This window comes from Pelobates fuscus, chromosome 1 (genome assembly GCF_036172605.1).
Source record: "Pelobates fuscus isolate aPelFus1 chromosome 1, aPelFus1.pri, whole genome shotgun sequence".
NCBI classification, from domain to species: Eukaryota; Metazoa; Chordata; class Amphibia; order Anura; family Pelobatidae; genus Pelobates; species Pelobates fuscus.
The window spans coordinates 145,476,561-145,548,649 of record NC_086317.1 but is presented as its reverse complement, the minus strand read 5'-3'; the positions used below and the strand labels follow the sequence as shown (position 1 = coordinate 145,548,649).

General features: G+C 42.0%; 1 pseudogene; it reads left to right on the top strand.

Annotated features, from left to right (window-relative positions):
- The first annotated feature begins 24,756 nt into the window (after positions 1-24,756).
- Positions 24,757-57,652, top strand: LOC134599547 (zinc finger BED domain-containing protein 5-like; annotated as a pseudogene).
- The last annotated feature ends 14,437 nt before the right edge of the window (positions 57,653-72,089 follow it).

Sequence of the window (72,089 nt, the reverse complement as noted above, 5' to 3'; positions counted from 1 at the left end):
AGGGGCTGGGGATGACCCAGCGGTCATGGTCCATGTTGGTACCAATGACAAAGTAAGAGGAAGATGGAAGGTCCTAAAGAATGATTTCAGGGAATTAGGTAGCAAACTTAAGAAAAGGACCTCCAAGGTGGTATTCTCTGAGATATTACCTGTGCCACGCGCTACAGTGGAAAAGCAGCGGGAGATTAGAGAGGTTAATGTGTGGCTGAAGCCTTGGTGCAGGAAGGAGGGTTTTGGGTTTTTAGAGCACTGGGCCGACTTTGCGATTGGGTACAACCTTTATAGTAGTAATGGATTGCACCTAAACGGGAGAGGGTCTGCATTGCTGGGGGATAGGTTGGCTAGAAGGTTGGATGAGATTTTAAACTAGTAGTAGGGGGGGAGGGTCATAGCAATTTACAAAATGGAGATAGGACAGAAAGGAGATGGGCTTTAGCACAGTATAAGGAGGGTGGAGATGGGGGAGGGGCAAGCTCAGAACAGAGAAGCTATGTAATGTTGATAATTCACAAAATATACAAGAGATGCATGATATTAAATGTATGCTTACTAATGCAGGGAGCTTGAATAACAAAATGGGGGAACTAGAGGCATTAGCATACACTAAACAATATGATATAATAGGCATAGCTGAAACATGGTGGGATGAGACATATGACTGGGCAGTTAACTTAAATGGGTACATGTTATTTAGGAAGGATAGGAAAACAAGAAGGGTGGTGGGGTATGTTTGTATGTCAACCATGATTTAAAGCCAAATCGTAAGCAAATGGAATGCGATGAGGAAAATGTGGAGGCTTTATGGGTAAATATCTGCTTGGGGGAAAAGAAGGGAAACCAACTATTGGTTGGGATATGTTATGAACCACCTAATGTTAATATTGACGAGGAACAACAGCTGTTTGAGCAAATTGAGAAAGCTGCAAATCTGGGTAACACTTTAATTATTGGAGATTTTAATTACCCGGACATAAATAGGGACAGAGGGACTAGTAGCTCAGCAAAGGGAATTAGGTTTTTAAACTTGTTAAATGATACCTTCATGTCACAACTAGTACAAGCACCAACTAGAATGGACGCTTGTCTGGACCTGGTTTTAACAAACAACGTTGATCTTTTGACCAACTTTCAAGTAGGTGAGCACTTGGGAAATAGTGATCACAATATAGTGTCCTTTGAAATAAACTCAAAAAAACAAAAGCACATGGGGTATACTTAAACATATAATTTTAAAAAGGCCAATTTCAATAAGATAAGGGAAGCTTTACAATATATTGACTGGCATAAACTCTTTAGTGAAAAGAACACTGAGGATAAATGGATCATCATCCAACAAATATTAGAAAGTTACATTTCTCAGTATGTACCATTGGGAAATAAATATAAAAGAAACAAATTAAAACCAATGTGGCTTAGTAGAAAAGAAAACAAGAGATTAAAAATAAGAAAAGGGCATTTAAAGCATTTAAATCGGACAAGTCAGATGCATCTTATAAAAGATATAAGGAAGCAAATAATGCGTGCAAAAAGGCAATTCGACTTGCTAAACTTCAAAATGAAAAAATGATAGCTAAAGAGAGCAAAATCAACCCCAAAGCATTTTTTAAGTACATCAATTCTAAAAACAAACAAAATGAAAGTGTAGGTACACTAAACACTGAAACGGGGGTGTTAGTCAATGAAGACCAGGAAAAGGCAGGAATTTTAAATAACTATTTCTCCTCTGTATATATTAAGGAAGAACCCATGGCAATAGATGTGCAAATGATTGCTACTAAAAACTTGCAGAATAATTGTAATTGGTTAACTCAAGACAAGGTGCTGCAGCAACTAAAGAAAGTTAATATAAACAAAGCTCCAGGGCTTGACGGTATCCATCCACGTGTACTTAAGTAACTAAGTGTAGAAATAAGTGAACCTCTGTTTTTAATCTTTCAAGATTATTTTCTTTCAGGAAGTGTTCCGGAGGATTGGAGGAAGGCAGATGTGGTTCTATCAAGTAAGTAGAAGTATAGATCAGGGTGTTGCAGTGGATGTGATCTATTTGGATTTTGCCAAGGCATTTGATACAGTTCCACACAGAAGATTAGTGCTCAAACTCAAGAAAATCGGTCTAGATGAAAATGCTTGTTCTTGGGTAGAACATTGGCTTAAAAACAGAGTACAAAGAGTTGTCATTAATGCTAAATTTTCAAGCTGGACAGAGGTGGCAAGTGGTGTCCCTCAGGGGTCTGTTCTGGGACCCCTTCTATTTAACATGTTTATAAATGATCTTGAAGACAGCATTGAAAGTCATGTTTCAGTGTTTGCAGATGACACAAAACTTTGTAAAATAATACAATGTGAGCAAGATATTACTTTGCTGCAGAGGGATTTAGATAGACTGGCGGACTGGGCACTCAAATGGCAGATGAAATTTAATGTTGAAAAATGCAAAGTTATGCACTTCGGCGTAAAGAATACACAAGCAACGTATACCCTTAATGGAAGCGAATTAGGGATAACAACACATGAAAAGGACTTGGGAATTGTTATAGACAACAAACTATGCAACAATGTGCAATGTCAATCAGCAGTGGCCAAGGCCAGTAGGGTATTGTCATGCATGAAAAAGGTAATTCATTCTCGGGACGAGAATATCATTTTGCCTCTTTATAAATCACTGGTAAGACCACACATTGAATATGCTGTGCAATTTTGGGCACCTGTTCTAAAGAAGGATATCATGGCACTAGAAAAAGTGCAGAGGCGGGCTACAAAATTAATAAAAGGAATGGAACATATCAGCTATGAAGAAAGGTTAACACATTTAAACCTATTTAGTTTAGAAAAACGTCGCCTGAGAGGGGATATGATAACATTATACAAATATATTTGAGGCCAATACAAACCATTGTGGACATGTCCTTTCTACATTTATTTTAGGTACCTAGTAAACTGGATATTTGCAAAATGCTTTTTTTTTGTTTTTAATCTTCATTTTATATTTTTGAGGAGGTATATTTGTTGGCACTTGTTTATTAATTGCTCTAATTTTGGTTAGAGCACTTATTGATTTGGTACTCATTATTCCATGGTTGCAATAGGGGTATCGGTTTATAACTCTGTTAGGAAATTTGTATGATTTTTTTTATATATTTATGAAGTTTTATTTCTGCTATAAATTGTCTCCCTTTTATTTTTTTTATCAATATTTGGAAAGTGGTGAACAATAATCATTGTTGGTTTGACAGCCATTAATTTGATTATTTTTTCCTTTATGTTTTTACGTATATCAATGTTTACAATAATGTTACATTGTATATGTTATTGCAGATCTTTCTATCTAAATCCCAAGACTGGAATTATGGCATCCACACTATATCCACCCAGAGCTAGAATAGCTCTTCATAGAGTGAGTGAGCCTTTATCTGTACACATTTCTCAAATTGTTTATGGTTTCCATATTGCCCTATGCTGTTTTTTTTCTTTATATTTTGTTTAAGCTTTTGATCCATATGTTCTAGAAGTTTTTGTATGTACTATTTTTATTATTTGCTTTTCTTCTCTTTAACAACACCCGTTGAGAGCATATATTTTAAATTATATTTTTAGAATTTTAAAGCAATGTTTACACATATTTTTTACTGGTAGCAGTTAAAATGGTAAAATAAAGGTTTATGGTGAACATCTCAACCATTTATGAGTTTTGTTTAAGAAAGCAGGGATTTGCATCCAGATCTGATTATTAAACCAGTTTAGGTTTTATTATACACATTTGTTTTGTGGGTATGGGTATACTGCTAGCACAGTTATTTCCGAGTCTAAATATTTATTGAGTGTTTAATGTTGTTTTTAAACAAATATAAAAAAAATCATAGCTTCCATATACTATTGTGGTGCCCTATGGAATTCAAAATGACTCCCACTTATAATATATTAACTTAAACCCAAAATAGCAAAGTATTTTTACTCCAGATATAAAAGTTAAATTTCTAAAAGAGATAATCTCCAAACACATACTAAAGTTTCTCCTACATGCAGTAAAAAGTAGACTATGTAGAAAAATATCAATTAATTGAATATATTATGAATGACAATTCTTAAGATTAATATGTATTTTGAACAAACAGTTAATTAAAAATATTAACTTATGCTACCTTACATTGTATGAGCCACAACACTACAGTGTCAGAATTAACTAGCTCATTTTGAAACAATACAATCAAATAACCTAGGTTGAATTATATGACCTAATTGGCTAAAACAGTTATTATAAATTAGAGCAAATTGGCCATTAGCAGCTGGGATGAATAAAAAGAAATCTATGCTAACGGTCATTTACAATACGCTATTGTAACATAAAACACATCATGAAGAGGTGAGCAAAGATGCTTCACATTATGAAGAGACAAAAAAAATCAATAAAAGTAATTCTAGCCTCATAAAATCTTTCTTGCCATTCTAATAATCTTAATTACCTCTATGAATGAAATAGAGGAGGCATATTCCCAATCTTCTGGAATTGGCTTATAATCAAGTACCTGGCAACAGGTAATGTATATTATAAACAGAGCAGTGCTGAAGATTACCAAAAATCTGAGTAAATTAATACTATATGGATACATATAGGCAGATGACAGGTGCAAAGAAATTTGGATAAATAAATAGCAAAAACAATGTTGACACAAAAAAATAAATAAAAGAAAATACATTTGCACGGTATACATTTTAGGAGGTACTCCCCAAAGACTTAGAAAATGCAAACATCCAAAATACAAAACATAAACAATGCACCCAGAACTAAAAACCTAAAGGGACACTATAGTCACCCAGACCACGTCAGCTCAATGAAGTAGTCTGGGTGCCAGGTCCCCCAGGTTTTAATCCTTCAGATGTAAACATAGGAGTTTCATAGAAACTGCTATGTTTACATTGCAGGGTTAATCCAAGCTCTAGTGGCTGTCTTCCTGAGAGCTGCTAGAGGCGCTTCTGCAACGCTGAATGTGAAAATTGCATCCAGCGTGTAGAACGTCCATAGGAAAGCATTAAAAAATGCTTTCCTATGGACTGTTTGAATGTGCGAGCTGCTCTTGCCGCGCATGCGCATTCTGCTCCACTATGGAGCTGAAGTCGGCGGGGGATGAGAGGTCAACAGCGCTGGATTAAGGTAAGTAGCTGAAGGGGTTTTAACCCCTTTAAAGTAATTTTGGAGTGTCAGATACTAATCCTTTAAAGTAATTTGGAGTGCCAGATACTAGATTTGTTACGGTTTTATCGTTTAAAAAAAGATCATTTAGTTTCTATTGAAATGTTTTGTGTGGTAGGGAGGGGATCTGATTGGCAAGAGACAGAGGCGTGTGGTCAGACCATGTGATTTGACCGTATTGACAAAAATGTATTAAGTGTAAGAACCTGTGGGAAAGGAAAAACATGTCCAATCTTGAATATGTGCCTGTGGCTGGGGAAAAGTAGGAGTAGTCTTTACTTTGGGGGGTTTGATTCGCCAGCAGTTAAAGAGCTGTGCATTGTCTAGATGGGAGGTGATTATTTTTCTGGCTGAAGCTTGGTATGTGGGTGTGTCTGCTGTGGTGTCTAAGTTGAAATCTATAGATTTATTGAGGTCACCACCCATCAGTAGGATATCTTCCTTAAATGATTCACTGAGGCTCTTACGAAGGACTTGACCTTGTATACTGTTTGGAAGGTAAAGGTTGACTTGCATGACCATTGTCTGTTTTATAAGGCTCTTCACCATCAGAAGTCTCCCTGTGGTGTCTGACTTGTGGGATGTGTGTGTGAAGGGTACCTGGGAGGAAATCAGCATGGCCATCCCTCAAGACTTGGCCCCTGAGAAGTTGCTAAAGTAGCCTGTCATTAATTTACGGTTGCATAGTGCTTGGCCATTGTCATCCTGAAAATATGTCTCCTACACAAAGACTATATTGTCTAAGTGCTAATGTGCGCATTTCAGGCGTGTTGAGACCCTGAACGTTGAGAGAAACCACTTTAAGGGTGGCAGTGCAGTAACACAAAATCAAACAACTATTTACAATATAAACACTAATACAAAATATAAACTGGGTACAATCTACTGTGGGTAAAACTGTATTTAAGTAGAAAGTCTGACGGTGTATAACCCACGATAGCAAAACCTTGGCCACCGTGGGCTACTTAGACACCACAAGTGTGGTCTAAGCGACCGGTTGAGGGGCTTTATGTGCTGGGAGTACCATCATAGGTTGGCTGTACCCTAAGCCCTGAAGTTATGTCAGAAAGGATCAGGTCATGTAGAGGAGGAGGAGGAGGTGGTAGCCAACACTGTTTTTTTTTGTTTTTTTTTAATTGGGGTAGCCCCTAAAATATTGGGACATATAAAAAAAGAAACAATTTGCGGCCTGCGGTGCATTTCTTGCAGTCCTGATGCATGGAGAAATGCTCAACTCCTGATGCATGGAGAAAAGGCCTTCACAAGCCTCTGCTAATGTGTACCTAGTTTATACTAAGTGACCCATAGGTTGAGGAGGCGGTGACCATGGCGGTGTAGGTGGAAGCAGCGGTGGAGGAGGAGGTGGTAGCCAACACTGTGCTAAACACATGTTCAGACAATACACTGGCTGCAGGGCAGGCCAGAACCTCGAAGGCATAAAGGGCAAGCACAGACCCAAAAGTTAAATGGGGCAGACCCATCAGTCAGTACGTGTAGGCGTGTGCTGAAATGCTGCCTCCTGCTAAGACGTTCCATATCAGATGGTGGTGCTGGTTGTTGTGGCGTGCTGACAAAGCTTTTCCACATTTCTAACCCTGCCTTCTGAGGTGCTGGCAGTGCCCCAGCTGCGTTGGTGACCTCTTCCTCTTCCTCTGCCTTCGCCTTGTGCTTCCACTGAGCCTCCAGTGTCAGTTGGGAATGCCCTCAGCAGCGCGTCTACCAGCATGCGCTTGTCGTTGCGCATCTTCCAATCATGCTCCAGTGAGGGAATTAAGGACGGCACGTTGTCCTTGTAATAGGGATCCAGGAGGGTGGCCACCCAGTAATCAGCACAAGTTAGAATGTGAGCAACTCGGCAGTCGTTGCACAGGCACTGCAGCATGTAGTCGCTCATGTGTGCCAGGCTGCCCAGAGGTAAGGACAAGCTGTCCTCTGTGGGAGGTGTATCGTCTGTGTCCTCCGTATCCTCCCAGCCACGTTCCAGTGATGCCCACGAGCTGCGTTGGGTGCCACCCTGCTGTGAACATGGTTCCTCCTCCTCATCCTCATCCTCCTCCTCCTCATCCTCCAGAACTGTACCCTGGCTGGACAATTGTGTACCTGGCCTATGCTGGTGCAGGAACCCACCCTCCAAGCCACTTGTGAATGACTGACCTGATAACCGTGGAAATTACCCCTCTTCCTCCTCCTCTTCCTCCTGTGCCACATCCTCTTCCATTATCGCCCAAAGCGTTTTTTCAAGGAGACATAGAAGCCGGATAGTAAGGCTGAAAACAGTGTCATCGGCACTGGCCATGTTGGTGGAGTACTCGAAACAGTGCAAAATAGTACCCAGGTCTTGCATGGAGGCCCACTCATTGGTTGTGAAGTGGTGCTGTTCTGCATAGCGACTGACCCGTGCGTGCTGCATCTGAAACTCCACTATCGCCTGCTGCTCGCACAGTCTCCCCAGCATGTGCAAGGTGGAGTTCCACCGTGTGGGCACGTCGCATATGCGGCAGTGAGAGGGAAGGCCAATGCTACGCTGTAGCGCAGACAGGTGAGCAGCAGCAGGGTGAGAACGCCGAAAGCGCGCACAGACGGCCTGCACTTTCTGCAGCAGCTCTGATACATCTGGGTAGTTTATCAGGAATTTCTGCACCACCAAATTCAGCACATTCGCTCGCTAGGCCCAAAGCCGCTACAGGATTTAGCCCATTATCGCACACCACCAGGCCGGGCTTGAGGCTCAGTGGCAACAACCACTCATCGGTCTGTTCCATGCCAGTGCACAGCCTGCTGTCATTTCGCCCTGGCTGTGCTGAAGTTGGTGGTGAAGGTATTACGCTGCCTGGATGAGGTGGTGGTAGAGGAGGAGGAAGCGGAGTAGGAGGAGGAGGCAACAGGAGACAAAGAGAAATGCCCTGCAATCCTCGGTGGCGGAAGGACATGCGCCAATCTGCTATGCGCCTCAGGCCGAGCCACCACTACATTTGCCCAGTGTGCAGTTAGGGATATATAGTGTCCCTGCCCGTGCTTACTGGTCCACGTATCTGTGGTTATGTGGACCTTGCCACAGATGGTGTTGAGCAGTGCACACCTGATTATGTCCGCCAATTGGTTGTGCAGGGAAGGGATGGCTTGCCTGGAAAAACTCCCTGTCTCCACCAGACGGAATGACAGCATTTCAAAGGCCATGTTTTGAAGTGCTGTCATTCAGGGCCAGGGATCGCGGGTGGTTAGGGGAGTACTTCCTCTTTCTCTCCAGGGATTGGGAGATGGACAGCTGAACACTTCCATGGGACAGTGTGGAGATGCTTTGGGACGGTGGCGGACGTGGTGGCATTGCTTCCACATCCTCTGTTTGCAGGGTGGCAGGTGCCACTGTGACTCCAGAGGTGGAGGAAGAGGCCGAGACAGCAGCAGAAGAGGAAGCAGGAGGAGCCTGAGACCTTTCTTGTTTTTTGAGGTGCTTACTCCACTGCAGCTCGTGCTTTGCATGTAGATGCCTGGTCATGCAGGTTGTGCTCAGGTTTAGCACTTTTATGCCTCGCTTTCCATCTCTGATTGCACAGCGTGCAAACCACTTGTGTCTTGTCGTCAGCACATTGTCTGAAGAACTGCCACGCCAGGGAACTCCTTGGAGCTGGCTTTGGTTTGCTCGGTCCCTGGGTGCGGTGGACAGTAGCAGGCGTACCGTCTAGGGGACGACCACTCCGCTTTTGCACCCTGCTCCCTCTTATGCTGTGCTGGTGCCTCTGTGCGACCACCGCCTCTTCCTCCAAATTGCACACGTCACTCGCATGACCTTCATTCTCACTGCAGAAAGCCACAGTAGTTGGCACCTGTGGTTCATCATCATCAGAGACGTGCTGTGGTGTTCCTTGCATGTCCACATCCTGACACATAAGTGGTTGTGCATCAGTGCACTCAATCTCTTCCACTTCTGGGGCTGGGCTATGTGGATGGCCCACGGAAACCCCGCCAGCAGAGTCATCAAAAAGCATAAGAGACTGCTGCATGACTTGTGGCTCAGACTGCTTGGCTGATTTGCAAGGTGGTGAGGTGAAAGACAGATGGCCATGGGCTGCAGGTGCCAACTCTGAGCTTTCAGCAGGGGACCGGGTGGGAGACAATGTGAAGGAACTGGAGGCACTGTCAGCCATCCAATCTACAATCGCCTTTACTTGTTCTGGCCTCACCATTCGTAGAGCAGCAGAAAGGTGTTTCACTTGTGCGTGTAGCTGGCACAGATCGACTGCGTCCTCTCCTTGCAACAGGAGCTACACCAACACCAGCAGCACCACGACCAAGGCCTCGTCCCTTATTTGACGCTCTCCTCATTCTTTGCGTTCACCGGCCAAACTAACAGATGTTTTATGTCAGGCAACAATGTAACCTGTCAAAAAAAAAATGTGTTTATTGGACTGCAAGAAATGCACCGCAGGCCGCAAATGTACTTTTTAGCACCAAAAAACTAAAAAAAATGTTTTTTAAAAGTTCGATGTTACCACAGTATTTGACGGTTCTATTTGACTCTCAGATTTGAAGTGCACACACCAAATGTAGTATTTAGCACCTAAAGAATTAGAATGTTTAAAACTGCTATGTCACAGCAGTATTTGACGGTTCTGTTTGACTCTCAGATATGAAGTGCAGGCACCAAATGTACTATTTAGCACAAAAAAGTTTAGATTTTTAAAACCAACAATGTAACAGTAGTATTTAAGGGTTTTATTGGACTGCAAGAAATGCAGTACGCAAATGTACTATTTAGAACAAAAAAAATTGCAGTATTTAAAAATGCCTAGATGTTGCCCACTGAGCTACCATAACAGGATTAAAGTAATGTGCCTGGCACACATGCAGTTGCAAGTGCACTGCACTCTCTGTGGCACGGGGCTCAGGGCAGGGTACAAAAATTTAGTATTATAGTACCAACAAAAATAATTGCTGTAGTTTGAATAATCACTGTAGTTTGAATAATCACTGTAGTTTGAATAATCGCTGTAGTTTGCAGATTCAACACAGAATTCTTTCCTAATCTGTCCCTAACAGCTGCAGCATCTGTAAAGGATACGGTAAAGAAGATCTAAATAGGTTGGAAAGCCAAACTAGATTTAGAAAGGAAAAAAAAATAGAATACTAAAAGGAAGAAAAAAAAAATAGACTCCCATGTACCCTTTATGCTTGATTTTAATAGTTCTAATTCTAAAATTATTTCTTTATTTTTACAAATATTGACCATTGTTATGGAAAGATCCTCTTTAAATGAAATTCTTCCAGATAATCTTCACAGGTGCTAAACATATAAAGAACAAACTAGTGAAAAGTGATTTCCTTGCACCCCTTATTAAACATATCTTGAGCACTTGAGAAGGATTTTTAAATTGCGTTTTTGTTTTGCATACAGAAACACTGCAAGTAAGAAAGAATGCATCAAAGAATTCTAGTCTCCTGATGGGACAAGAAAGTTTTCAATTAAAGAGTTAACTATCTGTTACTCAAAAAATGTAATTTACCTTCAGATATGTAAATGCAGATTATATTATTTATTAAGAACAACAAGGTTTGTACAGATCAGATGAGAAGTATATATTGAAAAATAGAAAGGAAAATCATAGTGTCTCCTTGCATCTTAAAGAATTTCAAAATAAAAAGGCCCATGACCTTAGGTTAATTGTGATTGAAAAAGTTTTAAAAACATTTGATTTATTGACAAATGAAGGGAAATGGAGTGGATTTTTAAATTAAATTAGCTTAAATAGCGATTTCAAACTTGTCGAGCTTTGTCATTTTTTTTCAATTCAATTTTAAATATTGAATTTCTTTTTTTTCTCATACTCGTTTAAATTAGCAATTTTTTTATAACTAAATATGTTATTATTACATTTTTTGTTGATATTCTTAATAATTTTATTACATTTTTCGTAACATTCATTATTCATTGTGGAATGCATAAAAATGTCTGCCACGAACCAGTGGAATGCAAACAAAATGGCCACCAGCCAAAACCAGAAGCAACGTTTTGGCATAATTGGACATGAAAAGGAGGTCTTGAACAAAGGCTCTATGTAACTTACACTAAAAAGAGATGTGGTATGCATGCCCAAACCGGAAATGGGACCCATATACATGAGATATATATGTACAATGTTCACAAGGACTAAATACATGAACTGAGGAATCCTGTTATCAGGTGAAATGCATTTGTATGTGTACTCTGCTATTTGCCTATTTCTTTGTTTGTTTTATTTTTATGTTTATTTTAAGTTTGAAACTTTTTATTATTATTTGAAAGGTAATTATTAGATTTAATAATTTTTTATTTATTTTTAAACCTGAGATACTTCATTCACCTGCAAAAGCAAGGATGCAGTCCCCCCAAAATCAGGCACACTGCAATCAAAAAGAGCCTATCAGAAGGATCTGAAGCATGTGAGGGGTTCTAGAATACTATAATCTTCTGTTGTTTTAATCTGCTTTTATTCCTGAGGTGGATACTGCCATGGCCAAGAGTGAAAATGTCCCCCATATAGGCTCCAGGTTGTGAAAATTAAAGTCAATCCCTGGGTTCTAAACTACATGAGTGGAAACCTAAAGGGAATTTTTGGTATAATATATTGCTTTCAATATAACTAAAAATAACTGAGAGAGAGAGAAGGGAGAAGAAGGGGTGGCAGCAATCATCAATAACCTTTTGACTTACTAAAAAAAGTAGTCACAAGTAATTCCTACTTTTTATATTTTGGGTAATTAATCCATCTGGAAGTTCCAATTGCTGCTAAGTATTTATCAAGCAAATTATTCAACTGGGCACATATTTTACAGAGTCACTTTCACTGTAAGCATTTTTGTGTAATTAGCAATTAGTTTTGCTTTGTGTTTCTGCACATTGATATATTATTGTTGCAATTGTTCAGCATAGTGGTATTGTATAGTCAATTCAAGGGATTCTATAGTGTCAGGAAAACAAAGGTGTTTTCCTGGGCTATAGGTTCCTACAGTGCCCCCTCCCTTGAACTCCCTCTCTTGAGGCGCTGAAGGGGTTAAAACCCCTAAAGTCACTTACCTGAATCTTGTGCTGATGTCCCTCAGCGCTGGGTCAGGCTCTGTCCACGGGGGAGACCTAATGCGCATGTATGGCAATGGCCGTGTTCAAATTAGGATTTCCCCATAGGAAAGCATTAATCAATGCTTTCCTGCATGGATTCTGGTGACGCTGGTAGACAGCCACTAGAGGAGGAGTTAACCCTAGCAGATAATTATTGTAGTTTTTCAGTGTCCCTTTACGTATTAATAGAGGTGGTACACATGTGTTGTACAAGCACTATACAAATTGTCAAAGGGGATCATTGCTATTGCACTTGTGTTAAAGCACTTTGAAAATCTGTTTAAGTTGATGTATATTTCATTTTAAACTGACAAAATTATTTTTATTGAAGTGCTGCACTATATTTTGGATTCTAAAACTTTTGAGGTGTAGAAAGGTAGCGCTTAATAGTGGATAGCAGCTGAAAAATGTATTTAAAAAAAATCTGTTTTGGATATGCCTTTTATAATTTATTTTATTCAAAACTGTATATCTAACCCTAATTTAAAATGAAATGCCTTCTCCAAGTCCTAATCCGAATACATAAAACAAAACTATAATCAATAGGGTATATCCATGACTCTAAACTCTTACCTAAAACCTAAATGTAAAATCTAACAGTAATATTATCAGTAGAGCACTGTGTCAGTAACCATGTTTCAATACTGATAAGAGTAGAAAAACACCATATTATGATTTAATAGTAACAGAACTGCAATCTTGCCTTGTTAAATTATTATTGTAAATGAGTTAAACCTCACAAAAGGGAAAAACACACAATTGAAAAGAAAAAGCAGTCAGTAGAGTGAAGAAATCAATATCCAAATGCAGAGAACTGTGAGGAAATCTTTCTTTAGCAAATTAAAAATAAACATGCAGGAGGGCTGCCAATATTCCCCAAATCACTCGGTTGACAGGATACCTAATCATCAAAGCAGGGTGCAGTGAGTTTTCAATGATTTTTAGACAGGGTACATAGTGCTTTAGTTTGAAATAACCTCTGCTAGAACAATACTAGTATTATTGTTTGTAATGAGCCACCGATGTTCACGTTTTATGTAAAAAATAAAAATAAATAAAAGCTATTGTTTTATGAGTCTGTAGGGTGGACTTGGTATGTGAGCATTTTTAGATTTTCTAAACTCAGCATACAGATATTCACTACGGGGTTTATTTACCTAAGTGAATTTCAAGTTTAAAGCCCCTATAAACTTAAAGCATCGCTGACTTAGAATAAGTTTCCACTTCGGCAATTTTAACCTTACATTTAAAATTCACTTTGAAATCTCAATTTAGTAAATAGCTGGCTAAGTTAGAAGTGTTCTGAATTTAAAGTGAATTCCACATTTTTGTCTAAAATAGTTGAACTGGAAGCTTGGCAGGATTTGAGAATTTGGTTAAAATAACTGAACTAAAACTAAATTAGCAAGTCTCATTCTCATACTAAATGGAAATTCCTTTCATATTCTGTTACTTCAGCTGAATGATCACATTTTATTTGGTACCAACCTGTGTAACACTCAAATTCTACATAAAATAGTAGATGCAGATATTTATCAAACACTAAAACATAACTGGATTTACACAAATGAATCTACAGAAATCATTACCATTACACAGTTGGCAAATAGTAAAAATAATCAATACAAATTGATAAATATAATAAATACTATAAATAAACTAACAATATAATATTAAATTAACAATCTAAATACATATTTTAATTGTTGGGGGAGGGGTTTAACTCCTCTATGGATTTACTTTTTTCTCCCACGAAAAGCTGGGTCATGGGATTAGCTACATCTCCTTCTTGAGATAAACATCTCCTATCTCTACTCTTACGTGTATGTGCCTGTTAGCTACCAGCAAATGAGGTATGTGCCTGTTAGCTACCAGCAAATGAGTCTGGTGACATCCTCAAAACTAAGGGCTCATTTACAATTTAGTATCTCCATCTTTTTTAAGCCCTCTCCTTTGAACCCAGGACAAATATTCTGTGGATGTCAAATCACAGACTTCCAATTGAATTACAGCCTGTTTTGAAGCATTTACAAGATAGGTGCTCTCAGCAATTCCCTGCCTCTTGAGTTTAGCTCCACAGAGCTAAATTACCAGCTTTATTTATAAAAGCATGGATGTAAGCAGAGAACCTCAAGGTTCTATCTTGAGTGTTCTTCATTTTAATTTATAAATGATCTTGAAGAGGGCTTTGAAAATGATGTGTCAGCACGTGAAATTACTCAAAACTATGTTAAATTATATTAATATTTATAAAGCACCAAAACATTCTGTAGTGCTGTACAATAGGTGGACTAACAGACATGTATTTGCAAAAAGACAAGCTGGATGCAATGGAACAGAGGGTGTTGGGTGCCCTGCTCAAACAGGCTTACATTCTAGAGGGAGTGAGGGAATATGACCTCATGTACCGGAAAAAAGTAAGTTACTAGAACAGTGAAGGGTTTGTTTTTTTGGATGACACAGTTACAGGATAGGTAGCAGGATGGGTAACCAAAGTGTAGGAGGGGAAGCTATTAACAGTTTAGTTAGTATGCTTTCTTAAGGAGGTGAGTTTTTAATGATCTTTGAAGAAACTGAGACTGGGTGACAATCTAACGGAGCAGTGAAGCGAGTTCCATAGAAAAGGGAAGCCCTAGAGAAGTCTTGAAGGTGGGTGCCAGAGGTGCAAGTATGAACAGAGTCTGGACTGAAACGGGTCGAGCAGAGGGTTGGATTCAGGGAAGTCGGTCAATCTAGTGTACACAACTCCCGAGAGGATCTTGGAAGCAAACAATAGTAGCATGATAGGGTGGTAAAGGGATGGGGAGTTAGGGTCAAGGCTTGGCTTTTTTAGAATTCGGGTGATGGTTGCATGCTCAAAGGATGAAGGAAATGTGGAGGAAAGGGAGAGATTGAATATTTTAGTGAAGGGCAGCGCAAGAGATGTTGACAAAGCACGATTGAGATGCGAGGGAATAGGAACAAGTCAACAAGTGGTGTGGCTGGAGGACCGAAACAGAGCAGAAACCTCTGCTGCTGTAGCAGGTGCAAGTGAGCATAAAACAGAGAAGGGTGCATGTTGGAGTAAGCAGTAGCAGGAGAGAGATTAGACATCTCTTTCCTGATCAGAGAAATCTTCTCACTGAAGTGTGTTGCAAAGTTTGTAACAGTCAAATTAGTAGGAGGAGGAGCAGCAGAATCAAGGCGAAGAAGAGAGTTAACATTGTGCTCCGGGAAATTACTGCTTCTTGAGTTTAGCTCCACTGAGCTAACCAAACCAGGAAGTAACTGGACCATTTGTCTAATTGAAAGCCAAGGTGTTGTAACCAGGTAAATTTAAAGTGTCAATTTCTGTTGAAGTCTATACTTTTCTTAAAATGAAAAGAGAGGACACATATAAAGCATTTCTGAAAGATAAAGCGCTTTAGGGCTATGGAGTGTCCCTGTAAGCAACCAAACATACAATTGATCCATAAGTGCTTATTATTGTTGTACAATCTATGCCTTAATTTATTTAATTTTCTTTCTATCTTCTTCATGTATTTTTAATATAGCATTGTTTATATATTTATAGTTTCTTCACAGCAGCATGGTAACAGTTGGAGGTGTTTTAGTGGAACTTCTCTTTTGTGTTTTTATTGCAATATTCCTTGTGCTATTGCTGTCAGTGATATTACTGGGAGCCCTTCCAAGCATAAGATCAAAATGATTTTAACCGCTGTGCTGTTGCAATAAAAAAAAATACAGTTCTGGATGAAACTAATAAACTTGAAATTAAAACAGCATTGCAGTACCTATCAACACGGTGTTCTTTTTATGTGTCAGGGAGAAGCAGTCTCATGCCAGTGGTGAATATCAACTTCCATCAAGCGTAGCCAGCATGTGGATGAAGCTTTTAGTATGTGGCAAGCTGAGTGCAGAAACATTTAACCACTTATCACAAAACTGCAAAAAACAAAAATCTGACTGCATAAAATGCATTTAGTGAATAAAGAAATTATATATATATATATATATATATATATATATATATATAGTGTTTTCTGACAATAGTTGTCGTTTGTAGCACTCTATCGATACAAAGGGTGACATGCCCAGGGCCGTCTTTAACGCGGGGAAAAAAGGGCAGCTGCCTCGGGCCCTGTTATCCTAGGGGGCCCAAAGCAGCTGCCCCTTCAGCCCACTGAACGCCGTGGTGCGTGCGGCCTATGTGGAACTACCACCGCAGGGCAACACAATGATGGGGCCCATCGGGTGGCCCATGATCTAAGGACTACCTGATGGCAATGTATTTTCAGGGGGCCCGGTCAGAGCTGCAGCGCTTTCAGAGCATGACCTGGTCCCCTGTGATAGTGTCACAATGCTGGGAGGAGGTCACTGCCTCCCAGCATTCACTGAGTGCCGCGTGGGAGGAGAAGAAGTAGAGGAGGGAGGAGGTAGTCAGAGCTCACATTCCTTAACCTGAGGCAGCCACTGGACCCCAGGGGAGTCACCCTCCAGCACAGGAGGGTGGCTAAAAATTGTACATTTTGCATGTTTGAATGTATGTCAGTATGTGTATCTGTTTTTGTGTGTCTGTGTATCTGTTTGTATGTGTGTCCGTTTGTGTATCTGTGTATCCGTATGCCTATCTGTGTGTCTGTATGTCAGTATGTGTATCTGTGTGTCTGTATGCATATGTGTGTCTGTATGTGTATCTGTGTCCGTATGCCTATCTGTGTATCTGTATATGTATCTGTTTGTACGTACAGTCAGGTCCATAAATATTGTGACATCGACACAATTCTAATCTTCTTGGCGCTATACACCAACACAATGGGAACAAACAAGATGTGCTTTAACTGCAGACTTTCAGCTTTAATTTGTGGGTATTTACATCCAAATCAGGTGAACGGTGTAGGAATTACAACAGTTTGTATATGTGCCTCCCACTTTTTAAGGGACCAAAAGTAATGGGACAGATTAACAGTCATAAATCAAACTTTCACTTTTTAATACATGGTTGGAAATCCTTTGCAGTCAATTACAGCCTGAAGTCTGGAACGCATAGACATCACCAAACGCTGGGTTTCATACCTAGTGATGCTCTGCCAGGCCTCTACTTCAACTGTCTTCAGTTCCTGCTTGTTCTTGGGGCATTTTCCCTTCGGTTTTGTCTTCATCAAATGAAATGCATGCTCAATCTGATTCAGGTCAGGTGATTGACTTGGCCATTGCATAACATTCCACTTATTTCCCTTAAAAAACTCTTTGGTTGCTTTTGCAGTATGCTTCGGGTCAGTGTCCATCTGCACTGTGAAGCGCCATCCAATGAGTTCTGATGCATTTGGCTGAATATGAGCAGATAATATTACCCGAAACACTTCAGAATTCATCCTGCTGCTTTTGTCAGCAGTCACATCATAAATAAATACAAGAGAACCAGTTCCATTGGCAGCCATACATGCCCACACCATGACACTACCACCACCATGCTTCACTGATGAGGTGGTATGCTTTGGATCATGAGCAGTTCCTTTCCTTCTCCATACTCTTCTCTTTCCATCACTCTGGTACAAGTGAACACACTCTCGGATAACCATAGGATGTTGTTCCAGAACTGTGAAGGCTTTTTTAGATGTTGTTTGGCAAACTCTTATCTGGCCTTCCTGTGTTTGAGGCTCACCAATGGTTTACATCTTGTGGTGAACCCTCTCTATTTACTCTGGTGAAGTCTTCTCTTGATTGTTGACTTTGACACACATACACTTACCTCCTGGAGAGTGTTCTTGATCTGGCCAACTGTTGTAAAGGGTGTTTTCTTCAGCAGGGAAAGAATTCTTCGGTCATCCACCACAGTTGTTTTCCATGGTCTTCCCGGTCTTTTGATGTTCTGAGCTCACCGGTGCGTTCTTTCTTTTTAAGGATGTTCCATACAGTTGATTTGGCCACACCTAATGTTTTTGCTATCTCTCCGATGTTTTGTTTTTTCAGCCTAATGATGGCTTGCTTCACTGATAGTGACAGCTCTTTGGATCTCATATTGAGAGTTGACAGCAACAGATTCCAAATGCAAATAGCACACTTGAAATGAACTCTGTACCTTTGATCTGCTCCTTGTAAATGGGATAATGAGGGAATAACACACACCTGGCCATGGAACAGCTGAGCAGCCAATTGCCCCATTACTTTTGGTCCCTTGAAAAGTGGGAGGCACATATACAAACTGTTGTAATTCCTACACCGTTCACCTGATTTGGATGTAAATACCCTCAAATTAAAGCTGAAAGTCTGCAGTTAAAGCGCATCTTGTTCATTTAATTTCAAATCCATTCTGGGGGTGTATAGAGCCAAAAAGATTAAAATTGTGTCAATGTCCCAATATTTATGGACCTGACTGTATAATTATCTGTGTGTATTTGTCTTTGTGTGTATCTGTCAGTGTAAATGTTTGTCTGTATGTGTCTCAGTGTGTGTATCTAAATGTGTATCATTCTGTGTGTTTGTGTATCTGCATGTGTGTTAGTGTGTGTCAGTGTGTTTATCTGTGCATATGTAAGTGTGTTAGTGTGTGTCTGTGTATCTGCATGTGGGTCTGTGTATGTATCTGTATGTTATTGTGTGTATCTGCACATTGTGTGTATTTGTCTGTTTATCTGTGTGCTATTGTGTCTGTTTATCTGCATGTTTGTCAGTGAGTGTATCTGTGCATCTGTGTAGCTGGATGTGTGTAAATGTGTATCTGCATGTGTGTCTGTGTATGCACTTGTGTGTATGTGTATCTTTTTTTCTATGTCTGTACCTTTGTATGTGTGTATCTCTATGTATATCAATGTCTGCATCTGTATGTGTGTCAGTGTGTGTATTTTGTCTCAGTAAAAATTAGTGCGGCTAAGTGTGTGTTTATTTGTTAGTTTTTTTTGTGTTTTTTTTTGCATATGGGAGTGGAGTGCGTGATTGCATGTTAGGCCCAGGGGGCCCAAGCAAATGCCTGCCCATGGTCCAATCAGTATTAAAGACGGCCCTGGACACGCCATATTGATATTCACCTATCGCTCTTCTATTAAATCAAGCAATGTGTCCACGTATAAGTTCTCTTTTAACTTACTGAATTATAGTATCGCTATGGGAGCTGGGAAGCATCAGTAACACAGGTTATTAGCTTGTATTTTTTTAAATCATTTTACATTTATAATAATCCATTTATTGGGTTTCTCAATTTATTTCCATTTTAACTTTCAATTATTTTCACACTATTTTTTTATGGAATAATAGACTTACCTTTGAGCAACTGTTAGAAGCAACTGTTAGAAGCAAACAATTAAACTTCTTTCCAGGTTTTACTCTTATCTTCTTTTTGTAGTGCATTTTAATCAATATATCATAAACAGTTATTATAAGAGCACTGGATATCAGATTTGGGGAATGTATTCTCAGAACCAGGACAGAGGATTTGTGTGGTTCACCCACTGCCAGGTCAGTCTAAAATTCACTTTTGTTACAATCTGAACTAAGTATTTATTGATTTTGCTGCAGATATTTCTTGGTTTGAAGAATGTATACACTATTTGTTTGGGTATAAGACCTACAACAGACACATTTCTCTCTGGATAACAGTGGTCCCAGAGACCCAAATATATATATATTTTTTTTACTTAAAGTTAAATTTTCTGTGAGATGAGAGAGAAGATAATAGCAACAAACAACAAAGCTATCTGACCATGCTAATGTCCATGATATGTGTCAAGACTTAACTCCTCCGTTCCCTCACTGCTCCGGCGGCATCTCCAAGTTGCTAGAGGTGGACTGCAACCTCTGAACTCTGATCGAATATCGTCACCCTGGCAACGATAGACATTTGGGAGACATGCACGATCATTCCATGCTGCAGGGAAACCCTGTGGGTGTGGCTGGAATCAATTACAGTATTATTAACTTCAATGGCAACCCCTGAAAGCTGACAGCCCCTTGCACCAATGGAGGCATGTTAGAATAGGTGTGTCTGTAGTTTGGTTCCTTATTTAAACTGTGAACAGCTGAGCTGTCATTGTTCAATAATTTTGTGCTATTTCCCTGCAACTATTTGTGCTATTTCTGCTCTCCTGGATTTACCTGACTTCTGGCCTGCCCTACTGTTTCTTAAACTTTTGCTGCCTGAACTTGCCTTTGCCTTGCCCCTCCTAGATTTGTTTGCCTTGGGCTTTATTTTATTATTTTTGTCTACTATTATAAGTACTACAGTTCGGGTTTCACATTACTAGGGGTGACAGTATGCAATCCTTTAACATATCAGAAGAAAATGTGATATTGCACTTGTGATAGTGTGATGTTGCACTTTTATAGCATGTATGCCAAGACAAAAAAATGTTACATAGGTCCGTTCAATCTCTCCAAAGGTATCATCATACATGATGGAGAACTAAATACCTCCTAAGAGTTTAAGCTACACCTACAGTAGGTTAGCAAATCCAGCCCATTACTTTCTTTAAAATGCTAAATGTATTTGACTTAAAATTCATTAAAGTCAAGTTGTCTAATTGTGTCCTGTCAATCTTATCAAAGTGAACCACTTTATAAAAGAATATTTGTGTTTAGACATTATTAAACCTGTAAAGTTAATTCGTCCACAAAGACTAATTAATTTAGATGACACTGAAACATTCCAAAACAAGAATTTGTTAAATACCAGCAATGTTATAGTTAATTATAATGTATAAGTGAACTCTAATGGACCATTTAGAGAACAACAAAAGTTTTCATGAATTAAACAGCAATTATGTTTATGCCTTACATTCTTATCTCGCATTGACAAGCGTTTTGCAACGATTAATTGATGTTAGCACAGTAAACTTTACCACTCTATTTAAATGACCTATTTAATCAAGACGCTTAAAATGTTGTACAGCTTTCCCTATCAAAACAGAATTACAGCACGATGCTCGCCACAGGGATGGAGGCAGAATTTAATGTTGAGATGCCTAATAATCATAAATATGTATTTGCAGACAGAAAGAGCAGTAAGATACAAGTATAATTACACAATTGTAATGTGGCATGGTCTAATATATGCAGTTCAATTTGAAACTCTAGTGATTGCATGTCTATCTCTATGTATGTATGCATGTATGTATGTATTACTATTTACAGATATTGCTGTCATTCATGATTTATATGCATCAATACCTGCATACGCCTTTTAAAGTCTTCTTGGCCTATCATTGCATTCAAGGTCAAAAAGATTTGTATTTGATAATGTTGAACTGCAATTTTAGCATTATCTGTGTGGCTGTAGATGAGTTCGGCTTTGGGTAAGATTCTCATTTTTTTTTTCTTATAACTATAAAACTGAAGCTGATGCTCATAGCACCATGTCATTATAAGCTGTAGTTGTTATGGGCATCTTTAAATAAAGGTGCTAAATCAATATGTTACAGTGCATTGAGATACAATTATGTTAATTATGTTACTGATATATTTATATATATTTGTAGTAAACATTTTTTATTAATGAATCAATGAAGAAAGTGCCACACACTATCCTTCCTTTGCCAACAGTTATCCAAAAATGAAAACATTTAGAATAGATTGTAGCAAGACCCTGATGTTGGAGGTTGCAAATGTATTCAGATGTGTGTAGTAAATAAGCAATTGTTAGTAAATGACTATAGATCTGGGAGGTGCACACATGATAATGATTGGCAAGGTGACATGAGATATGAGTCTAAGCCTCTGTATTTGTGCACTGAGGAAATAATTAGATTTTAATATTTCGACCCTACTATTAGTAATTTATTAATTCACAGCAGTATATATGGGCAATAATAAAAGAAGGGCCACTTACTGACACATAAGCAATGACTTTATTATATTACTACTAGTATTTAGAGCTCCAAAAAATTTCTAGTTTGAATAACTGACAATTTTCATTTTAATGAGTAACCATAAGTCAGGTATAATGAGCAGAACGGTGTGCTCCAAAATACTGTTGTGGATTTCCAACATAATGCCAAAATAGCCAACAATTTGACTTGGAATTTTTTTTCTAATTCAGCTATTTAGGCCACACTGTGCCAATCAGCATGTACCTATAAAGATGCATTGAAAAACTGCACCTCCATGAGAAATGTTCAGAAGCTAAATGTAGGTGCTGCACAGAGTGCAGCACTGAACTAGGAAGCAACTCTAGAGGCCGTTTGAGTGACAGCACCTACAAGTGTTACTAGACAGCAATGTAAGCATGCTATTTATCTGAAAAGGCATTGTTTACATTGCTGAGCTTGCAGGGACATGATATAGACACCATTGCCACTACATTAATCTGTAGTGGTTGTGGTGACTATATTTTCTCTGTCACCATCTGAGGACTTTGATGAATTTGTAAAGATCCAAGAATGGTGAGACCTGAACCTGTCCCTTGAGAATAACAAATTAAAATCTCTCCATTGTGTACCAAGCAACATAACAAACCATAGGACTGCTCATTAAAAATGTTAAAAGCAAAATAACGAAACAAAAAATATGTATGAAGAATATTTACAAAAGAGAAAAACAGCAAAATCTAAAATCTAAAGAAGAGCATACCTAACAGACAAAATATAGCTAAATCAGAGTAATATGCTGTAAGAAGCACCAAAAATATATGAGAGCGCATATGGTGTCTCAGTGAAAGAGTACATAATGGATGTAAGACATAAAGAATCAAGCAGCACAGCATGATACCTGTCAAAAATGTAGTTGGTATGATACATATATTTATTTTCTATATCAAATACCTTAAAGTAGAATTCACCGTTCTGAATGTAGAAAACACAGACTGAAACAAGAAGAGCACATCAACACACAGAGGCATACCTAGGGTCTCTATCGTCCATGCGAGGGGCTGTCTCGGCGTCCCCCCATCATGAAAAAGTAAAATGTTTTCATTTTTTTTCTTGTTTAGATCAAATTCCATCATTTTCTAAAATTTTAAAGGTGCTGTTCCTATATACGTTCTCCACCATGTAAAGGGAAACTAAAGAAACATATGTAGCATTATATTTGAGCTGTGTATATGTGATGGAAACTGTGTGTTGGCATTGGGCTCGCTGTGTGTGATGAGAATGTGTGCATATTTTGTGCTGTCAATGTATGATGGGGACTGCTTGTGTTGGTTTTGGGATGTCTGTGTATGGTGGGACTAACTGTGTTTGTCTTTGAATTACAGTGATAACCACTGATGACTAGATAGAATAATGTAACTGGTCATCTGTGACCTGTATAAAAGTTGGTGAATGCAAGAGCAGAGTTTTCCAATTGGTGTCCTGCGGAACTGAGAACAAAATTGGGGTTCTGTGGCATTTTGCCAAATCCAACATGGCTGTCGCTACCTGCTGTTCTCGGAAGGTCAGAAACAGCAGAGATCGCGCAACTGCGATCTCATAAGAGATCGCAGGAGCACCATCTTAAGCCCATCCTGCCATCAGCACGCCTTGCCGTCAGAGCCTGCCTTGCTGTGAGAGCCCGCCCTACCGTCCGCCCTGCCGCCCGCCCTGCCATCAGCCAGCCACTTAGACTTGCTGTCAGAGCCTGTCTTGCTGTGAGAGCCCGCCCTACTGTCCACCCTGCCGCCCGCCCTGCCATCAGCCAGCCACTTAGACTTAGCTCATCCATAAGAGAGCCCGCCCTGCAGTCAGCCAGCCCACCCAGCAGTCAGCCAGCAAGCCCTGACTGCAGCCGTTTTCTATCACTCATGGTAGAGGAGTGATAGAGAGTGGAGCTGGTAGTTAAAGCTCTGGTATTGTCAGATAGAAAGTTCTGTTAGGTAGGGACATAGAAATCTGTTAAGTAGGGAAATAGAAAGCTCTGTTAGGTAGGGACATAGAAATATCTGTTAGGTAGGGACATAGATAGCTCTGTCAGGTAGGGAAACAGAAAGCTCAGTTAGGTAGGGACATTGAAAAGCTCTGTCAGGGGCATTGAGATACTCTTTGAGATGCATTGAATGACTCTGTCAGGGACATTAAAAGGCTGTGTCAGGGGCATTGAAATTCTCTGCTAGGGACATTAAAAGACTCTGTAAGGCACATTAAAAGGCTCTGCCAGGGGCATTGAAAGACTCTGTGAGGGGTAAAAAAAAACTGTTAACTGTATTTTACAAGGTGTTCAAATCCTTTTTCTCCAAGTCTAACTCAAAAATCCTGCTTAAGTTCAGTTCTTTCTAGTGTTATCAAAATCAACATCCTTTTCAGTCAGGTTGTGAAATCTGTATTTTTTAAAGTGTTTTGTTTTTACCAATAAACAACCATGAATTTGGAAAGGTGGTTACAGCAGGGAACTCTTAAGAGAAAAATTATTACTACTTCTAGCTGTTCGGCACTTATAGAAACTGAGAAAGAAGATACAACTAAAAATCCAGAACATATGTCCAAAATAGTTGTATCTACTGTTCCGCAAATAGCAGAGACAAGTGACAAGTCAACCAAAAAAAAAAAGAAAAGCACACAATGCTAGCCAATCTTCTTCTCAAACAAACAAAAGAAAATATGATGATAGCTACTTGTCATTTGGATTCACAAGTGCCAGAAATGAAGATTGTCCTGAAGTACAATGCATACTTTGCAATAATATATTGCCAAACAGTTCATTAGCACCTGCTAAATAACATTGTCATTTTGAGCAAAACCACACAGAGTACAAGGATAAAGACATTGACTTTTTTTTAAGTGAAAGCTAAAGGAGTATCAGAAGAGTAAACAATTTATGAAAAGGAAAATGTAAAATGCTAATGAAAAAGCCACAGAGGCTTCTTACAGAGTGAGTTACTGCATAGCACTTGCAGGAGAAGCACACACAATTGGGGAATCACTAATACAACCATGTGCCAAAGAAATTGTCTCATGTATTTTAAGTGAGAAGTTGAGCAAACAAATTGAAGCTGTGCCACTTTCCAACAACACAGTTTTGCTCCATATTCATGATCTTGCTGATGACATCCATACTGAACTAATTTCTCGACTGCATCAATGTGATGGGTACTCACTGCAATTAGAGAAGTCCACAGAGGTTGCAGGACTTTTAGTTTTGTTGGTTTTTGTTATATATAATTTTGACAAACATATTGAAGAAGACTTGCTTCTGTGTGAAACTTTGAAAACTCATACCACTGGTGAGAATATCTTTAACTGTATCCAGAAGTTCATGAACACACACCGTATAAAATGGGACAAATGTGTAGATGTGTGCAGTGATGGTGCCAAAGCAATAGTTGGGGAAGTGGCAGAGGCCGTGACACGAATAAGAAATGTAGCAAAAAACAGCACCAATTATGTGTTCTTCACAGACATGCACTGGAAGCTAAAAATATTTCAATCTCACTTAACCCCTTCAGGACAGGTGACGGACGAGGTCCGTCATCCTGGGGATACCCTTAACGACGGGTGACAAACCTCGTCCGTCACGCGTTAAAATTAACCCCAGATCGCCGCAATCATGGCGATCGTGGGGTTAATGGTGCTCCGGTCTGCCTCTGTATTAGAGGCATACCGGGAGCACCCGATAGTGCTGCCCCAGCACATGTGCCCGCTCTGACAGCATGTCAGAGCGAGCACATGTGCTCTGTATACTTACCTTCCGTCTCCCTGTACTTCCGGGTTCAGTGTGAAGTGCAGGGAGATGGATCAGTGCTGATCCTGCCCCCTAGTGGAAAAAAAAATAAAGTTAAATTAAAATCCCACCCCCCTTTACCTATTTTAATAAAAAATTAACCCCTTCCCTGCCAATTGATCACTGACTACAGTGATCAATTGGCAGGGATTACATTTTAATATGATCTGATTTTTTTAAACGCTTGAGGGTTAATTCTTTTTTTTTTTTTTTAACCCAGGGGTTACATTTATTTTATTAATTAATTTAAATATTTTAAAATTATAAATTTAGCTAGCTGGGGAGGGTGGAAGTTAGTGGGGAATTGGGGGATTTAGTGTTAGGCTAACTAGGGGTTAACGTTAAAAAAAGTTAAAATAAGCTTTAAAAAGTTAAAAAATTAAGTTAAAAGAAAAAGTTTTAATAACGTTTAAGTAAAAAATTAAAAAAATAAACCCTTTATCAAGTCCAAATAAAAATTAACCCCTTCCCTGCCAGTCGATCACTGCCTACAGTGATCAAAATACAGATCACAGTATTATACTGTGATCTACTTTTTTTAACCCCTGACGATTAACTTTGATTTATTTTTTAACCCTCAAGGGCTAAATTTATTTAATTAACTAATTTAAATATTGTATAATTAAATATTTTGCTAGCTGGGGTGGGTGGGAGTTATGGGAAAATGGGTAATTTACTGTTAGTGCTGCTTACTGCTAGTTAGGGGTTAACGGTAAAAAAAAAAAAGCTTAGAAAAATGTTAAATCTGTAAAAAAAAGTTTTACGAAAGTTTAGGAAACTTTAAAAAAATAATAAGCAAAACAAAAGTTTAAAAAATAGTTTTAAAAAGTAAAAAAAAGTTTTAAAAAGTTAAAAAATACATTTAATAACGCTCATTACCACTACACCTGGTACAAGCTAGCGGAAAAATGATCCCACGCTAAGGTTCAAAATATGCCTTTTGAAATACCCTGGCATGTCTTCTTTAAGAAATGGTATGGCTTTATGGGGTATTTGGATTATATAGCCTGGTAAAATACTCTAAAATGGGACATGGGCACAGCGTAAAAATTTAAAGTTTGAAAAAAATGGAATGGCTGTGTCCCAAAAGTGCCCCTCCGATGTCCACATATACCTGGCAAAGGTATATACGGGGGTATTTTTGTACTCAGCAGACATAGCTGAGCAACATATGAAGTATTATACAGTGGTAGTACACATAAGGTTTGCAAAATATACTGTGCAAACTCACTTTGTGTGTCAAAAAGGCAGAAAAAACGCTTATTACCACTACATCTGGTACAAGCTAGCGGAAAAATTATCCCACGCTAAGGTTCAAAATATGCCTTTTGAAATACCCTGGGGTGTCTACTTTAAGAAATGGTAGGCCTTTGTGGGGTAGTTTGAATTTAAAACCTGCGAAGATGCTTGGAAATTGCACATAGGCCCAGCATCAAAATTCAAAGTTCTGTAAAAACTGATATGGCTTGGTCTCTGATAGAGCTTGGTTGCTTCATCTAAGTGTTGCTTCTAAGTGTGTGTGGTTGGAGATATTCTGGAGAGTGTTGCTTCTAAGTGTGTGTGGTTGGAGATATTCTGGAGAGTGTTGCTTCTAAGTGTGTGTGGTTGGAGATATTCTGGAGATAAACTGGAGGTAATCTGAAGTATTCAGGAGGATAAATAAAAAGTTAAGATTCGTTTGATTTAAATAATTGATCTCATTGGAATGGCAGACTTAGTTCAGTGTAATAGTTGCTATGCATTTGTTTCGTGTTTTTGGCGGTTTAGTTGTTGTCTAATCTGTAGACAGTTCTCTATCTTGCGGCAGGAGATTGTATTTTTGAAGTCTGAGATTTGTAAATTATCTGGTAAACAAACTCAGGCTGGAACTGCTGCAAAGCCACTGCCGCAGAGATGTACTAGGAATGGCAGATGGATCACTGTAGGATCTGGTAGACTTAGAGTTGTGGATAAAAGGCATATTGCACAGTCTGTTGTTCTACATAATTCATTTTCTGCACTTTCAGAGTGTAATGGTGTCATGGAGACAGGCACTGAGGCTAGTGGTGTTGTGCAGAGAGGCACTGAGGCTAGTGGTGTTGTGCAGAGAGGCACTGAGGCTAGTGGTGTTGTGCAGAGAGGCACTGAGGCTAGTGGTGTTGTGCAGAGAGGCACTGAGGCTAGTGGTGTTGTGCAGAGAGGCACTGAGGCTAGAGGTGTTGTGCAGAGAGGCACTGAGGCTAGAGGTGTTGCGGAGAGAGGCACTGAGGCTAGTGCTGTTGTGGAGAGAGGCATTGAGGCCAGTGGTGTTGTGCAGAGAGGCACTGAGGCTAGTGGTGTTGTGCAGAGAGGCTTGAAGACTATGGTGAGGCCTAATAGAAAGCAGTTGTTGTTGGGGGATTCCATCATAAGAGGTGTGGAGATGGACAATGGTGGTCTTGTGAGGTGTCTTCCCGGAGCTACTGCTCACAGAGACAGGAGACGTATCTGTAATATTGTTAAGCAAGCAAAGCAGGAAGGGGAATTGGATGTACTTGTCCATTTAGGGACAAATGACTTGGCTTGCAATGAGGTTTCAGAGGTTAAGGAAGTTTTTTGTGTTTTTGCCAATGATATGCGGCAGGTTGCTTCCACACTGTCATTCTCTGAAGTTCTGCCTCTGCATAACACTCAGAATGACAGGCGGATGCGTATTAGGGACTTTAACTTGTGGCTTGGTGAATGGTGTCGGGAGCAAGGATTTGGCTTTATTGCTCATGGTAGCTCTGTTTGGAATGGAAATAAACTGTACAAAAAAGATGGTTTGCATCTTTCTCAAAAGGGAACAAATGTTCTCAGTGAGCAGTTCAGAGGTTTTGCTAAGATGTATTTAAACTAGGAGGGGGGGGCAAAGGGTGATAAAACATCAATCCAATTGTCCCCCAAAACAAGGACAGAAGGTGCCTGTAGCAAGTGTGTTAAAAAATGTTAAGCTTAGAGTCATGTCTACAAATGCTCGCAGTTTAGGGAATAAGATCCATGAACTTGTGGCAATAATGGCAACTGATAGTGTAGATTTAGTCGCTGTTACTGAGACATGGTATAATGAGAAAAATGACTGGGACATAGCAATACCAGGGTACTCTTTATATAGAAAAGACAGGGAAGGCAAGAAAGGGGGAGGGGTGGCCCTGTATGTGAAGGATAGCATAAAATCTAGCCTAATAAAGGTTAGTGAGACGAACCATTTGGGTTACGTTAGAATTTGGTAATCACACAGTAATTCGTGTAGGTGTGATTTATAGGCCCCCAGGACAAATTGAAGAGTTAGATAATCTACTAGTTGAAGAAATAGCTAAAATGACAATGAAGGGGGAAGTTATCATCATGGGTGACTTTAATCTTCCTGATGTGAATTGGAAAACAAAAATAGCTACTTGTGCCAGAAGCACACATATTCTAAACTCCCTACTGGGATTGTCTCTAAAGCAAGTCGTTGAGGAGCCAACTCGTAAAGGGCCATACTAGATTTAGTGTTAACAAATGGAGATTTGGTATCAGATATTACTGTAGGTGAAAGTTTAGGATCCAGTGATCATCAGTCAGTGTGGTTTAATATAAGAACAGTGACTGAGTCACACCACACAAAAACAAAAGTTTTAGACTTTAGAAAAACAGACTTTTCTAAAATTAGAATATGTGTAAAGGAGTCATTATCAGACTGGAGCAACTTAAATGGAGTCCAAAAGAAATGGGATTATTTAAAAGCTGCACTACTGAAGGCAACAGAAAATTGCATTAGGCTTGTCAGTAAAAGCAAAAAATTAAAGAAACCACTGTGGTACTCCGCAGATGTGGCCAAAATAGTAAAAAACAAAAAGTTAGCATTTAGTAATTATAAAAAAACCCAGAGTGAGGAAGACAGAATGACCTATAAGATTAGGCAGAAAGAGGCTAAGCAAGTTGTGGCGAAACCAACCTCGCCACTGGGCCCTGGAGAAGCCTGTTTGCTAGCCTCCTACCTACTGACTATGGCCCCTGGGTTATTTTGGGCATATTGTACTGTATATTGCTGCTACTGGCCCTTTTAACAGCATCTATGGACATATTGGGACTTTTGGGACTACTGTCCCTTTAAGACTGTGAAGCATATTCGAGTGTACTGCCTGTAATATTATATATGTATTTATAGATGTGTTAAGTTTATCCTGGGTGATTTGTATGCAGCATTCTGATTGTTCGGTAGAATCACTCCATTCAGTATATTGAGTGAAACTACCGAACAACCAGACCACCCAGGAATGAGTGTGCCTCCAATTACCGTTTGCAACAATGTTGCAAACAGGTAATTGGCAATCAGTGCAGTGTGGTCTTTGTCCTCTGGGTGGCCGCCATTCGGGAAACAAACACGTGGCGGCGGCCATCTTAAACTACCGAACAGCGGTGTTTTGCCGTCGAGTGTCTGGAACTAAAATCGGACACTTGACTAGGCAAACACCGCTGAGACCTCCATACTTCCAGAAATTCGTATGGAAACTACCGAATGACCCGCCGTTCGGTAGAAAGAGCCCCATAAACAAGGGAATTCATTCAAACCCTCTCCAGGCTCTATAACACAGGCAATTCGCCTGTTTTCATTCCCTTGTTTGTGACCGACCGCAGGGCCAAAATGCATGGAACTGTTTTCGGATACTTTACCCATGCGGTCGGTCAAATCTTTGGAACCCCATATCTCACGAATCATTCATCCGAATTACTTGAATTTTGAATATGTTGTCCCCCTGAATAAGGGCTATCCAACGATGCTGGATTTAAAGGTGTACCCCCGGGTTTTGGGGTACATCCAGAACTTGGCTGAAAAAGTGTACCGGATAATTGGGTTTAATGTTATCTGAGGGGAGGGGATGTGTGGGCTGAACCATGTATGTGATTGGTTATTTTATGCCTCCCCCTGGGTGTGGCCTGTATGTGGATTAGTGTAATAAAAGCCAGGCTGGATGAGCCAGTCGAGAGTTCCTGTTTTAACCTCAAAGTGATGTGTCGTCTCATTATTGGGGGAAGGATTTATTGTATGCTGTTCCAGTTGACTGCTAGGGGTACAAGCCTATTCGTATGGTTCCTATTCAATGGTCTACAGCATTCACACGCTTGGGAGAATTTAAAGGTTTCTTGGATTCGGTGATTATGGTGTCTGCCAGAGTGCTTGGAGTCCTCAGGAAGCACTAGGAGCATCCATTAACGGAGGTACCAAGTCGGGGTGCCAGGTGATCCGTTACATTGGTGGCAGCGGTGGGATGGCGTCCTAGTGCGAGGTAAAGCAGCTCGGAGACACAGTACGTTTGGATTTACAAATTGAGGGCAACGCTAGCAGTCGTGCAGTGCCCCTGGGAGCAGACAAGTATGGAAGGTTCTGGCTCTGGAGATGATTGGCTGGCCGAGGTGAGGCAGCGAGTGGCCGAGTATGGGGATGATATACCCATGGAGACACGCCGGGTGATCTGGAACCAGGTCATGGCCGAGCGAAACACAAGGCTGGACCGAGAATACCGGTTGGCAAAAGAGAGGAAGTATGCTCAGCAGCAGGAGCGTTACAGCAGCCGGGTAGAGGCTGCATCCGAGGAGGTTAGCCGTCTTTCCCTGAGGCGGCGGGAGGAACCCGAAGTGGGGGTCCTCATAGACTGGTTCTGTGAGGAACCACAACAGGCAGGTAGAGATGGGACCAAGGTCTCTCCACCGGGCCCACCGGGATGCTGGGCAGCCGGCCCAGATCCCCAGCAGCAGCCAGAGTTGCCAGGTGGGGAAGCAGGTGGCCCTTACTCACAAATGTTGAGGGGCCTCACGGATTGGTCCTGGGAAGACCCACAGATGGCAGGTGGAGATGGGACTGCGGTCTCTCTACCGGCCCTACAGGGATGCTGGGCAGTCGGCCCAGATCCCCAGCGGCAATGTGCGTTACAGGGAGCTGACGGTGCCGTTCTTGCTATCCAGCTGCATTCAAGGCTGCAGGGACAGGAGCCTGTTATCCCCTCTCCCCAGCGGCTGAAGGTGTGTAAGGGAGAGGAGTTGGTTATTCCCTCTCCCCAGCGGCAGCACAGCTCACCAAGGGGAGACAGTAAGCCCCTCACCAGCGCAGATGGGACCGTGGTCTCTGCGCCCTGCCTACAGGGAGTACAGAGGGTCAGCCCTGCTCCCCAGCGGCAGAAAGTGTGTAAGGGAGAGGTGTTTGTTACCCCCTCTCCCCAGCGGCAGCTTAGCACACCAAGGGGAGACAGTAAGCCCCACACCAGCGCAGATGGGACCGTGGTCTCTGCGCCCAAGTTACAGGGAGCTGAAGGGGCCGTCCTCCCTCCCCAGCGGCAGTGTGATTTGTTGGGAATTGGGAGCCCAGTCTCCATTCCCCAGCGGCAGTGTGAATTGCAGGGAATTGGGAGCCCAGTCTCCATTCCCCAGCGGCAGGCTGAGTTACAGGGGGCAGAGGTAGTTGGTCCTACCCCCCAGCAGCAGAGTGATATGCCGGGAAGGCAGTGTGAAGTGCAGGGAGAGGAGAGCAGCGTCCTCCCTCCCCAGCGGAAGGCTGAGTTACAGGGGGCAGAGGTAGTTGGTCCTACCCCCCAGCAGCAGCGTGATTTTTTGGGAATAGAGAGCCCAGTCTCTATTCCCCAGCAGCAGGACACTGAATTGGGAGGAGAGACAGTCGGTCTCCCTCCACAAAGACTGAAAGTAGGCATGGGAGAGGAGATTGTTACCTCCTCTCCCCAGCGGCGGATCATCAATGGGCAGAGTGTTCTAATGGGAGAGAAGCTGGTTACCACCTCTCCCCAGCGGCAGCTTAATGTACCAGGGGGAGACTGTAAGCCCCACACCTGTGCAGATGGGACCGTGGTCTCTGCACTTCCAGCACAGGGGGTAGGGACGGTCGGTCCTGCCCCCCCACAACAGGTCTGTTTAGCCAAAGGGGAGACAGTCTGTCTCCAGCAGCAGAGCTGTGTAACTAAAGGGGAGACAGTCGGTCTCCAGCAGCAGAGCTGCGCAGCAAAAGGGGAGACAGTCGGTCTCCAGCAACCAGGCTCCAACCAGACTACTCCTGTAGTAGTGCTGGCACCAGGGCAGAGTACCGCTGGTCTCTGCCCACTCAGCAACCCACCAAAACAGCCTACCAGTCCCCCACACAGCCGGGGTGAGGCACCTGGACCTGGACAAGTTTTTCCATTACTCAGGTGTAGTAACCATTTATTGTGGGTGGGCTGTACTGCTGTTTCTGTTTTGTGGGTGGGCTGCTGGACTAACAAGGGCACTGACCGGCAAGAGGTCAGGTACCCTGTTAGTCTGTTTGGAAAAGGGGAGAAGTGTGGCGAAACCAACCTCGCCACTGGGCCCTGGAGAAGCCTGTTTGCTAGCCTCCTACCTACTGACTATGGCCCCTGGGTTATTTTGGGCATATTGTACTGTATATTGCTGCTACTGGCCCTTTTAACAGCATCTATGGACATATTGGGACTTTTGGGACTACTGTCCCTTTAAGACTGTGAAGCATATTCGAGTGTACTGCCTGTAATATTATATATGTATTTATAGATGTGTTAAGTTTATCCTGGGTGATTTGTATGCAGCATTCTGATTGTTCGGTAGAATCACTCCATTCAGTATATTGAGTGAAACTACCGAACAACCAGACCACCCAGGAATGAGTGTGCCTCCAATTACCGTTTGCAACAATGTTGCAAACAGGTAATTGGCAATCAGTGCAGTGTGGTCTTTGTCCTCTGGGTGGCCGCCATTCGGGAAACAAACACGTGGCGGCGGCCATCTTAAACTACCGAACAGCGGTGTTTTGCCGTCGAGTGTCTGGAACTAAAATCGGACACTTGACTAGGCAAACACCGCTGAGACCTCCATACTTCCAGAAATTCGTATGGAAACTACCGAATGACCCGCCGTTCGGTAGAAAGAGCCCCATAAACAAGGGAATTCATTCAAACCCTCTCCAGGCTCTATAACACAGGCAATTCGCCTGTTTTCATTCCCTTGTTTGTGACCGACCGCAGGGCCAAAATGCATGGAACTGTTTTCGGATACTTTACCCATGCGGTCGGTCAAATCTTTGGAACCCCATATCTCACGAACCATTCATCCGAATTACTTGAATTTTGAATATGTTGTCCCCCTGAATAAGGGCTATCCAGCGATGCTGGATTTAAAGGTGTACCCCCGGGTTTTGGGGTACATCCAGAACTTGGCTGAAAAAGTGTACCGGATAATTGGGTTTAATGTTATCTGAGGGGAGGGGATGTGTGGGCTGAACCATGTATGTGATTGGTTATTTTATGCCTCCCCCTGGGTGTGGCCTGTATGTGGATTAGTGTAATAAAAGCCAGGCTGGATGAGCCAGTCGAGAGTTCCTGTTTTAACCTCAAAGTGATGTGTCGTCTCATTATTGGGGGAAGGATTTATTGTATGCTGTTCCAGTTGACCGCTAGGGGTACAAGCCTATTCGTATGGTTCCTATTCAATGGTCTACAGCATTCATACGCTTGGGAGAATTTAAAGGTTTCTTGGATTCGGTGATTATGGTGTCTGCCAGAGTGCTTGGAGTCCTCAGGAAGCACTAGGAGCATCCATTAACGGAGGTACCAAGTCGGGGTGCCAGGTGATCCGTTACACAAGTTATAAGAGCTTCCAAATCACACGCAGAAGAGAAAATAGCACAGTCAGTAAAAAAGGGGGACAAAACTTTTTTTAGATACATAAATGAGAAAAGAAAAGTAAAACAAGGATTAGTTAGATTAAAAACAAAAGAAGGAAGGTATGTAGATGAGGATAAAGGTCTAGCTGACTGCCTCAATTAATATTTTTGTTCGGTATTTACAGCTGAAAATGAAGGAAAGGGACCTCTGTTAAAAAAAAGGATAAATGAGTCATTTATTACACGTGAGTTTACAGAGGAAGAGGTTCTATTTCAACTGTCAAAAGTAAAGACAAATAAGTCAATGGGACCTGATGGAATACACCCAAAGCTATTAAAAGAGCTTAGTGGTGTACTAGCAAAACCATTAACAGATTTATTTAACCAATCATTGTTAACAGGAGTAGTACCAGAAGATTGGAAGTTAGCGAATGTTGTGCCCATTCACAAGAAAGGTAATAGGGAGGAGTCGGGCAACTATAGGCCAGTAAGCCTTACTTCAGTAGTGGGGAAATTGATGGAAACCATGTTAAAGGGTAGGATTGTTGAACATCTAAAAACACATGGATTTCAAGATCAGAGACAACATGGGTTTACTTCAGGGAGATCATGCCAAACTAATCTTATTGATTTTTTTGATTGGGTAACTAAAATTATAGATCAGGGTGGTGCAGTAGACATTGCTTACCTAGATTTCAGTAAGGCTTTTGACACTGTTGCACATAGAAGGCTTATCAATAAACTGCAATCTTTGAGTTTGGATTCCAATATTGTTGAATGGGTAAGGCAGTGGCTGAGTGACAGGCAACAGAGGGTTGTAGTCAATGGAGTATATTCGAAGCTTGGGCTTGTCACCAGTGGGGTACCTCAGGGATCTGTACTTGGACCCATTCTCTTTAATATTTTTATTAGTGATATTGCAGAAGGTCTTGATGGTAAGGTGTGTCTTTTTGCGGATGATACTAAGATATGTAACAGGGTTGATGTTCCAGGAGGGATAAGCCAAATGGCAAATGATTTAGGTAAACTAGAAAAATGGTCAGAGTTGTGGCAACTGACATTTAATGTGGATAAGTGCAAGATAATGCATCTTGGACGTAAAAACCCAAGGGCAGAGTACAGAATATTTTATAGAGTCCTAACCTCAACATCTGAGGAAAGGGATTTAGGGGTGATTATTTCTGAGGACTTAAAGGTAGGCAGACAATGTAATAGAGCAGCAGGAAATGCTAGCAGAATGATTGGTTGTATAGGGAGAGGTATTAGCAGTAGAAAGAGGGAAGTGCTCATGCCATTGTACAGAACACTGGTAAGACCTCACTTGGAGTACTGTACACAGTACTGGAGACCAGAGGCGGCTCTCTAATTAGGCGGTTTAGGCGGCCGCCTAAGGCCTCGCGCTGGCGGGGGCCTCGCGGCCGCCTAAACCGCCTGTTGGCAGAGTGTGTCAGGTCCTCGGTCAGTGACCGAAGACCTGACACCAGGAGGGGGCCTGGCGGCTTGCCCAGTATGCCGCCGGGTGCGAGGCCCCTCCTTGCTGCCAGGCCGGCCACCGCAGACACTGGTCTGCAGCTCCGCAGTGTGCAGAGCTGCAGACCATGTGACTCGCGAGAATTGGCCAATCAGAGCGTTGCCGCGGGTTACCATGGCAACGCTCTGAATCTCGCGAGATTACACGGTCTGCAGCTCTGTGGAGCTGCAGACGGGAGCAGGGGCCACCGGACCACCAGGGAGCCCACTGGACCACCAGGGAAAGGTAGGCTCACCCACCACCATCACCCCCACCACCCTTAGCTTCACCCCCCACCACCATCACCCCCAACACCCTCAGCCTCACCCCCACCACCCTCAGCTTCACCCCCCACCACCCTCAGCTTCACCCCCCACCACCACCATCCCCCCCAACACCCTCAGCCTCACCCCCACCACCCTCAGCTTCACCCCCCCACCACCACCATCACCCCCACCACCCTCAGCTTCACCCCCCACCATCACCATCACCCCCCACCAACCTCAGCTTCAACCCCCACCACCATCACCCTCACCACCCTCAGCCTCACCCCCACCACCATCACCCCCACCACCCTCAGCTTCACCCCCCACCACCATCAGCCTCACCCCCACCCTCACCATCACCCCCCACCACCCTCAGCCTCACCCCCCACCACCATCACCCCCACCACCCTCAGCTTCACTGCCCCACCACCATCAGCCTCACCCCCACCCTCACCATCACCCCCCACCACCCTCAGCCTCACCCCCCACCACCATCACCCCCACCACCCTCAGCTTCACCCCCCACCACCATCAACCCCACCACCCTCAGCCTCACCCCCATCACCATCACCCCCACCACCCTCAGGTACACCCACCATCAGCTTCACCCCCCCCACCACCATCACCCCCACCAACCTCAGCCTCATTCCCCACCACCATCACCCACCATCACCACCCTCAGCCTCACCCCCACTACCCTCAGCCTCACCCCACCACCATCACCCCACCCTCAGCCTCACCCCCACCACCATCTCCCCACCCTCAGCCTCACCACCCACCACCATCACCCCCACCACCCTCACCATCACCCCTCCCTCAGCCTCACCCCCACCACCCTCAGCTACACCCACCACCACCATCAGCTTCACCCCCCCACCACCGTCACCATCACCCCCACCAACCTCAGCCTCACTCCCCACCACCATCATCCACCATCACCACCCTCAGCCTCACCCCCCACCACCCTCAGCTTAACCCCCACCACCATCACCCCTCACCACCCTCACATCACCCCTCCCTACCATCACCCCCACCACCCTCAGCCTCACCCCCACCACCCTCAGCTACACCCACCACCACCATCAGCTTCACCCCCCCACCACCGTCACCATCATCCCCCACCAACCTCAGCCTCATTCCCCACCACCATCATCCACCATCACCACCCTCAGCCTCACCCCCCACCACCCTCAGCTTAACCCCCACCACCATCAAAAACACAAACATGCTCACAGAGACATACATTCGCACACACAAGGATACTCTCTGTCAGACACACTCTCAGGCACATACACAGGTAGACAGTGCGTCAATGTGTATATGTGACACTTTTTTGTTAGTGGGGCCTCATGTTTGCGTTTCGCCTAAGGCCTCATAAAGTCTAGAGCCGCCTCTGCTGGAGACCATATCTTCAGAAGGATATTGATACCTTAGAGAGAGTTCAAAGAAGGGCTACTAAACTGGTTCATGGATTGCAGGATAAAACTTACCAGGAAAGGTTAAAGGATCTTAACATGTATAGCTTGGTGGAAAGACGAGACAGGGGGGATATGATAGAAACATTTAAATACATAAAGGGAATCAACACAGTAAAGGAGGAGACTATATTTAAAAGAAGAAAAACTACCACAACCAGAGGACATAGTCTAAAATTAGAGGGACAAAGGTTTAAAAATAATATCAGGAAGTATTACTTTACTGAGAGGGTAGTGGATGCATGGAATAGCCTTCCAGCTGAAGTGGTAGAGGTTAACACAGTAAAGGAGTTTAAGCATGCGTGGGATAGGCATAAGGCTATCCTAACTATAAGATAATGCCAGGGACTAATGAAAGTATTTAGAAAACTGGGCAGACTAGATGGGCCGAATGGTTCTTATCTGCCGTCACATTCTATGTTTCTATGTCTCCAATATGGCACTGTAGCTTCCCAAAATAGTGCCAAAGACATTCATTGGGGATGTCTTTTTACTCAGAAGACTTAGCTGAGCATAATTTGGAGGTTTTGAACTTAGTGGCATATATGAAATATACAAAATGCCCAGCAACAATGCAATCCGTATGTAAAAAAATGCCCCAAATTATTTTTTAACACATACTTTGGCATATATTGGTGAAAAAATGGGGGCATGCTAAGGCACAATATGCACCTTATGATATACCCTGGAGTGTCTACTTTTACAAATGGTAGGCCTTTGTGGGGGGTTTTTGAACAGGCAAAATGTTATCATACCCCAAATGGAAGCATAGGCTCATTAAATCCGTCTCTCAAAATTCTACTGTGAATACTGAAAAGGACAGATCTCCTGTATGGCACTGTAGCTTCACAAAATAGTGCTATATACATACAATGGGGGTGTCCTTTTACTCAGAAGACTTAGCTGAGCATAATTTGGCGGGTTTGAACTTAGTGGCACATATGAAATGTAAAAAATGCCCAGCAAAAATGCAATCCGTATGTAAAAAATGCACAAAATTATTTTTTACCACATACTTTGGCATGTAATGGTAAAAAAATGGGGGCATGTTAAGGCACAATATGCACCTTATGAGATACCCTGGAGTGTCTACTTTTACAAATGGTAGGCCTTTGTGGGATTTGTTCGAACAGTCAAACTGTTATAATACCCCAAATGGAAGCATAGGCTCATTAATCCGTCTCTCAAAATTCTACTGTGAATACTGAAAAGGACAGGTCTCCTATATGGCACTGTAGCTTCACAAAATAGTGCCAAAGACATACAATGGGGGTACCGTTGTACTCAGCAGAAGTAACTGAACACATAATACAACTTTGTACAGGAATAGCACACACCAACTTTACAAAATACACATGAGAAGTTCTTTGTTATAAGTTTGTGTGCAAAAACCCCCAAAAAACACAATTTTACTCCAATATTTAGCAGAGGTTGGGGGGTAAAATGGCTATGAAGAAAGTGTCAAAACAACCTTAGGTAAATAGCCTGTGGTGTCTCTTTTATATAAATATATACTTTTGTGTGGCAATTTTGTTTTATTTTATGGCTATTAAGCTTACAAGACAAACATACCAAATTCTAAAATCGCTCCACATTAAAAGTTTATTTTACTCCTTTTTGTGACCTGTAACTCCCCAAAAAAACTTAAAATCCCAGACACATTATATATTCTGTAAATCAGAACAACTAAATGAATTTATTTTTAATTACTTTCCTTAACCTGCACTAATTGTGCACACATTATTATTGCAAAAACTGTAAAACTAATTAAAATTTTTCATTATTTTTGCATTTTTCTGTATTTTTTAATAATAAATAAGCATTTATGTAAATATATGTTACATCAAATTAAAGCCCTTTCTGTCCTTTAAAAAATGGTATATAATATGCGTCGGTGCAATAAATTAGTAAAATGCAAATTGCAGTTGAACGGAAACAGCAAAAAATGCCGTTGTCATTAAGTGAAAGACAAGCTTCTGAAGCTCTGTCCTTAAGGGGTTAAAACTGTGCTAGACGAATCGGTCCAGATGATTAATTTTATAAAAAGTTGACCATTACAGTCACAGCTATTTAAAATATGTGAAAATATGGTACTCACCACTCTGCTCTGCTTTTGCATTCAGAAGTCGATTGGCTATCACGAGGTAAAGTCCTTGTTAGAATGTTTGAATTGTGTCAAGAGTTGTTTGCATATTTCCAGAATCATAAATTTGGAATATATGATCGATTAACAAACACTCTGTGGTTATCCAAAGTAGCATATCTTGCAGACATATTCACAAAATTAAATGACGTATGTTTATCACTAATGTTTTTAATCCAAGAGATAAAATATTTTCACTGTCTCGTAAGCTGCAGTTTTGGAACTCACATATTGAGCAAAATAATTTAAACTCTATGCCAACACTTAAGAATTTTCTTAAAGAATCAGAAATTGAACTTGAAGATGAAGTTCGCAATAAAATTGTAGATCATCTTCGCTGTTTAATCACATCTATTAATCAGTATTTTCCATTCTTGAATGAAAACATTAATGAGTGGTTTCAAAATCCATTCATAAAAGACAAGCCAGCCAATTTTTCTGATGTAGATTTTGACAATCTGATCAATATAACTTCTGACAGTCAACTAAGCCAAAAATTTTAAGAAGTTTATCTTATTGCTTTTTGGGGTAATTTGCGCGAAGAATACCCAGATTGTCCAAATGGGCAATCAAAGTTCTGTTGCCATTCGCCAACCCCCCCTTTCATCCATTTCTCTTTCCCCTTGATAACCTCCCCCCTTTCATCCATTTCTCTCCCCTCTTGCCAACCTCCCACCTTTTCAATCATACCTCTTCCCCCCTTGCCAGCCTTCCACCTTTCATCCATATCTCTCCTCCCTTGCCAACCTCGCTCCTATCATCCATATTTTCCCCCCCTTGCCAATCTCCCCTCTTTCATCTATCCTTCTCTCCCCTTGCCAATCTCCCCCCTTTCATCCATATCTCTCCCCCCCCTGCCAACCTCCCCCCTTTCAGCCATGGTCTTGCCAACCTCCCCCCTTTAATCCATATCTATCCCCCCCTTGCCAACCTCCCCCCTTTCATCCATATCTCTCCCCCCTGCCAACCTCCCCCTTTCTTCCTTATCTCTCCCCCCTTTCAGCCACGGTCTTGCCAACCTCCCCCTTTATTCCTTATCTCTCCACCCTTGCCAACCTCCCCCCTTTAATCCATATCTCTCCCCCGCTTGCCAACCTCCCCCCTTTCATCCATATCTCTCTCCCCCTTGCCAATCTCCCCCTCCTATACATATCTCTCCTCACCTTTCCATATCTCTCCCCCCCTTGCCAACCTCCCCCATTTCATCCATATCTCTCTCCCCCTTACCAATCTCCCCCCTCCTATACATATCTCTCTTCCCCTTTCCATATCTCTCCCCCCTTGCCAATCTTTCCCATTCCGAATATCTCTTCCCCCTTTCCAACCTCCCCCCTTCCTCAATATCTCCCCCTTTCCAACCTCCCCCTTCCTTAATATTACCCCTCCTTGCCAACCTCCCCTTCCTCAATATCTCCAGCCCCCATTGTCAACCTCCTCGCTTCATCAATATTTCCCCCATGCCAACCTCCCCCCTTCCTCAATTTCTCCAGCCGCCTTGCCAACCTCCCCCATACTCAATATCTCCACCCCCCTTGCCAACATCTCTCCCTACTTAAAATCCCCCCTCCTTGCCAACCTCCCCCTTACTCAATATACCTTCCCCCCCCTTCTTGAAATCTACCTACCTATGCAATCCTCGTCCAATGCAGGACTCACAGAGATGGCTTTTGTCACATCCTGCTCCTGAGTGCAGATCATTTCTGGCAATGGCTTCTGGTATTCAGTACTCTTTTTACAATTCTTGTTTAGTTTTTCTTGGTTTTTCTGGTTCTCCATTCCATGTCTGTTTTTTTTATGCTGGATTTTCTCGGTTTATTCCTGTATTCCGTTCCTCGAATCCCCAGTCTCTTGGATTCCTTTAAATGTTTTTTTTTTTTTGTTGCCACACCTGTTCCTTTCCCATTAATCCTTTTTGCTTCATTCTGGTCTTGCAGGCAGTGGTTTCATTACCTCTGCACCTTTCTTTGCAGGTAAGTACTGTGTTTGTTTTATTATTGTTTATTTAGTCATGCATATCTAGGCAGTTAGGACCCAGCATAACTGGAGTACTTTGACGCAGTGGTGGGCTGCATACATCTTGGCCATTTATGTATGTCTAAATCTCCAATGTTTATTGCACATATTAGTACTTAGTTATGTCTCCTCTTGTTTTGCCTTGTATTTCTTGTCTTGTTTTATTTTGTCTTGTATTCCCAGTTCATGTACAGTCCTGTTCATGTTTTCCTTATGTATTGTGTACATGTTCTGGGTTCTGCTTTCTGTCCTTCTCTGGTTCTGTGTTCTTCTAGTCTTGTCTTGCTATCTTCTTTGTTGCCTGTTCTAGTCTTGCCTTTTTTCTAGTACTGGATACATATCTGCTGCAGAGCCTTCCTATTCAGATCCTGGGAGGTCTGCATATTGTTATCTAGGATCTGCAGAAGCTGCATCAGGGCCCTGGTATGGGGCTGCACAAACGCTGGTGCTCAACACCATGGGGCGTGTGGTTACCCTGTACCAGGCCCTGACAATCCATTTCCATACAGTGACTCCTACTATCAAGATCAGGCATACTGGGTCCCGGTCACCAGACCGCCACCCCTGACAGCAGTCCAGTAAAAGGCTCTCCTCATTTACCTCCCTCCCTGCCATTTTGCCTGTCATGGCAGGGCAGGGGAGGAGTGGGGGCGCCCGATGTCCAGCGCGGCATGCTGTATGTGTCATGCTGAGGTCCGGGTAGTGACGTGACACCCGGCGCTCCTACGCAGACCGCAAGGGGGAGGCTCTCCCACTGTCTACTATGCGTGCGGTTCCTTGATGGAGCTGCATGTTGCCTGGGGGCACTGGAAGCACCAGGGGCGCAGGCTAAGCAGGTGGCGCAAAAATCACTGCTCACACTGACAATTGATTTTTGCGTCCCCCCCTTGGCCTGCATTGCTGGTGGGTGCCGGTCTCGCCAACCCCTCGGTACGCCCCGTTCAACACGTGTTTCAGGAGTAAGTGGATGTTACCATGCACAGTCACAGTGTATATCTGGAATGTCCACTAGTAAAGGTTGGATGTTAAAACATTGCATCATACTGCACATAAAGATATGGTCCATATATCTGCAACGTTTAGAATAGTGAACAGTCATGCTTCATCTCTTACAAGCCCATGAGCGGAAGATAGCACTAGGAGGCCAAACATGCTTGTTCTATAATCAATTGTTGCCATGGCACCTCCAGAGATGATGTAGTGATGTCTCTCTGTAATCAGAATTTTGTCTGGTTATACTTTAAAATGCCATTGGGTATTAGTGAGGTACTTCTGTGAATGCTACAATACAATTGATATAGTGGATTCCTATCTCTCAGGGAAAAAAGTAATTGTAATCATTATTGTTTCACAAGGAGTTGTGTTTACCTAGTGCTATTTATACAGGGACCAAACCTATATTTGTGTTTGTGCACCTTTACTAATATCTTTACTAATATTTAACATTAATGACTAAATCTAAAATAATGTTTTGCCTGATTTTAAGTTTCAACACTTGACTTGTATTTCGTAATAATGTAGATAGGTTGTCATCACTGAAAATGGTCAATCAAAATTCCTGTGTCAAGGTAGACTGTTCTGCAGGTTATAAACTACAAATTTGTGGGCACGGAGATTAAACTAGCGTGCCTAATAATCCAGTAGATTTACACATTGCCACAGCAGACTGGCCTGTGATCTATATCTAGACATTGACACATTTCATGGAAAATAATACCGGCCACGCAACTGAAGGCAGGTATCTTCTCTGCCTTATATAAAATCCAGCCCTGGTCCTTGTGCATTCACTTTTGTTATACAATTAGAAAGATTGGGGAAAATCTAGAAGTATCCTTTTAAAAATAAATAAATAAATAAATAAATAAATTGAATGGTCTAAAGCACAAAAAGCAGGGCAATCACAATGAAACCAGTGTAACCAGCAGTTATATTCCTTTTATATTTTTACACCCCTTTATTTAGAACAGAACACTTTGATTCAACATTTTTACTATGAAAATTAAAAGTCGAATGTCGACTTTGATGCATTAATATAAGTATGTTGTGTATGTTTGAAACCCAAGCTGTATTAACATTTTTTTTTTTTTTATGTATTATTTATGTTTTTTTCCTTTGGTGTATTTAAAGGAGCACTCCACACCCATAACTCACTTCCGCTTGCTAAATAGCTATATGGATGTGGAGTATTCCTTTAAAATCCCAGTTTAAAAAAGTGCAAATTTCATTGTGAAATTAGCACTTTTATATATGAAAATAGAAACGCCTCAACCAGCTGTCAATCAATCCCCTCCATGTACCTTAGTGTTCCTCTCTCCTCCCCTCCATATCCCTTAGTGTTCCTCTCTCCTCCCCTCCATGTCCCCTAGTGTTACTCTCTCCTCCCCTCCATGTCCCTTAGTGTTACTCTCTCCTCCCCTCCATGTCCCTTAGTGTTACTCTCTCCTCCCCTCCATGTCCCTTAGTGTTACTCTCTCCTCCACTCCATGTCCATTAGTGTTCCTCTCCCCTCCCTCCCCTGTATCTTAGTGTTCATGTCCTCTCCCTTCCCATGTCTCTTAGTGTCTCTCTCCCCTGTCTCTTAGTGTCTCTCTCCCCTCCCTCCCCTGTCTCTTAGTGTTCCTCTCCCTTCCCTGTCCCTTAGTGTCCCTCTCCCTTCAATGTCCCTTAGTGTTACTCTCTCCTCCCCTCCATGTCCCTTAGTGTTACTCTCTCCTCCACTCCATGTCCATTAGTGTTCCTCTCCCCTCCCTCCCCTGTATCTTAGTGTTCATGTCCTCTCCCCTCCATGTCTTTTAATGTTCCTCTCCCCTCTCTCCCCTATCCCTTAGTGTTCCTCTCCCCTATCCCTTAGTGTTCCTCTCCCCTGTCCCTTAGTGTTCCTCTCCCCTGTCCCTTAGTATTCCTCTCCCTTCTCTGTCCCTTAGTGTTCCTCTTCCCTCCCCGTATTGTTTCTCTCCCTTCTCTTGTAGTGGTCACCCCACTACCCCAGTGCTCATTTTCCTTCCCTCCCCTGTACCTTAGTGCCCCCCCCTAGTGTTCCTCAACCCTCCTCTTTTTTCAGTGTTCCTCCCACCCCCTCCCCTGTCCCATATCATTCTTTCCACTCCCCCCATAGTGTTCCTTCTCCCCCTCCCATAGTTTTCTCACCTTGCAGTGAAACAAACATTAATGAGAAGTTATATTCAATAACATATAAGAAAATGTCCAGATTAGAGAAATTATTTATTTTCCTGAGCCATAATATTAGGAGTATCTCTAAGAGTTACAAGTATTACCATAATCACATTCCTTGAGTGTCATTTATACTTCTTGTTAACCTTTTGATCAATGTGCCATAAACGGTGCTTTCCAGACTGTACCGATCATGTTTATGAGAAATCAAAACAATCACCTGGGTTTGCTGTATCTTCCATTTTAGTCATGTACTCCCAGCGTAGGTGGAACTAATGACATGCTTTTGTTCATGTCCCATCTGTAATGGCACAAGTGTGTTAAAACCCATTTAGACCACCTATGTAAGAACTTGCAAATATGGAAAGCCCTTTAAACAATTTTCAGTGAGTGTCTCTTAGATTTTGTTTATGTTATAAAAAGGTTACTCTAATGGAATGCCTTGTCTGTTGTGATGGAAGACTGTGTAGATGCCATGGTCAAAAAATGAATAAGGAGAGGAATTTTAAATGCAGTCTAGACATTTACTGAAGGTATGCTTGTGGTGGAGAGAATAAACAGACTAGAGAGATGACTGAGAAAGGATAACTAAAACGGGGAAGTACATTTTCAGTTTTAAACAGTGAGCAGTAATCCTCCAAGAGAAGGCTGACAAAAAATGGCAAGAGCCATTATACAGTTTATATAACTTTGAATGCATAGCTTTTTAGATCAAATAAATATCTGAATTGAGTATGAACTTAGAAAATAATTTATATATGTACACCCCTTACATATTTGTAAATATTTTATTATATCTTTTATGTGACAAAATTTAAGAAATTACACTCTGCTACAATGTAAACTAGCAGGTGTGCAGACTGTATAACAGTGTACATTTGCTGTCCCCTCAAAATAACTCAACACACAGCCATTAATGTCTAAACCGTTGGTAAGAAAATTGAGTACACCCCTAAGTGGAAATGTCCAAATTGGGCCCAATTAGCCATTTTCTCTCCCCGGTGTCATGTGACTCGTTAGTGTTACAAGGTCTCAGGTGTGAATGGGGAGCAGGTATGATAAATTTGGTGTTATCACTCTCACACTCTCTCATACTGGTCACTGGAAGTTCAACATGACACCTCAAGGCAAAGAACTCTCTAAGGTCCTGAAAAAAAGGATTGTTGCTCTACATAAAGATGTCCAATGTCTGGCCCGCGTTCCGGTTTCATACGGCCCCACAGGTAATTTGGTTAATCTACCTGTTGTGGCCCCCGATGAATCCCCGAGTGCCCCTCAGATCCCCTGGGATCTCTGAACACCACGGCCTGAGCGGCGCTCGGGGGTTTAGTGGGGGGCCAAGAGATCGCGAGAAAACAGACAGACGTGCAGTGACCTGCTTTCTCGCAATCTCTTGGACGTCGCGGGATCTTGTGGACGTCATAGGATTCGCGGGATTTGTTTCCTTCTCCCTGCTGGGACAGGAAAACAGAGTATAAATAGGGGCATAATACAGAGTGACAGAATACAGAAGGACAGAATAAAGAGAAAAGGGACAGAATAAAGAGAGAAGGGACTGAATAAAGAGGAACTGAATAAAGAGAGAAGAGAAAATAAAGAGGCACAGAATAAAGAGAGAATGGACTGAATAAAGAGGAACTGAATAAAGAGAGAAGAGAAAATAAAGAGGCACAGAATAAAGAGAGAAGGGACAGAATAAAGAGAGAGAATAAAGAGAGAAGGGACAGAATAAAGAGGGAAGGGACAGAGTAAAGAGACAAGGGGCAGAGTAAAGAGACAAAATAAAGAGATCTCAGACAGAATAAATAAATGAAATGAAAAGTATGCCGTTTGCAATAAACTTTGCATAAAATAGTTAATTTGCATTACATTTTAATGGTTCAATGAATGTCAGGCAAAATGGTCGGCCCTCATGCATGTTCACTTAATCAAATCTGACCCTCTTTGAAAAAAGTTTGGACACCCCTGGCCTAGACTATAAGAAGATTGCCAATACCTTGAAACTGAGCTGCAGCACTGTGGTCAAGACCAGAGGTTTCACAGGACAGGTTCCACTCAGAACAGGCCTCGCCAACCAAAGAAGTTGAGTGCACGTGCTCAGCATCATGATCCCCTCCCTTCAGAGACTGGGCCACAGGTAAGTATTCCAACATGATAAAAACCCCAAACACACCTCCAGGACGACCACTGCCTTGCTAAAGAAGCTGAAGCTGTCCAAGCATATCTCCAGACCTAAACCCTATTGAGCATCGGTGGGGCATCCTCAAACAGAAGGTGGGAGAGCGCAAGGTCTCTAACATCCACAAGCTCCATGATATCATCATGGAGGAGTGGAAAAGGACTCTAGTGGCAGTTCTGGAAAATAATGGTGGCCACACAAAATATTGACACTTTGGGCCCAATTTGGACATTTTCAATTGGGGGTTACTTACTTTTGTTGCCACTGGTTTAGACATTAATGGCTGTGTGTTGAGTTATTTTGAGGGGACAGCAAATTTACACTGTTATACAGGCTGTACAGTTTGTCATATGAAACAATGTAATAAAATATTTATAAAAATGTGAGGGTGTACTCATTTTTGTGAGATCATATATATATATATATATATATATATATATTCCCGAAAGAGTGCACTCAAAGGACTTGTATGAATTTTCAAATAAGTGCTTTTATTCAGCAAATATGTACAAAATATATGGATCAAGTCGACGTTTCAGTCCAAACTGACTTTTATCAAGACCTTGATAAGACCTGGTCTTGATAAAAGTCCGTTTGGACTGAAACGTCGACTTGATCCGTATATTTTGTACATATTTGCTGAATAAAAGCACTTATTTGAAAATTCATACAAGTCCTTTGAGTGCACTCTTTCGGGAATATATGGAGTGGCTGGAGCTGTTGCACCGAGGCACCGAACAAGACCGGTTAAATTGAGTGCGGGGCACTTGGACTCTATATATATATATATATATATATATATATATATATATATTTTAGTACTGCACCTTAACTGAAGGCAATATTTTAATATTGTTTAATATTGTTTATTAACTTTTTCTTCTGTAAAGTGGTACCAAGTCAAAGGGGAACAACTTTCTTCAATATTCTGATTCTGCAGTTTGCAGTAAATAAACAAACACAGCTATTCCATGACCTTGCAAAGACAAGGAAAACAACTTTCAAAAGAGACCTTCAGGCAAAGGAAAATACGTATGGTGTTATACATATAAGTGAATAGTTATCTGTTGAAATTAGGCAAAAACTTTTTATGACATTCAGTAAGCTGGGAAAACTTATGAAGTAAGAAAAAAAATTACTTAACAGAAAAAACATAAGAGACATTGATTTATAATATAGACTCATATTAATTAGAATAATTGGAAAGAAATAAGACAGAATTATAAGGTTTATTTGTATTTAATTATAACACATTTAGGGAAACAATAAGGATAAATAGAACTTATTTGGCAGATACAGCAAGCGATAATGTGTATACATGTGCAGTTTACATTGAAAAACTTGTTCATGCTAAATTATTATTAAATATATTAAAACAGTTAAGATTGTTAATATGCGGCTGGTATAAATACTAAATTTAAGTACATACAGAAACATCTAAAATTTCACGTATTAAAATGATGGTTCATAAATATTGATATATACCAAATGTAATTAACACACTAGAGGACTTTCATGCTGACTGCAATGCCAGCATGCTACGTCTTGTTTTGTAAAAAGAAAAACGGTTTAATGAGAAGAAAAGAAAGACATATAGAAAATTATAATCAGAGTGATCTCAAGACATGAGGAACAAAGCATCAAGGGGTAACATGGAAACCTGCAAGTCAAAGGCTGTTCAGATGACTCTCTCTGTATATCACTGCAATCCAAATGTGGAGACAATTTATATTGCTAATACAAAATTAATATTGCTCATTAACAATGTGTCATGTATAGGGGAGGCCCATGGGTACCTAAAAGAGCATCAGTGTTTCTCAAGACTTGAATACGGTTTGACACAAAACCAGGAGACAGCACCCATAGCCTGCTAACACCATAACCACTATGATGGGCTATAGAGTTTATATTGCAGAAACTGTCTTTGATTAATCCATTTTATTTTATACAAATATACAGACATTCAACAATATTTTGTTACTAACTTTCTCTCAGCTTAAACCCTGTGATCTTTTTTATAAAACATATTGTAACGGACCATTTCAGCAGACAAGGGGTTAAAATTCGTTTAGGCAATATTCCCTTTTCAGATATAAAAGCACAGCTACTGCAGAACACCAAACTCCCGAACTGGATACGAGTGAATGCACCAAACTCCTGAACTGCATACAAGGGAATAAGGTAGCACTCCAAACTCCCGAACCGGAACCTCACGAATAGCTGCTAGCAGACGAACAGGAAAAGCTCCCAAGCGGCTTACACTCCTGGCAATCAGTCTCTAACAGCATACAGTGAATCCCCCAAGAACGAGACAAGGCTCCGTGTTGAGGGTCAAGCAGTGGTCTGGTTTATTAAGGGCTACCCGCCCAGTATTTATGCAAGTCACCCACCTGGTGGACACTCCCCTAGGGGACCAGATGGAAGACTGTGACAAGGGACAGACATACACCAATTACAGACACACAGCAGTAAAAAATCCCCACAATGCATCCTAATTCCCTCCCTCTATCCTGGAGATAATTGAGAAGTAATTCAATTATCTCCCAGGACAGAGGCAAGGCTCCATTATACACGTGGGGACACAAGGGCAGTAAAACACTTTAAAATACATAAAGTCACCTTGTCTACATAAAACACAGACATTTCACATATCCCCAGATAGCTGGGATCTGAGCGCACGAAACTACCGAATAGCGCTCAGATCCTATATACACAGTTCAATTGCCATGGAGCCAAAGTATTTTACTACACGAATGGGCTCCATGGCATAGCTATCTAGGTTTACACATTCACATAAAATAAAATACCGAATAGACATGTATTCGTTAGATCTGTACGAATAAGAACCAGGCGGCGGATGGCTCAGCGGTGTTCGTGCAAATAAATGTCCGTTTTTAGTTCCATAGTTTAAGCGCCGAACACCGCTGGCCGTACGGGACTTTTAAAATGGCCGCCGCCACGTGTTTGGTAAACAAACAAAGACCACCCTGCCTTTGTCAATTAAGCTGCGGTTAACCGCAGCTTCAGGGAGGTAAATTGGCGGCACACTCCAGCTCCCAGGTGGCAGCCCACCCACAAAAACAGAAACAGCAGTACAGCCCACCCACAATAACTGGTTACTACACCTGGGTAGAGGAGAAACTTGTCCATGTCCAGGTGCCTCACCACGGCTGTGAAGGGGACTGGTAGGCTGCCTTGGTGGCTTGCTGAGTGGGCAGAGACCAGCGGTACTCTGCCCTGATGCCAGCACTACCACGGGAGTAGTCTGGTTGAAGCCTGGTTGCTGGAGACCGACTGTCTCCTCTTTAGCTGCACAGCTCTGCTGCTGGAGACCGACTGTCTCCCCTTTAGATGCACAGCTCTGCTGCTGGAGACCGACTGTCTCCCCTTTAGATGCACAGCTCTGTTGCCGTAGGGGGAGACCGACTGTCTCCCCTTTGGCTTAACAGCCCAGTTGTTGGGGGGCAGGACCGACCATCCCTACCCCCTGTGTGGTGAGTGCAGAGACCACGGTCCCATCTGCACAGTTGTGGGGCTTACTGTCTCCCCCTGGTATGATAAGCTGCCGCTGGGGAGAGGGGGTAAAAAGCTCCTCTCCCATATATACTTCCAGCCGCGGGGGTGGGAGACCGACTGTCTCTGCTCCCAATATAGAGTCCTGCTGCTGGGGAAAGGAGACTGGGCTCTATTCCTTGTAGGACACTCTGCCGCTGGGGAAAGGAGACTGGGTTCTCTATTCCCTGCACATCACTCGGCCGCTGGGGAATGGAGACTGGGCTCCCAATTCCCGGCATATCACTCTGCCGCTGGGGAATGGAGACTGGGCTCCCAATTCCCGGCACATCACACTGCCGCTGGGGAATGGAGACTGGGCTCCCAATTCCCTGCAGTACCTGCCGCTGGAGTTCCTCCCAACGTTCCAGCTGACCTTCTCTTTCTGCCCGGTGTTGCAGATTCTTGAACACTAGGTTCCTCATGGACTGCACATATTTCTCAGCTGGATTGGGTCCGAAGAAGTTAAGCCGCAACCACATCATACGGTCAAATTCCTCTACAGAGTATACTCCACTGCTGGTTCCATTCTGTTGATTTTAGGGTCGCTATACTGGGACATGCGTTGCCCTTAACTCGTAAATCCAAAGAAATGGTGTCTCCTGTAGCTGTCCTTCTGGCTGTAGGAACGATCCCGCCGCTTGCCACCAATTGTAACGGACCGTTTCAGCAGACAAGGGGTTAAAATCCGTTTAGGCGATATTCACTTTTCAGATATACAGGCACAGCTACTGCAGAACACCAAACTCTCGAACTGGATACGAGTGAATGCACCAAACTCCCGAACTGCATACAAGGGAATAAGGTAGCACTCCAAACTCCCGAACCGGGACCTCACGAATAGCTGCTCGCAGACGAACAGGAAAAGCTCCCAAGTGGCTTACACTCCTGGCAATCAGTCTCTAATAGCATACAGTGAATCCCCCCAAGAACGAGACAAGGCTCCGTGTTGAGGGTCAAGCAGTGGTCTGGTTTATTCAGGGCTGCCCACCCAGTATTTATGCAAGTCTCCCACCTGGTGGACACTCCCCTAGGGGACCAGATGGAAGACTGTGACAAGGGACAGACATACACCAATTACAGACACACAGCAGTAAAACATCCCCACAATGCATCCCAATTCCCTTCCTCTATCCTGGAGATAATTGAGAAGTAATTCAATTATCTCCCAGGACAGAGGCAAGACTTCATTATACACGTGGGGACACAAGGACAACACAGGGTTAACACATTTACATAAAATAAAATACCGAATAGACATGTATTCGTTAGATCTGTACGAATAAGAACCAGGCGGCGGACGGCTCAGCGGTGTTCGTGCAAATAAGTGTCCGTTTTTAGTTCCATAGTTTAAGCGCCGAACACCGCTGGCCGTACGGGACTTTTAAAATGGCCGCCGCCACGTATTCGGTAAACGAACAAAGACCACCCTGCCTTCATCAATTAAGCTGCGGTTAACCACAGCTTCAGGGAGGTAAATTGGCGGCACACTCCAGCTCCCAGGTGGTCACTCCTTCGACAGTTTGTTCTGTAGATAAAATCTACCGAACACCCGGCAGAAAGGCACGAATAAGCCTTTCTGCAGGGAAAATAAAGTATTTTAAAGTCTGGTCCATAGACCAGAGGCAGCAGGCGGGCAACCAGGCTTCTCCAATGCAATGTGGCTAGATTGCTCTTGTCACACATATAATGTTTTGCAACCATACTTCCACTCTTCTGGAAAAAATACTAATTATACGAAAGGATAAAGAGACTAATAGTAGATAAGAAGACTGCATAAGAATTGTCGGAGTAAAGATGATGCAAGGACACTCCAAACACTCCAGACACAGGTTGTTAAAGAACAAAGGTTATTTATTGTTTTGAAGCTGCAAAGTCTCAGTCAGACAGTAGTCTTGGAATACCCAACTGAGCAAAGGTTTTCAAAAGAACAGAGAATATATACCACAAATGACGTATTCCATACGTATACAAATACAAAAATTACACCCACATTACAATAGTTACATCCAATTATTAAACTAAAGCCTATCTCTTACATATGTTATCTAATAGTGGGCGTTCCTGACATTCCACACATGTGCCCTGGTTCAAGATAGTTGTACAGTAGTTTTAACCATGTGAGTACTGAACTTTTCTTAAACATCCTGTAGCTTCTAACACAAGACCACAAATGGTGAGATGAAGAATGTTCTGTTACATAAGGCATGTAAATAACTGAAACTGATTATGATATGATGCCTAAAAAAGAAAACAATATAAAACACTGTAGATATGATGCTAGCTGGGGAGAGGAAAACAAATTACACCAAAGAACACATTACAGCTATTACAAAAGATCCTGCACAAATTATGAAACTGAAACAATAAAAATGATCAACATATGGTCATTTGTGCAGATGATTTTTTAAATTTAAATTCTAATTACAGTTTTTGAAAGAGCAAAATTGGGGGATAATAGGAGCAAGAAAAGAAATCAGCAAAAAAAAAGAAAGGTCCAAAATAGCATACAACATTTATCCAAATACTCTCAGTAAGATAGGACTTTATATCTATCTTATATCAGGATAGACTAAAACTCAACAGGCAGAACTAAAAAGGCAGAGGAAAGGGATAGAGCTTATTACAGATCCTTGGAGTTGGCAGGGCTTAACTCAAGTAGAATGGACAGACAACCTAAAAGGCAGTAAAGAAATCCAAAGTTATGCCAGAGGCCAGGAAAACAGAGGTATAAAAATACTGCTAAAGAAAACAAGGTGTGCGGTAACTGTGGTAAATGTAGTCAAGACAAGCATGGGCCAGGATACCAAGAAACACTAACATAATATTATATGCTATCAGACACCAAAAGGAAATGACAATAGAGCAAGATACTCTCTGTGGGATGATTAAATAGTAATAAGAAAAACCTATTGGTAAGTGTCAAAATTTTGATGCCTGGATGTGCGAGTATGACATCACAAATATGATGCAACAAGTATCTAAAGCGTTGTACAGTGACACAGAGGATCAAAATTTATGCCAGCCCAGGAAAAGGTGGAACCTATTACACTGTAGGGTCAGAGCAGCACCATGTAACTTGCCACTGTTGCCATAAATATATACAATCAATCTCAGTAATTTCTAAATCTGATGGACCAAATCGTTTTCAATTTGCTTCCTAATATGTTCAGATATCAAACATTTAATAAAATGTTTGTTAATAGAATCATGTGAGTTACATTAAAAATTGTATGCCTAAGATGAAAAAATAGTTTCATATAACACAATGATATCTTTGCTCTTCAAAAATCAGAATGGCAAGGAACATGTTCTATTTTACCATTATCTTTTCTGGAGAGTACAGCTATTAATAAGCTATCTTACTGCCCAAGAAATTGCCCAGTATGCAATCAAAGACATAATAGGTAATAAGAAATGTAAAATGGCCTAACATCACCAGAATTTTTTTCGAGTTATTTATGGATAATAAAGACATATACTCCAATTATAATAATGTGCAAAAAATGTCTGAGTGTTAGTAGTATGTCAAATAAACGGTTTTAAAATTGCTCAAATTATTTTTGGAATGTTACTATTGGGGATTTAACAAAAGGTTTTCTTTTGTTTAATACACAGAATATTCTGCTCAAGAGCTTTAAATAAAAATAAAGTTTAGAACAAAAAAATGAATTAGAATCAATGAGAACATATTATAACATATTATAACTTTATTAAGGATATTTTCAGGTTGGAAAACTTATGTAAAAATAATTCACAACTACTTCTTAGTTTAGCATTTTCTCCATTTGTTGCTTTCAATTTCTTTGACCTTAACTCTTTATAGCTAGCCTTTTTTTATTTTTTTTATTTACAGGTCTCCTACATATAAGTACAAACTAGTATGGAGTTAATGATTGTTTGCATTCTGTGGCTAAATAAATACATCAAGCCAATCCGCACAGAAGGATTTCAGGGGTGCTGGCTTCTTACTACTGATGGAAACTCAGTGTGACTGTACTCTGTGACTGTAGGTGGCACATGGCTGCTGTCTTCACTGGTAGCAGTGATGTTCTCTGTTGGGGTGCTGATTGAGTGTGATCTAGCAGTGATAGGATTAGGTCATTGAAAAGTGGTGCCAAGGGAAAGGCAGGGAGATGTTAATGCTTTATTGACAGGGGTGGAAGTCCAGATAGGTTCAAAGCTTGTCATGAATTAATGTTAGGCAAGTTTGAAAGCGTAAGTGAAGGCTCTGGGAATCCTGGCCTTGTAATTATGTTTTAAGCTGGCAGATTGTTAAGAACGCAGGTGAAATAGCTCAGTGGGCTAATGCATCATCAGCAGAATCTGTTCAACCCTTGGGTTGCAGGTTCAAATCTGGGCAGGGTTGACTCAGCCCTTCATCCTTCCGAGGTAGATAAAATGAGTACCATTAAAATTGGGTGATAGTAACAACCCCTGGATGTTGGGCTAGGTAACATCCCCAGGATGTACTTGGAAACCAGAGTAATCTGAATGTACCTTTCCTGGTTAAATACTTTGTTGTTATTATTATTATATGGAAGGCTTGTTAGCTTAGGGAGTGCAGTAGTGAAACTGCTGGATTTGCTAGTGAATCCAGGTGTATTGGAGCCAATAGAGAGTCTATAAAGGCCTGCAGTTTCAAGCGGTAAAGGGGAGGGAGAGTTTACAGAGGAAAGTTGCACTTCTGTAAACCCATCTTTAAGAGGACTCAATGGTGCCCCTGAATGGGTATCAATGAGGGAGAATAGATCTTCTGACTCATTCATTACAGTGTCTGCTCCTATAATGCAGTCAGTATTGTTTGTCAAACCAGTCAGTGCTGCAGGGGAATTTGATTCCACCTCCAACACATGCCATACGTTCTCATTTGCTCCATTAAAGCTGCATAAATGTATACCGATTTTAGATCCTTTAAGTTTCCTTACCTTTATTCAATCTTAGCCCATTGATTGAAACAATAAAATCAAAGAACTGCACCAGTCCAGGAGAATTGTATTGCACCCACAGCACGTGATATCCCTCAGTTGCTCCCCCTGGGATCTCCATGCTCTGCAAGCCCCCACGTCTCACCCGGGATGTCAGCAAAGAGGGACATATGACTTTTAAATACCAAAGCAATGTGAAATTGCAGAATATATATGATATTAATTCAGATTTCAAAAGATTAAAAAGTTTATAATAAGGTTGAAGATGGAAAAAGATAAATAGCAAGACTTTGCAGATTGGCAAGAGCAAGATGTTTTGTACAACACAAAGAAAACGCATGCCATATACTATAAAGATGGTATGCAACACAAAGCAGGCTCTGCCAGATGAAGAGCAGATAAATCTTCCCCTTGGAGCCAGTGCAGATAATTTCAGTAAGACTGATAGCAATCTTCATCAAAGGATCAAGGTTATTATACCATCTTAAACAAGTAGAAGGGCTAACAAGAAGAGGAGATAGCACAAATAGTGGTCTTAGCAAAAATAACATGCTTAAGCTGTAAAATAGCTTTTAGAATCTGCTGGAAGTACAAGGGAAAATAAAATGAACTATGGGAATGGACTAAATTATGTCTCAGATCAGTTTGTTTCTAATTACAAAAACATGAAAAATGTATAATTTTAGAATGAAAAGAGAGCATTAAAAATCACCAAGAAGGCATAATATGTGAGACATCCCGTAGGCTAAAAACATGCAATAACTTCTGCAATGTAATTGTAAAGTCTTACACTATTGTTGATGCATTTGTACTTTAAAGGGTATAACTGTCTAAGAAAAATTTGCATTGTTCACTTTAAATAATCCTGTTAATTGGAAAAATTCTTCAAGCCAGTTATGCTTCCAATTTTTGCTACTTTGGTCTACAATTTAAAATTCACTTTGAATTCACATTGAATTCACTTTGAATTCCAGACAATCTGCACTTTAGTGAATAGTTTTTATATTTAACTTGAATAAACATTAACATTGTTAAACAATATATTACAGAGGCAGCTTCTTTTTTTATTATTCAGATTTTCAATCAAGGTAGCGTGGTAAAAAGTGTTTTGGTAGTGCTTAATAATACTTAAAATAATATCTTAATTATTATCTTCATAATGGTAGGCTAGGCACAACCATTGGTCTCCTACGCAGCATGAAGAGTCTGGATGTTACAATAGTGACGGCTGTGGAAAGTCTCATCTATGTGGGACATGCTTCTTTAATATAGCAGAGTGACTGATGCGTCTCATCATAATTTATTTGGTAAGAGTGGACCAATTAATACACTTGGTGGTGACATATGGACCCAAGAGCCAGAGGACGAGGGTGCAGTGAGAAAAGTGTGTGCTACCAAGGAAATAGGTGGACGAATGTGGAAAAGCTCAATATAGTATTTCTCACCAAACAATTAAGTATATTTTAGTGCACCCATTTTTTATTTATTATTTTTGATTAGAGTGTTTATTTTGTGGTAATGTGACCTGTTTTGTTGAAACACAAAACTATATGAATGCTTGAGAGTTAAAAGTGTTAAACATATATGAAAATCTCTGCTGAGATTAATTTAAATAATAGCATTAGCTGCAGCACCATGCAAGACTAGGACACATATTTTAAGTTTTGCTAATTTTCTAACAAATGCCACTTTGAGTATTTCCCTTACAAATAAACCAGATGGAAATATGTCAATCAGGTTATAACAGCTCAGTACTAACGTACATTTAATTTTGACAGGGATGTGTTTCTGACATAAAGCAATTATAACCAGTTTGCTGTTCTCTTTTTCATCAAACACATAGACATGGTGATGATTTTGTGGCTGTGCTCTTTTTGCAGGTTCATCTGCTTGAAATATTTTTATTTTACTTACCAAAAGCCCAGCTTTCAAAACTATCCTGCCAGGATTACTGTAGATGCCAAACACACAGAATTTATGTAGATATAAAGTAAATACCTAAGAAGTATTACCGGGCCTTAGAATGGCCGATTTAACATAACAAGGCAAAAAAACATTGGTTTCGTGGCACATTAGCTTCATATAGCCTTAGAAACTTCTACATTTAGATTGTAAAAGTTAGCCCTATTGTCTATCCTTCAATGTAAACTTCATTTTAAGAACTGGGTGTTGCAGTGTTTTTGCAGTGGATGTGATCTATTTGAATTTTGCCAAGGCATTTGATACAGTTCCACACAAAAGATTCGTGTTCAAAGTCAAGGAAATCGGTCTAGATGAAATGCTTGTTATTGGGTAGAACATTGGCTTAAAAACAGAGTACAAAGAGTTGTCATAAATGGTACATTTTTAAGCTGGACAGAGGTGGCAAGTGGTGTCCCTCAGGGGTCTGTTCTGGGACCCCTTCTATTTAACATGTTCATAAATGATCTTGAAGACAGCTTTGAAAGTCATGTTTCAGTGTTTGCAGATGACACAAAACTCTGTAAAATAATACAATGTGAGCAAAATATTACTTTGCTGCAGAGGGACTTAGATAGAATGGGGGACTGGGCACTCAAATGGCAGATGAAATTGAATGTTGAAAAATGCAAAGTTATGCACGTCGGCGTAAAGAATACACAAGCAACGTATACCCTTAATGGAAGCGAATTAGGGATAACAACACACAAAAAGGACTTGGGAATTGTTATAGACAACAAACTAAGCAACAATGTGCAATGTCAATCCGCAGTGGCCAAGGCCAGTAAGGTATTGTCATGCATGAAAAAGGGCATTCATTCTCGTGACGATGATATCATTATGCCTCTTTATAAATCACTGGTAAGATCACATATTGAATATGCTGTGCAGTTTTGGGCACCTGTTCTAAAGAAGGATATTATGACACTAGAAAAAGTGCAGAGGCGGGCTACAAAATTAATAAAAGGAATGGAACATATCAGCTATGAAGAAAGGTTAACAAATTTAAACCTATTTAGTTTAGAAAAACGTCGCCTGAGAGGGGATATGATAACATTATACAAATATATTCGGGGCCAATACAAACCATTGTGTGGAAATCTATTCACAAACCAGACTTTTCATAGGACACAAGGTCATGCGTTTAGACTGGAAGAAAGAAGATTTCGTCTAAAGCAAAGGAAAGGTTTTTTACTGTAAGAACAATAAGGATGTGGAATTCTCTGCCTGAAGAAGTGGTTTTATCAGAGTCCATACAGATGTTCAAACAGCTACTAGATGCATACTTGCAAAAACAGAATATTCAAGGATATAATCTTTCAATGTAGGGTAATAACTGCTTGATTCAAAGATAAATCTGACTGCCATTCTGGGATCAAGAAGGAATTTTTTTCCTAGCTTGTTGCAAAATTGGAAGTGCTTTAAACTGTTTTTTTTGCCTTCTTTTGGATCAACAGAAAAAAACTAATGTGAGGAAGGCTGAACTTGATGGACGCAAGTCTCTTTTCCGCTATGTAACTATGTAACTGTTTTTTTTTATTTTTCAAAAGTAATTGGTGTTCTTTGTGGGTTCAATTTAAAAACAAAAGAGCACTGAGTGAAAGTGGGTGCCACTGATGTGGCACCTATGGAGTCATCCTCCTAAAAGAGCTCCCACATAAATGTTTACCATTTAATCCACAAAAAATTATAACATTACTATACGTTGCTTTTTGTGACCTGCTTGGTAACTACTTTATACATTTACAAAAAAATATATAGATATAATTATAAATATAATCTAAAACAAGAGATGAAGATATTCTCATAAACAGAAGGTAAGAATGAATCCACCCCAGGTGTACTCAACAAGCATACTGTCTTGAAACTTACACTGGAGAGAGGGACAGATCACTAAAGAAGGATGCTGGCAATCTAAAATCATTATTAACTTAAATTGGTATTACCAGTCAGAAGTTCCAAGAGGGCATGTTGTTGGCATTGACCTGTCTAAGATGGATTACGTTCATCTTTTGTAACTTTGCTTTTACCTGAACATAAGTAACATACCTTTTGAAACTGCCGTAATGTTGAGGACGTCCTTGTCCAGGCCTGTGAATTACCTTGAAAGCCAGAGTATGACTATCTCCCCACTAGCCTGAATGTAAAATATTATCATCAGTCCTTGGGTAAGCACTTTGGCAAATTGCATATTTTGTAGCAATACATTGGGATGTCCAGGGGGAAATTTACTTTTCTTTCTAAAGAACTCAATGACAGAAGGATGTCAACTGGGAGTATTATTTAGCAACGTCTCTCTGTCAGAGCTGTTCAGAGTGGAAAATTGTATCTATTATTTTTCATTATAATCCTTAAGGTGACTGGGAGGATAACCACTCATTCACTGTCTTTGTCTTTAGAGTTAACAAAACCCGTTAAAAACAGTAGCTGTAATTTCAATGTCAACAACCCTTTAATTCAATAATGTACATCACAATTCTAAGATATATATTTTTATGTCAATTTTACACATCCAAAAAAGAAAACAGAAATCAATTTCATAAAATGTTTAACATTTCCTGCATTTACCATTTTGATTGCAAACTGTAGGTAATATAATTGAAGATAATACATCTATAAGTAATTTTGTAGTGGGTAGACATATTGCTTATGTAAATGGCAATTTTTATTTGTAAACCTTGGTATTGTAAATAGTGTCTCTAAATTCACAATTTATTATACTTTTAACCGTTTAAGACCAGAGGGCGTACACACATACACTGTCTAGGTGCCTGAGCCAGCTATACCGGCCATGTGATTGTGAGGTCCTCGCAAGGACCTCACTCTCACATGGCCCGGGGGGGCTGAAGAGGGCAGACATGCCGCGGGGGGCTCCCTGGGAGTCCCCCCAACCGCGATCGCCGGCGTGGGTTCGCCGGCGACCGAGTAAGTAAGAAGAAACCGGAGGGCGTACAATTACGCCCTGTGGCGTTTAGAGCCGCTTAAAATAGGGTGTAATTGTGTGAGTTGCTTTGTGTGTGTGTGTGAGAGGGGCAGTGTGTGTGAGAGGGGTGCTGTGTGTGTGTGAGGGGTGCTGTGTGTGTGTGTGAAGGGTGCTGTGTGTGTGTGAAGGGTGTGAGAGGGGCAGTGTGTGTGAGTGGTGCTGTGTGTGTGAGGTGTGCTGTGGGAGTGAGAGGGGTGCTGTTTGTGTGTGTGTGTGAAGGGTGCTGTGTGTGAGGGGTGCTATGTATGTGTGAGGTGCAGTGTGTGTGTGAGTGGTGCTGTGTTTGTGTGAGGGGTGGTGTGTGTGTGTGAGGGTTGGTGTGTATGTGAGTGAGGGGTGGGGTGTGTGTGTGAGGGAGTGATGCTGTGTGTGAGGGGTGGAGTGTGTGTAAGGGGGCAGTGTGTGAGGGGGCAGTCTGTGTGTTTGTGTGTGTGTGAGGGGTGTATTGTGTGTGTGTGTGTGTGAGGAGGGCATTGTGTGTGATGAGTGTAGTGTGCGTTTGTGTGTGAAGGGTGCATAGGGTCTATGTTGTGTGTAGGTGGGTGAAATGTGAAAAACCTATCTTAATTTATCCCCCTCCCTTCTTCTTACCTTTTACCAGGGTCAGGGGACACATTGCCGCAAGCCCTGGTGGTCCAATGGTTCACTTTAGCCAGCAGCTCCTCTGGTTGCAGGCTAACTCTCCTGTCCTGCTGTGAGCATAGCACTGTATCAGAGCATTGCCATGGTAACACGCGGCAATGCTCCAACCAGCCTGCTCACGGGAGGAACACAGAGCCTCCCAGGTTCTTCCCTCCTTCTGCTGGAACTAAGTGCCAGCGGACCGGTGAGTGAGATATTTGATTTCATCTCCAGCCCGAGAGGGCTTACAGCAAGGCTAGCTCTGCATGGGTCGGCAGGGGAGGTGAAAGAATCCCTGCCAGCCTTGGGCCATGGTCATTGAGGCCCACCGGGCATTTTCTGCAGAACCCACCACCGCCCACCTGAAATGCCAAAAATATTAAAAAATATTAATACAATTAATATTAATAAAAATATTCATATATATATATATATATATATATATATATATATATATATATATATATATATATATATAAAACATAGAGGTTAATTGTTACTTCTGAAGCAGGCAAGTTAACTCATGTCAAGCTAACTCATTTTAAATGTTTTTCTAAGAGATTGTGATCATGAGACAAGTTTAAAAAAATATAAAATTGAGGCCTAAGCTGCTTATTTGCTCTCTCACATTCCCCACCAACAATAAATCAGCTTCTTCTCCATTCACTTCCTCTTTTACTGGTACTAGAGATGGAGCTCCAAATCATGAAACACATGAAAGGTTTCATTTATTATCCATTTTATTTGTTTCATGAAAGTATAATACGCCATTTTGGAGTTGCTGAAGACGGACAAATCGCCAGTTGCCCAAAATTCGGACAGATCACAATTTGTTTGAAACTAATCCCCATGTTAATAAATCTTTTTTTCCAGTATGTCAGGTTGTTGGATCAGATTGCCACTTTCCTCTTAATCCTAAAATTGCATTAGGAAGTTAGCATCAGTTTGGCACATTTGAAAGGCATGTATTTAAATTAGCGTTGAGTAGATCTTTCATCTTCCTGACCACTGCTGCTACATTTGAGTAAGAACTACCACTAACTGTGCTATTATTGCCCAATGCTCATGCCCCATGGCAGAGTCAATGCTAAAGGAGTGGAGGGGAAATGTACTATGGATTGCCCTCTGCTGTTCTAAAAGTATTCGTAGCACGTCTAAAGTGGAGTTCTGCTACTTGCTGACATCCTGCACTAGACAGTGAATGAAAAAGCCCACTCTTCTCTTGCTCCTGCCTCAAGAGTTGGCCAACCCTCATATTAAATGTAAAACTCACAGATTGTTAACACCTTTATGTTGTCTTCCTAAATTACACCCTTCACTACAAGATATAGGATGTGTGTAGAGCACTGCACATCTAAAAAGGAGCAATTGCAAAGAGCTTGTCAGTGACCACAAACCCAACAAGTAGATTTGCGCCTGCCTGCTCTCCCAGCCAGTTTGACACTATTTTTTGCCTGATTGCTGTAGTGTGCTTTCATCCATCACTTCAGCATCTGGCAGGAGAGATTGATAGCTCTGCTTCCCTACAGATACTCTCTCTGTCTGGCTTGCAAGTGAACAATAATCGGGTGTACGTTTGCCTGCTGATAGTGCTATCAGCCAGTAGGCAAATAGGTAAAATTCCCTCAGTGGCTTGAGGATTAATAAGGTGAGAGCTAACCACAACTTGCAATATAACAATAAATTAAAGTGCAGGTGAGTACATATCTACTAAACTGTAACTATAGACTAGGACATCTCTTGGGAATGGGGCCTGTAAAATAATGAAGAGGGACCTGGAACATGTCCCCCAGTCACCAGGTTGTTGGGATTAATTGGAAATTTTGAATTAATTCATGGTCCCATGTACAGATCACTGTCCATCCACCTGCCCTCACCTGTGGCCCGCAAGTGTGGGCTATTAAATACAAAAACTGACAGGGACAACATAATTTCCAATTCCAATCCCACCCATGCTCAGCAGGTGGTTGCTAATTATTAAAATAAATGGGACACATTGTCCCCCCTGGCAGTGGTTGGGGGCTATTTATTTAATAATCAGGGGAATCTAATGTCTTCTCCACCCCACAGCAAGTTTTGGCCAATGTCTACCCTCCTGTAAATACCCTGGGGTGGTTAACAGTAACCAACATCTAGCCGCCCCTCAATAAAAAAAAGTCAACCTACGCTATTATTAGGGTAAGGGGAGCCCAAAATACATAATACCTCCAAAAAAATGATATATACCACCAGACGTCGTCTTTCTTTTTCACCTTCTTTTCTTCAGTCCCACAAAAGGCAAAAAAAGGTCATAATGCTCAATGTTACTATTAAGATAATATATGATTTGCAAATTTTTGCAAAATTAAGGACAAATAAAATTGTACCACAACAAAAATCAATCCACCTGAGCCCTGTGGAAGCAGAATTAGAGTTAAGGGAGGAAAAGCCTTTGTAAAGGCGTTCATAGCTTTTAGATCTCAGTAGAGCACACTGATGACTGTAAACTTTGGTGTATGCTGGCAGTGACCTTTAGGCTAACTGTGCATAATATACAGTTTCCCCTTAAACAGCTTTTGTAGTAACTGTGCAGAACATAATGGGATGGACACATTTCCACATGTTGTCTCTCCCCAGTTCATGCTTGGGTTTCAAGTTAGATGGATGCTACAGCAGGGATGTGTATACAAGCAGAGGGATTGAATATGCCTAGTATGTGAGTTGTGAATAATAAATCCTTGCTGATTAAGAGACTATATTTTGCACAGCGACCATTAGACTGAACATAAACCATTTGATGCTGTACGGGGCCAGGCAAGTATCGAGAGAAGTAAGATTTCCCTGGGCCCTTAGAGCATCAGATAGTTTTGCCTTCACTATAGGCTATTTGGACTTTACAGAAAAGTATAGGCGTATTCCCTAGCTTAGCAAGCTTCGGGAGCGCCAGGAGGGGGAGTACTGCAGCTGTTGTACTGCTTTAAATAATGGTCTAAAATATTTTAATCGAGGGTATCATTAAAAATATGATCCCAAATGAAAAAATAAATGAACAAATAAAACTTAATGTACCGCCACCATTATAAACACACTGGGGTGGGTCTGTACACTAAATCAGTAACATACATTGCACCTGGTGCTGTAGCAGGGATAATCCAGTTGCTAGTGTTAAGTAATGCACTAGAGACTTGTATCCCTTAGCATCAGACTGTAGAGAGACCTATTTGTGAAGAGGAAATAGGTGACTTGATCCCAAGTAACCACTACTAGGAAACATAGTATCCCTGTATAGCTAGAGGGACACAGAGTTGCCGCCTGTCCTGCTAGGGATACAATGTTATACCCCAACAGTAGGGCAAACTGAGTGGTTGCAGTGGATTGCTCCAATTACAGTGCGGACTCCATGAGCCTGCTGCAGGAAAGAAAAGATAACTCCTCGTATAACAGCCCAAATCCTATCGAAGGCTGACAGGACTAACTTGCTGCAGTGCTTGCCCCTTCTTTTTTAGGAGCTATGGTGAGTCCGCTGTGGAAGGAAAAAGATTTCTACACTGTTCAGTAGGCAGATACTGATATTAGAAAGCTCTAACATCGGTTAGCCGAGGCATCGACCCACTACCCTCACCCAGTGATCACATCAATACGTGCTGGTGAATTAAAAGAAAAGGTAACGACCTAACGTCCGTTTCGGCGCTACTTAAGCGCCTTTGTCAAAGGTGAACCGGCTCCTGTGCCTTGCTGGGTTTAAATGCCCAGACCGGCAGTGTAAGTGACCAATCCCGGCGCTGGGCGTGTCATGCCTCTTAGACCATTATTTAAAGCAGTACAACAGCTGCAGTACTCCCCCTCCTGGCGCTCCCGAAGCTTGCTAAGCTAGGCAATACGCCTATACTTTTCTATTTTTGTATATATACAAGGGTTACCCCCTACTGAGTCCTGCAGACACACTCTAGTTCCCCCCTTTGGGAACCTAGCATTTCGGTGCCCCTTTGTTTCTATATTTGGACTTTACACCTTATTGTTAGAGCATATAGGAAACCACAGAGGAATATTAACAACAGTGTAGAAGAATTGAGCTGAATGAGATCAGCCAAATTTGCTTATTAAATGTTGGTGTTTAGTAAATAGACCCTTTGTGCTAATTAGATTAGATAGGAGGTAACTTGTGGCGCAAAGTGAAGTATTCTTTTTGTATTCTAGTTCGTTAGGGACAGGTGTCTCACAGCAGAGCATTTCTTAGGGCAGGAAAACTTTAGGTGTTGTGGAAAACATCTCCCTTTCAGGTGGGGCCAGTCTGATATGCTTCAGATATGTTGTTCTACCTGTAATGGCACTAGATGAACTAAAACCAGCTTGAGATCTGAGTGGGGACCCACCGAAGGGCAGGCTAATTGAGCTGTTGTCCGTTCTTACCTCTCTTGCTACTTGTTTTTCTGTCCTAAAGTTTAAAGGGCAATCCAGACATGGGCCCCTTGTTCACGGTGCCTAGAAAGGTATTGGCTATACCCCACTGATGATACCTTACAAGGTTGAAACAATCGTCTGGGGTTGCGGTATCTTTCGTGCAGAGGGATCTTGCTGGAATTTCGGATCTGGACTGCCCGTATGGGTGGGACCAGTCTAATATGCTTCATATATGTTCTCTCTGTAATGGCACTAGGTGAGCTAAAACCAGCTAGAGATCTGAGCGAGAACTCACCGAAGGGCAGACTAATTGAGCTGTTGTCCGTTCTCACCTCTCTTACTACTTGTTTTTCATCTCCCTCTCGGTGTTGATGTGGGATTATTTAAAAAAACCTTATTGTATTTGTATTCAATTATTGCACTAACTCCATTTTAACTTTATACTGTGACAATCCTCCATTTTGTCCCCCTAACCTGACTTCTTCAATCCTCCATTTTGTCCTCATAACCTAACTTGTTCATTTTAAAATCACCTTACATGACAGAATTTCCCAGCACATCTAATACAATAGAACAAAGACTGTATTTTCTATAAAGATATGATTAACACAGGAATTGCTGACTTTTCCTTAGATTTGCAACAAAGTATAATTTGAAGGCCATGCGAACACAGTAGTAATGAAATGTTCTATTCATAAGAGACCTTGCACCTGGCCACGAGGCCTGAGATCACCGACCGTGTAAAATGACGCTCAAGACCCCTTGTCCCCCACCCGTGTCCAGAACAATCCCACCTCTTGGTGGGTGGACACGGGATTAACCACTTAGTCTTTTGAGCCAATTAATAATATTGATAGGTGGACACTAATCCCGACACTTGACAATTAATCCAATTAATGATGTTTATTTACTGATATTCTAATAAGCAATGATGACGTAAAATGTCTCTTAAAAGGACCTGCGTGTCCGCTTTTTAATCACTTGCCAATAAATTTTCTCGAAGTTATTTTAACCTGAACCTTGTGTGTCAGACTTAATTACTTCAGCGTATATACGCAATTTATTTTATTGATTTGGACAGGAACAGATAGACATTTAAACATTTTGGTTTACTGCAAAAAGTACCATAACAACTTGGCTGCCCAACGTGGGGCATCGGGCTATGTCCGGCCGGTGAGCCGTCCTAAGGAAGACAAGGGTGGACGGAGGAATCCAGGGGGAAGGAAGGGAGATTGATCACCTCCAGATACACGGTAGAGACTTCTGCAGAGCCACCGGTACGTTCCGGCCCCTTTGATTGACCCGTCCACGTGTCTGTGACTGCTTCCCGGGAGGACATCAAAGACAGGTAATATCTTGCCCGGTGTCTCGTTACTCATTTGTTTACCTGCATTTTAGTCTATCTGTTGCCTGGGTGTGTTTGAATTGTGTTTGAATTGTTTGCCTGTTTCCCCATTTTGAGATAAAGGGGGGGTGGACCTGCAGGGGATTTGCCTGGGGTTCTGTCTTGCTTGTTTTCCCCTTTTTGGGATAAAGGGGGGTGGACCTGAGGGGATTTGCCTGGGTCTTCTGTTTTGTCTGTTTATCTGTTTGTATTTTACCTCTTTTTGGGATAAAGGGGGGTGGACCTGAGGGGATTTGCCTGGGTCTTCTGTTTTGTCTGTTTATCTGTTTGTATTTTACCTCTTTTGGGATAAAGGGGGGTGGACCTGAGGGGATTTGCCTGGGTCTTCTGTTGCCTGTTTTACCCCTTTTAGGAACCACGGTGCTGTGGTTGTAGGGAAAAAGGGGGGTTGACCTGTGGATGTGTTCCTGGGGGTCATCTTTTCCTGTTTAACTCTTTTAGGAGCCTCGTGGCTGGGGCTGTAGGGAAAAAGAGGTGTGTTGGATCTGTGGAGATTGTGTAGACTCATAGTTTCCTGGGGATCCTTCTTGTGTCACTTTGATAGCCTTGCTAGCTTCTCTGTGCACGTTACTCTGCTTGCAGAGTGGTGGTACCCTCCAGCTTTGAGCGCTGAGCTGGAGCTATTCCAATTTTTATTTTGTGGTGTGTGAATTCGGGCAGGCATTGCTGTCTTCATCACCACGGAGTAGTGGGACTTATAAAGTGGGTTTTTATAGGGGCACTACAAGGGTGAGGGTAGCGCAGACACCATTAGTGGGCTGCTGTGACGAGGGAGGCATATGGATTTCGGACCGGTGTTAGCTGTTATCCTTGGCCGTTGGTAGTAAGATACTACGGGATTGAGGGAGGTGACTTTGGAGTAAGCACACGAGTAAAGGAAAGGAATTACTGTTGATTTTATTTGAACTGTGATGCATGCACTGTATTTCAACTGTATTGTTGTCTTGGTTGTTTAATGAGGAGTCTCATGTACTCCTGTGTCTGTCTCTAAGGATTTTTCCTTGCCTTTCATCTTTTCTACACTTTCTATATTATTATACTATCCACTCCCATTCCTCTTAAAAGAGAAGTGATTGGTCACACACTTCTCACCTCGCTCCAATCCGTGTCTACCACCCCGGGTAGGCGGATTCAGTGACTAGTCTACGTTTTGGGAAGACGCACCTGAGAAAGTCCCACGATTCTCGGGTGGCAGTCGAGCATTGTAGACGTTCTTGTTCAAATTTCCCTCTCTCTCTCTATATCTAGGACGCTGGTATAGGGGTAAAGGGACTATGGGACAGGATTTAGATAAGCCCAGCAAGGGCTGGTTAGCATGTGATTTGGTAGAGAACAGAGAGGGTGAAGAGATGGTTAAAGGTGTTGAAAAGATTGCAAAAGTATGTAAAATTGCTGTACCGACATGTGGGAGATTGCAACCAGAAAGTTGGCGCAAGTTACTAGCAGAAATGAAAGGCAAGCTTACAGATAATGGTTTATTAAAGACTGCTGAAGCATGGTACAGAGTAGCGAAGGCTATTCAGTTAGAAGGTTGGGTTGAGGAAGAAGTAAATCACAAAGGTGTAAAATTGTTTGTGTATCATAAAAATTGTGTTGCTGGGGTTTACCCTCAGCCAGCGCCCCAAAATGGCGCCCAGGGGATGTCCGTCCCCAAGGTTCAGTCAGCCATAGGTGATAGCCAGCTGACTATGTTCCCCACTCCCGATCCTCCCGAATCCCATCCCATCACCTCCCCTGTCTGCCCGGTCCTGAATTCTGATGGATCTTTCTTTACCCCTTCCCTTTCTCTAACGGTCCCATCATCCTCAGCCATCCCCACGCTTCCTTCCATGCCTAATCCTAACATCTCATCTGCCGCCTCCTCCCTGCAATCCCTCTCTATGGTTAATCCCCTTCCATCAGCACCCGTCCAGCTAACTACCCCTCCCTCCCATGCTACGACTCCTCTTTCTGCATCCATCCCTACTAATCCTGTCCTGTCTCCTCCGATAACCAGCTCCGCCCCAGTCCAATATCCTACCTCCTTAACCGTACCTGCCCACCCTACTCTTTTGCCCTCCCCTGCCTGGCCCTACCCCTTCCCATATCCCATGGCCCTGCCCTACCCCGGTTACCCTCCCTTTCCCCAAGCCACTCCCCAGGTTCCGGTCATGCCCAGTCCGGCCCAATCTACCCCGGAAGTGCCCATATCAAATATGGCCGCCGCTCCTTCCCTTAATCCTGAAGCAACTCCTTTCCCCGCCTCCAATATGGCGGCTCCCAGTTCAGCCCTGATGCCAGTAATTCCCGGCGACTACCTGTCCCCAGGTTACGACTCGCTAGCCACCCCTGCATCTGGGGCTCATTCCCAGCCACCGACCCTTTCACCTCACGCGGGACCTGCACCGCGTAGAAGAGTCAATATCATAGAATTCGATGATGACGAGATGGACAGGGTGTCCCATGTCTCATCGGAACTTGCTGCGGGAGCCCCATCTCATCGTTCTATCGATGATCCCTTCGGCCACAAGGGTCGGGGAGAACAGGCCCCTCCTAAATATGTAGCTTTTAACCCCACTCAAGCTAGTGCTCTGATGAAATCACTCCCGGACCCAGAAAAGCAGCCCATGCCCTTCTACCGAGGGATAGTTCAAATTCAAAAGACTTATTCAGCCGCATGGCGTGATCTATTGAGCATTTGTGCTATTAAAGCAGGGGATGCATATTGGCCAAGTATGGCCCGACACCTCAGTACAGATCAGCTCAACAGTGATGTTGATTACCCCTCTGGAGTAACTTTTTGCACCCAATTAAAAGAATGGGCTAAGGACAAACTTGCAGATCAGGCTGCTGGCCTTACTGATGTTATTCAAGATAAAGGAGAATCAGTGGAAAGGTTTCATGCAAGACTGTATCAAATGTTTACAGATTTGGGGTTTGATCTTACTGACAAAATTCATTCACAAATGCTGTCAGGTGCGTTTGTCCAAGGTGTTAAGGACTCTATACGCAAGGGAATCATTGCTGCACGCCCTGAATATAAGGTTGTTCCCCTGGATACCCTACTTTTAGTTGCTAGGGGCTTAGAATCTGCCCAGACCCCCAGAAGGCCAAGCTCTGCCCCTCTTATGGTATCACGCAGTACCCCTGTCCCCAGGGGCACCAGACCAGAGGATGGTTTCTGCTTTAATTGTAAAGCCAAGGGACATTTTAAAAGTGACTGTCCAGAACCCAAGAGAGAGCCAAGAAAGCCATCCAGGCCTGCCCCGGCCCCTAAGGCCGAAAAAGAGGTTCCGATAATTGAGGAACCCGATGATTAGGAAATTGGCAAGCCTGTGTCTGTAACCCCTGTAATGGCAGTGTCTACAGGGGATAAAGGGGGGCCACTTGCCACAGTGACTTTGCCCATTGAAGGCCACCCTACCACCTTTCTAGTTGACACAGGTGCAGCCCGTAGTGTTCTCCGTGAACAAGACCTGCCAGATCCATCCTTTCTGTCAAATATTGATGTCTCTTGTGTCGGAGTGGATGGCCAGCCAAGACATAGCCCTTTAACAACTCCACTCCGAGTTGGCTCCAGCCTGCTAGCTCGCTTTGTGGTATCCTCCACATGCCCAATTAACCTGTTAGGTGCTGATGTTCTCTCACGCCTGCAAGCATCCATTACCTTCACCCCGGATGGGCAGGTAGAAATGTCCACACCTCTATCTGAATCAGACATCTCAGCCTTGTGCTCCTTGCCTCTAATGCTGCATTTAGAAAAGCCCCGTGAGAAAGCAGCAGAATTAAGGTCCAATTTCCCAGAGGCATTAAAAACACAGGTGCCCGCCAAGTTATGGTCCTCAGGCCCAGAGGACATAGGTCACCTAAATGTTCCCCCTGTGGTGGTAAAGCTTATTCCAGGGGCTAAATTACCAAGAAAACCACAATATCCATTAAAACCAGCACAGGCTGCTGCCATTTCTACCCACATCAAGGCACTCTTGGAGAAGGGTGCCCTAGTGAAATGCAAATCTGAATGCAACACCCCATTATTCCCTGTGAAAAAGAAAACTCCAAAAGGTGAGCCAGAGAAGTACAGGATGGTTCAGGATCTCCGTGCTGTTAATGAAGCTACCGTCCTGGACACCCCTCTTGTACCAAATCCCCATACTCTGCTCTCTGGAGTCCCACCATCTGCAAAATTTTTCACAGTCATTGACCTAGCAAATGCCTTTTTCAGTGTTCCACTGGACCCATCCTGCCAATACCTGTTTGCTTTCACCCATGAGATGCAACAGTATACCTGGACTGTCATGCCCCAAGGGGCACAAAATTCACCAAGTCAATTTGCAAAGGCCATGGCCACCATCCTTGACCCATGGCAAGCCGAGCACCCAGAAGTTGTTCTGCTTCAGTATGTGGATGATTTGCTGCTCTGTGGAGATGATATACCCACTACTGAAAAGTGCTCAATTAGCCTGCTTTGTTATTTGGCAGAACAAGGATGCAAAGCTTCACTCATCAAGCTACAGTTCTGCCAACCCTCAGTAATTTTCCTTGGACATTGCCTATCTCAAGGTACCAGACATCTTACCCGGGACCGGGTAAGAGCCGTACTGGATATTCCAACTCCAAGAACTTCAAAATCTCTCCATGCCTTCCTAGGCCTCATTTCCTACTGCAGAGCATGGATCCCAGAAGCCTCCCTGCTCATGCAACCCCTCTATGACGCACTTAAGTCTGACCCTTTCTGTTTAACTAATGAAGCTCTGGACAATTTCAATGCTCTCAAGCGTGCCATTGCTTCTGCTCCTGCCTTGGGCCTACCTGATTACTCCAAACCTTTCAAATTATTTGTCTCTGAAAGACAAGGCCACGCAACAGGAGTTCTCACCCAAACTAATGACTTAAGAGGCCGCCAGAGGCCTATTGGATATTTCTCATGTCAACTGGACATTGTGGCCAGAGGGACTCCTTCCTGTCTCAGGGCTGTTTTTGCTGCAAGAGAGCTCATAGAAAGAA